The following is a 72,089-nucleotide window of genomic DNA, read 5'->3' as shown; positions in this document are numbered from 1 at the left end:
GTTCCTGGGGTTACAAAGATTGGAGATCTTGATTCAACATAAGGGTAGAAGACTAGATTTTGAAAGGAAAGCTACTGATGTGTCATACCAAGTAAGAAAAAAGGACAAAACCACCATAGCCAAGTAAAATAAAGCATTGAAAAGTACACCCAGATCAGAATTTGCAGGTAACATACCTTGCTGACAACTTGCATGAATGGTTTAAAAGCTCATGCATGCTAAATTTATTTAAAAATTTGTTAGTTGTATGATTAAAACATTAAAAATTTGATTGAATGTTAGAGTATTTTCCACTGCGAAGAAGCTTATTTTCTGCTCCACTCTAAAATTTGAAAGTTGTAGAGCTTTGTGTGTTCTATGCTACTGTGAAAGAACTCAAAATATAATTTGAAGAGAACATGGCTGACAAAGAAGTCAAAGAAATTCCTAAAGAAGAGGTTAAGGCTGAAGATGAAGGAGATGATGTCATGGAAGTCACAGTGCAAGGGAAAAGGAAAATGGGTGTTGTTAAGACTGAGAAGAAGACAAGGATCAGGAAACCAAATAAGCATGCTAAGGATTGGCTGAAAATTCTCCCAGGATCATTGAATGCAATTTATGCAAATGACCATGTTTTTCAAGACCCATATGTTTTTTTCAAAGATGTTGAATGCCCTAGAGTGACTGGTTATGATCTTTTTATTTTCTTTTATCAGAATAAAATAGAAAATGTGCCAGTGTGTAACCCATGGAACAGAAACATGGTAAAATTGATATTTCTAGAAGTATTCATTGATGTTGATTTTTTGAACGCCCTAATGAATTCCTACAATCCAATAACTAGGACATTCCATAGGCATAATGGGAGTGTATTATGCACATTGGACAGAACTTCTTTTGTTGAGGCCTTTGGATTAATGGGAAAAATGGATGTACCTATTGACATTACAAATTTGCAGGGAAAGTTTGACAAGAATAAAACCTACTTTGTGAACAATGTTATGCTACCACATATTCCTTAAAGGATAAAAAAGGCAGGGTTACTTCCAAAAAAGGTGGGGGATTTTCTACCTTTGAGTAGGTTTAAGAATTATTTCAAAAACACAGTGTATGGGTTGCACAAAGTGATGGGAAGTGATGGTGCAGAGGATTGTGTGTATGGTTCTCTTTTTCTGTTGGCATGTGATATACAAGACCCTTTCCACCATAAGGAGTATAATTATGTGGCCTTCATCATTGACAGTATGCACATGTAGATTTTTGATGCAAAGAAGGGAGAGATGAAAGACTTCAAGTTCTACCATGATTCCCTGTTGATGCACCTTATCCTATATAACAACATTGGATACATCAGCGGGGACTTCATTGATCAAACTTCTGATGAATTTGGTGAGTTACCTGTGCAACTCTGGACTTGTATTTGGCATAAGGATTTCTATTATTCAAATACCCTTGTGTTCTTTAATTTGTTTAGTTCTACTATCATGAGGCAATTAGATCATACTTTCTTTAGGGAACCAAATGTTTTAAAGACTTTTCTTAAGCCCTCATTCTTAGACCAAAAAACCAAATTAGATCATAACTGGGGGATAATCTTTTTGTTTAAGGAGTGCACTTTAATTAGAGTGTTTGCATGCCCACAGCCTCCTCATCTTCTGCCTAAATATTTACCCCCTAGATTGGCCATTATTGAATTCTTCTGGCAATTTTTATTGATGAATAAAGAAATGATCCCTCCTCTCTACACAAGCCTACTTTGTCTATAGAACCTTTAAAGTAGGAGATTTTGAAATAGGCAAGAATGCATTTAAGGAATTAAGTGAGTATTTAGGCTAGTACAAGTTTGCTACTAAGCCCTATAGGATGTATGACCCTGACAATAACATTACCAATGAGGTCAAGGCCATTAGGGGATACATTCTGCCTCCAAGAAAGCCAATTCCTATAGAGGACTTAATTGCATACATAGTAATAATAGGGGAGGCTGATGAGTTATTAAGGAAATATGAGGAGACAAGGAGAGTAGAGGAGGCTTTGAAGAGGACCAACCCTAATTTTAAGGGTTTATATATAGAGATTCCATATCCTAACAACTTGAGAAGAATGGTGGATAATTTTGACTACATTATGTCACAAATGTCGCATGACCCAGAGGGAGAGGAATCCATTGTAAATATAGAATCCCCTAAGCCAGATACACAATTGGAGATTGATTTAGAAGAGGAGCAACCATCAGCTTCAACTTGGGTGCCAAAAGGAAATAAGAGACAAAAGACAATGCACATCCTAAAAAAGGTGGAAAGCAGAGCCCTACAAGTAATGTCGGGGAATACTGAGTATTTTGCTGATATTAGGAAAAATTATTTACACCAAAGGGCTACAGAAGTAGGGAAGGCCTCTACTGATCTTCAAGTTGTAGCATCAAGATTCGATGAAAGGCTCATTCAATCTGGAAAGTTCATGGAAGATGATGATTTCATTAAATCGTCAAAGTTTAAAAGTTTTCTTTATAAAATCAAACAAAATGAGCTCACATGGAGTCTCATGCTAGGAGAGGATCCAGAGAAGAATAAGGAGTTAGTTGAAAAACTATTGGCTTATCATCCTGAGAGTGAAAAAATAACCTCAGCAGAAGCCAGGGAGTTGGTACATAGGAGTGGTATGATTCTAATACCACATTGGAATATTGAGAGGGCCTTTGTTCTGGATCAAATGAGAAGACAAGACAAGGCCATTAGTTATGAAGCCACTAGCAGTGAGGTTTTAAAAGAGGGTCAGGTTTTAATATAGACACAAAAACCCTAGCAGTATGGAGTGTAGCCCCTGACACTAGGAAGCCCAAAATGATGGGGAAAGAGATTTCTAGTTTGGTTAAACACTTTTCTCTCATGAATGGGGAAAAGGTGGATGAAATTTAGGATAAGCTAGCTACAATGTGCAATGAGTGCCTTGACATTAGGAAAATCTATGGAGAAGAGCTCAAAATGAGCCATGTACAGAAGCAAAGAATAGAAGAGTTGGAGGAGAAAATTAAAAATCTGGAAATAGAAATAATATCCCTCAAAGAACAACTCAAGGCAGCAACAAAGGCAAAACATGCACCAAGGCAAGAGGAAGAAAGAAGGCACACTGTAGAAGTAGAGGCCCAAATAGAAGAAATACCTATAGGGGTGATAGTGCCAGTGCCTGTGGTCAGTATGGACTCAGGAGTTTCTCAATCTAATAGTGCCACCAAGAAAGATGTTTTGATGAATGTATTAAACCATAGAATAAGCACTTTGAAAAGGATATCTCAAGATGCTTATAATGCATTCATAAATCTACAGTCTACAGAATAGGTATGTAAGGATGCAATTGGATGGCTTGACCCGATTTTTCAACAATGGGGGTTATATATGCAATTATTTGATTGACTGATACCCTTGTTAGCCAAGAAGCCAGATCTCCCAGATAAAGTTATTACTATGAAGGAGGGTATGGATAAGGTGAAAGATTTATTAAAAATTTTCATAGGGAAGCTAGCAATAATTCAAAGTAAAATGAAAGTATTAACAATTGGATTTTATTCTTTAATTCTTTCTATTATTAACCTGATGACAAACTAAAAGATTTCAATGAATGGTCTAATTCTTTTGATCATATTGTAGACTTGCCACAGGTGGCATCAATTTTCATGAATGATATTGATGAATGTGCTTTCAATGAACTAATTGATACCTTATTCAAGGTTGAAACTGAAATGAATAGGTTTGCCATAGAAGGAAAAGTAATTATTGATGCTAGATGGCAGAAAATGGTTAGTGAACTAACAACAGTCAAGGAATGTGAATGGCCCACCAAAAGAGAAATATTTTTCTAGGAAGCAATCGCAGAAATCAAAGCTTTACCAACAAGGAGCAGTTAGAGAAAAAGACAAAGTTAAAGATTTTGTGCTCCAACTGTCATCTATGATTGTTTTTATTGTTTCTTTTTGAGTTAAGGTGTCTGGATATTTTTGTAAAAGGGTAGTATATTCATTATTGTAAAAGGACACCTATCAATCACATTTGCCCTTTTCTTGTTGCAACTCATGCCTATATAAGTGAGTTTTCAAGGCAATGTGATGGTCCAAATTTTGTATAATTTGTAGTCTTTTGAGAGAGTACAGTCAGTCCAATAAGGTGTAGTTTTTTTGAGTTTATTTCCAATTGTACTTTTTGATGATATATTGAAATGACAAAATCAGCAAGGTATTTTGAGCTTTCCATTCTATTGGTCATTGTATTAGTCATTTAAAGGGATAATAAAAAAAGGGTATTTACACTATATCTGTGTCATCAATTTCTATCTCCATCTTATGGTTTTATCTACTTTGAAGTCATTTAAATAAGGTTTAAATTGACTGAATGCAATTCGGATGGGTTGTATGTTGATTTCATTGTTGCTTTTAATTCAAAGAATTATAGAAATGCTTCAGTAAATTAGTAGGTTTTATGAATTTATGAGAGTGATACTTCATAAGAATGGGAATGGGTGATTACAATTGATAAATTCATTTACAAGTTATTTGAATTAGATCTCCTGCCAATAGTCAATTTTCTGCCCAATGCATAAGGCACTGGTCACATAAGTCAAAAGTGAACAAGGATGAATTTTGTTTTTGCATATCAAACCAATTATAAAACCAAAATTATTTTGTTCAAAGTTATAAATGCTGGTCACTACTCATTTATATCTATTCTCTGAGTCATAGGTAACTGCTATTTACAAGAATATTTGTAAACTCTATGAGAATTATGACCAGATTTGCTAATAAGGGATGCATACAAGTTTGAGAACATTAAAAGAAGTGAAGTGAACTGCTCATGTGTTAGTGGGTAATAGATGAGAATCAGAATGAAACTAAAAGAATCTCTACACATTAGTTTGCATTAGAATCATCCTTAGGTATACCCGCCTTGGTTTAGTAGAGCCAAAAGAGTAGGAAACCATCTTTTGGTTTTGTTGAAGTTGGGTCATAGTGGTTTATTCATGTAATTACTATTAGGAATTGGCTAATCCTTAGATTATATGAGTATTTTCACTGTGATATTGAGCATTTCGTTGTTCAGTAGTTTGAAACACCAACAATAGGTTCTTTCCCATTCAAAGGATAAGAATCTATAATTAGGGCTTATGAAAAATAACAGGACGAATTTGGAAAATTTTTGAAAACAGACACTTGCAAATTTTAAACCTGGAAATGCATCAAAAAGTAATTTTTGGTATATGGACGAACATAAGAAAGTATGCAGATGAATTCGTCATGACTTGAGAATTGGAATACCTAAAGGATTTTTAGGACACAACACAATGGTACAATCAATTTAGGCTTACCAATCATGGGATCAAAGTTATAACATGCCGAACAGGGGTACGGATCAATCTGGATACCTTAGCCATAACAAAACAATGTAAACTAGGTTTTTGATCATGTTAGCAAATTGATCAAATGGATTCAACATGTTCCCAAAATTGGAACATATGAAGTGTCTGACCCCTGGAACACAATGTAAAAAGAATTTTTTCATTTGGATCAACTGGATCAAAGATATCATTGGTCGAATAGGGCTTTCTAGAAATGTGGAAAACTACACATGCGCGAAATAGTAAATGACCAACTTTGAGGGGTTCAAAACCTAATCAAATGGATTTGAAATGACTTGAAAACTGAAACATAAGTTCTCTATTATGGACACTAAACATATCCAAAGTGGTGGGTCATGACACATTCTTGGGTAAAATATATTCAAAGATAAACTGGGCCTCTTGTTACTATTTGACATGGGCAGAATTGCAAATTTTGACACTAGCTCAAAATGGGACTTTACTGAATGATTTCGGATGACAAAATAAGTTTGATGGTCACATGCATATTTCAAATGAAAGATGTTAAGCCACTCAAACACCATCTAGGCCTCAAACTAAACACTGACCACATGCATAAAAAGCACCTTAGGGCATTCATTCTTCAAAATTTTCAAAATGTGACTGAAAATGGACCATGCAATTTTCAGTCCCAACACCATGTTCATATAATGGGTAGGATTTGAAGTTATATCAAATTCAAAATTAAAGAAGGTAATCCCTACATAGTAGCTAGTAGGTAGGTTTTTGTTTCTTGTACTTTTCTTTAGCTTAGTTGCTTGTTTTCTTAGTTAGTTGTTGTTTCTTCCCTAGATTAGTCTATCTTTTTGTCACCAAGTTGTCACCTTGTTTTATGGAACTAGAGATTTATAGGATCCTTTTAAGCATTTCCATGCTTAAATCCATAGACCTAACCATTTGTTGCCCAATTTTCAATTTGTCTCATTTTGCTTTAGGTTGAAGTCAAGTTAATGTGTCAATGTTTTGAGTCTATATCTAGAGTACCCCTAGGATGACCTCTCTACTCATCACCCCCTTTAAAACTAACCTATGCAGGAAATCATGTGAACATTATCTTGGTCAAGGGCTAGGTGATTTAGGGTTTGGTGGGTTAGTTATAAGAATTTCCTTAATGAGAAGAAGGTCTACAAATTCCAATGATTCATCATCTAAATATTTAGAAGAATTATGAGGACCAAGATTTGCAGTGGTTTTCATTTCAATGGAAGATATTATAGGGGATCAAGCTTAGAATATAGGGAAACTAGTTATTTCAGTAGAAAACCAAGTTAAAATCCTCAGATATACTTAAATATAACATGCATCATTGATTTGTCACATGAATGGTCTAGATGTGATCTTAATTTCTATGTAGTTGGTTGGAAAACACAAGCCATTGGTTAGTTGAAAATTCATGTTCTTAAGTATTTTAAGTTGTGATGATGCAGGGGATAACCACTATAGTTAGATCAAAAGTTTTATCAACATCACAAGCAATTAAAGTAAACCATAAGTTAAGGTAGAAAAGAAGAAAAAAGCTAAAGATCACATCATCATAGGTGGTTAAAGTTAATATGAGATTAGTGTTGAACAAGATCAATGGCACTTCTTCATTTCAAGAAGTTTTACTACAACTACAAACTCATTTCAGAAAAACTACCTCAAAGGTGATGTGTGTTGTTGCATGTCAAGAATGAAGGTAGGTCCTACTTTAGTTTCTAAGTGATGTCAAACAATGCATATTTACAGCTCTCAAATCTTAAAAGATCAATGCTTCTCACTTTCTCGATTTATAAAGTTGCATGAGAAATAACCAAAGTGAGAATGCAAGCATTAGACACGTGTGCACAGATGGACCCACGAAGGAAGTCATAAAGGGTTAAATAAGGAGGATTGCTAGGTTTTAATCATGATTTTTTATTTAAGATCAATGGCCAAAATTCAAACTTGTTGTGACCTTTGAGATAAAAATTACATGGATTTGGATCCAATAGTAGAATATGAAGGAAATGAAGATTCCCATGGGGTTTATGAAGCTACGTGAAGATAAACAATTTTCAGGTGTTCTTAGAGGTGTCATGGGATAAGGATCATCATTAGGAAAGATACCAAGTTTCGATAGTATCTTGCATATTAGATATTTTTATATTTTATTCATATTTTCTTTCTATTATGTTACTGTTGCACTGTCAAAACTAAGGAATGACAAAATACTATAAATATAATTTCTTCTGATAATGAAGAGGTTAACAAACTTGACAGTGAAAATTTGGTAATTCAATTTACCCATATTTGTCTTTCACATTTTTTGTTCCAATCATAGATTAGATTAGGTTTTTATTAAGGGCTAAAAGACAATAACATTTGGTACTGCAATTTTCTCTTTGATTATGTTCCATTATGGTGATTGTAGCATAGTTTATTCCATTTATCTTCCTTGTGTAGTTCATTTTCTACACCTTCCTATTGCATCTGCATCATTAGAATCAATAGTCATGATTTTAGAAATTAAAATAGTTGCTAATTAGAAGTTAGATGCTAGAGCTTTAAGATAACATATAACAAACATTCCATTGGGGGTTGTGAGTTATTCAAATCCATTTTTCCTGAATTGTTTGTGTCTACAAGCAATTTGGTTAGTAGCCTCTTATTCTATCATGTTAAGAGCTTATCTTTTAAAATCATTATCAAATAAAGACATTAATTCATTGTATATAATTTCAAACCAAGGGGAGTTGTACCTTGTAATTCAGAGGGCATCGATATAGCACATACACTAACCCATTTGTTGGTGACATCCTTTTGTTTCTCAAAAAACATTGGCCATTAAAAAGAGTAAGGTTATAAACCCTAATAGTAGAAAAAACTGTTAACCAACATATATAAACCTTGATAATCTAGAAAGATATTCAATACAATGGAAAGAAGTACATGAGACAATTTTTAGCAGTGAGTTTTTGATGTGATTTCAAGTTTTTTACCTAAAATCATGCATCCCAATGGTTGCCTTATTCATTATAGGAGTACTTTAAGAGTTGGATGAAAATTGTGTGCTACAACCATAGTAAGTTTATCATCAATCAGTTTAGTTGGGTAATGTTTCAAAGTGTTGATGTAAAACATTCAGAGTCAAGAATGATAATTAATTTTTTTTTTTTTAAATCCTCCATTCCAAGTGTATAAATCTTCAAAGGTGGTTTGATGGTCTGCAAGTTTTCCACAAACTGAAAGTCTAGTTCAGATTTGTCAAGTTACAAATTATGCTTTAAAATATTTCTCACAAGTGTGAGTGGTGACTCTAAAAGATATTTTTACTAGTTCCTAATTGATTTCATGTAAATTTTCAAAAGACTTTCAACATTTTTTTGAGTAGATATGAAGCTTTTGTGAGTAGATCTTGGAAATGAAAGCTATAATTTCTTGATTAGATAGTTAAAGTGTTGTATGCATCTATTGTTTTATGGAATTGGAATGTTAGAAATAAAATCATAGTAGTGTTTCTTTTTCCTCTTTAAGGAGGTGGTAGCTCTACATGATTTTTACTAATGGTGTGAAGAAGTTCATGATCACACATGTACCTAATCATCAGATCTAGTTTCAGCATCAACACTTAAAGGTATTTTAATTTTCATGATTTTTTTCATCCATGAAAATAAAGTCATAACAATGATTGCCTCTATTTAGTAATTTTAGGACTAAGGAAAGAGGTAGATATAGTTTTAAAATGGAGTCAAATCTTAGGTCTGAAGTTTTTTGACCAAGTTATGAAAGTGGTTGTGAAGATATTGTAAGGTTAAGAAAGGACATACATGATTAGATTATCATTTTCATAAGGAATGAAATAGGATATTCTCAAAGCCTAAATGGCATTCAAAAGTACCTAAAATTTAAGTTAGCACTTATGAATCTTCATTTTTCTTTAGGACCAAAGGAGGCTTCATGGTCTACTATCTTCTTAATTAGATCTTTTAATTCCTAATTTAGTCAATTAGTTAGTGACTTTAAGATTAGAAAGGGTTATTCACATTGAAGAGTCCTTGAAGAAAATTGAGAATTATTTGATTGATAGTGAATGCTATGATCACTTTTCTGATGATAAATGTGTATGTAGTGAATGCTATGATCACTTTTCTGATGATAAATGTGTATGTACTAAAAATCATCTCGAATATGATGAATCCATAGATTATGGTAATTTGTCTTTCTATTGTGAAGAAAAGGATTCAAGTTTTAGTGAATCAGATGATTGTAGTTAGCATGAGAAAGATGGATATATCACTGAAAATGAATCATGTGGTAATATACATGAGAGTGAAGAAAGCTCTAGCTATAGTAGGGATAATTCTTCTTGTGATGAAAATGAGTATGCTAATGTACCTAGTGTTGAGGTATTTTGTAGAGAAGAGGAAACATGTTATGGTAATGATTTTTATTTTCCATAGTGTCTTACTGATTATACTGGTATTATAAGTATTTTAGATCATATGGATTATGATCATAGCCAAGGAGAATAGACTTGTGATGAAATCTTTCTAAACATTGATAAAATTTCATAAGTATTGGCTCGTGATTGTGAAAGGTATGAAGATGTTTCTAAGGATGCTCTTGATTTCCCTTGTTATGTTTTTTTCCCAATATGAAGTTGTTTCCCCAAATTTTGATGTAGAAACTAATACAAAATCATAAAATTATGTGTCAAGTTTTGGATTTGTATATAATAGTAGTTCGAATTCCAATACACGTGATGATTTATCTAGTGTGGGAAAAATTATTAAGGGGAGATCTAGTATTGATTCAAATTCTTCTCATGTTGATGATGTTGCAATAAGTTTTGATTGTTTGTATGATGAAAAGGAAAGGGCTGGAAGTTATGATTCTAATTTTGAGTTTTCCTTTTATGCTGATGTGTTTAATGATGATAAGTTTGATAGAGTTGAAGTTCATTCCAATGATTTTTGTAAGAAAGACAATGGAAGTAATTGCCATGTTGTGTGTGAACACTTTCAAGGTATGTTTTGCAACTTGGTGACTAATCCATTGTTGTAAGAATGTGAAGGAGCTTCAAAACATGTTAAATATGATTAGATGACAAACAAGAGTGTAAATAAGGATAGGTCATATTTCACATACCCCTTACATCCAGTTATACAAGGTGAGTTTCAAATTCATGACATATGTGACTCCTTGAATCAAGTAGAGTACAAGTCATTTCTACTTCTATTGGATGGCATGCACAAGTCATTTAATGTAGGAGAATTTCAGTTTGATTGTGAAATATAAGAGCATGATCATCTGTACTTTCATAATGAGAAAGTTGTAGGGAATGATTATAGTTTTTATATGCACTATGAAAGTGAAGACGTAGATTGTGTTTTGCCAAGTGAATTGATTGAAGATATTAATTTGATTGGTGAAACTAATGAAAGAGATGTTTCTCTCTTTCCTCATGAAAAAGGAAATGAAAATTAGGTCTATGACAAAGTTAAGAAGTTTTGTTGAAGTTTGGTGGCTTGGGGCCATTGTTTGTACAGTTTAGGAGTAGGTTTCTTACTTTTAATAAAGTTGTTCAAGAGAAAGTTTTGGAGTGGTCTACTTCTTCCAGAGATATAGATATTTTCCATGCCTTCAAGGGACATGCATCCCCAGACAAAGCCATTGTTGGGACTCAAAATTGAAGCATTGATTTTGACTACCATTCTAAAAATTGAGTCTAATCAAGACCCTATAAGAGCTTTTTTCATGCATATGTACCTGACCATCATTTTGAGGCCTATGAAGTGTTTCATGTATTTAACAGCTTTCATTTAGAATATGCATGCATCCTATGATGATAATTTTTCATTTCACATATTTCTATCAGGTGTCATTTTGAGCATTATTCAAATCTATATTTTTGCCTAAGTATCAATCAGCAACAGGAAGCCTAGATTGTATTTGAGTATCTTGCACCCTAGTAAAATTTCATGGCTTGTAATTTTGTGAGTATTTAGTATACATATCAAAGAACCCATGTCTCATATTTCAAGTCATTTTGATATGTTTTGACCAGGTTTTGAATCCCTCAAATTTAGTTATTTATTGTTGTCATGTTGATGCATCTTGCTCAAAATTTTGGGTAGCCCTATTTGACCAGTTATAAATTTGACCCAATTGACCCTATTGAGAAAATTATTTTTCATTCCATTCTAGGGGTCAAAAATAGGCTATGTTCCATATTTGATCTAATGAAGAATCCATTTGACTAGTTTTCAAATGCAATTCCAAATGCAATTTCTAAAGTTTTGTTGGTAGCATAATCTATAGACAAATCAGTAGCCCTGTTCAAGATGTTATAACTTTGAAACCATGATAGATGAGACTAAATGGATTATACCACTATGTTCTAATCTAAAATTACTTCAAGGGTTCCATTTTTCAAGTCTTGATGAATCCGTATGCACACTTTCCCAGGTCTATTTCATTTGTGAAAATCATTATTTTGCTAGTGTTCCCAATTTTGCAATTCCAAATACCCAACTTTGAACACCTACCAAAGACTCCCAGTTATTCATCATTAGCCTAAATCAAGAAATTATACTCTCCACATTACGATGAACATATGCCCCAAGTTTCATCTCCCCATGTTGTTGTTTGACATGTTTTCAAAACTAAAATCAAATGCACTTTTTTGTTTCTAACTTATTTACAGAGTAGTTTGAAAAGGGGAAATTTGTCTATCAATATATTTTGACCCAAATTTCTTCAAGAGGAGAAATTTTGTGGACTATTAGTGTGTATGATAGAGAACATAAGTGCAAGGTTTTAGCGCTCAATTTTTTAATCTAGTCAGCTTTTAAGGCTGCCTCAAAGGCCTCCAGACACAAAAGTTAATAGTTTGCAAATGGGTGAAAATGAGTTTTAAAGTGATCAGGAAATGATTGATTTTGAATATAGTCAATGTGACAAGTTTAGTATATCAATCAGAATGCTAATTTGGCATATCAAGGGTTTGAGTTTGAAAAAAAATTATTCGAGCCCATGTTTTGGCCCGACTAGCTTCAATAGATTGACAAAGCATTGTAGATTAAAATTTTAAAGAAATGTTATAATGATTTTAATTTTTATAATCACTTGGTATGTGCACATTGTCATTCAAGATCAAATGGTTGTGAGAGGATTATACATATAGTCAGAGTACAGGAGAATATGAATGTCTTCAAGAGATTATTGCTTACACTTGTTGAGATCTTCCACAACCAAAAGTTTTTCTTGTAAACATTGAGATTAGAATGTCAAATGTCCCTAAGGAAGGGGGAAATTTTTTCTATATGGAACATGCTTCTCTTTCCTCACAAATATATTTCTTTTTAATAAAGTAAATATGTATAGTATTGACCCTTTATTTGACATGCTTTCCATAACTTACGATACAAGCTGAAACTGGAGTGCATACATTAATGAATGGTGGGAATTGATTTTTAGGGTTGAGTTTCCATGTTTGATGCATCATCATATCCAAACCACAAATGGGTGATTTTCTTATCATACATTATAAAAGCTTCAACAATTTTTATTAGTTTTTTAGGAATTACCAAGTTTGAAAACATAATAGGAATAGGAGAAGAATGTAATGATTGAGCCCTATAGATGAGTTCTCTATTTTAAGATAGCAATACCTATGCTCAAGACTTCAAGTGACACAAATGAAACACTACCCAATTTAAGCCATCAATAATAGGGTGTTTCATTGAAAAGTGATTGGGAAGTGTTGTTGGAAGCAGAAGGTTGCATCTCATAAACTACGGGTAGACGTGGAGATGTTGGTACCAAATTTTTGAAACGATTCCAAAGGGACAAATGTGAGTGTGTTGAAAGTATAAAAGAGGCATATGTACTATTACCATGATTAACCAAACAACTCTTGAAGATATCAAGTTTTACCAAGAGACCATGTGTTCTTTTTGAAATTTTTAAGTTCATTTGGATGCCATTCAAAGTATGAAACCTACGAAAAATAGAAATGGTTTAGACCACACCTCTTGATTACTAATGTACATATGGAAGTGTTTCTCTCTATCTAAAGGAAACTACTCAGGTGAAGCTCACATTTGGGAAATTCAATGGCATTGGTCTTAGAAAGATCTCAATGAATGTAAAAGTTGGATGCATGAGGCCTATTTGGAGGAAAGGAACGAATGAAAAGATTGCTCCAATTGTCCCTGAGTAGATAGAAAGCATGAAGGGGTGTCAGGATTAGCACATGTTTAGGGATACAAAAATGAATTGGTTGTGTTTCTCTCTAGTGAGAACATTACCTTTAATCTATCATAGAGAGCTCTTCATTGAGCCAATCATCATCATGTGTGGATGGAAAGGGAAATGTCCAATGTCATCAGGACTATACCTATGGAATGATCCTTCATAGTTGAACCTTGTTTCCTAATTTGTTCGCAATTTTATATTATGGAGAAAGTTCTACCTAATATGTCATCAGTGAATATCAATGTAACCCAAATCTACAATGATATAAGCCTGTGATAATGGGGAATCATTTATCTAACATTGCTCATGTTGAGGGCCTTTATAGAATTTTAATACCCCAACAAACAAATGGTTAGTGTCTAAAGCAATTTACTTTATGAAAGAAGGAAATGGTCATGCATGGGCAACAACCAACTCAGTAGAAAGGTAAGCAAAATTTTGACTAGATATGTAGGAGATTTGAAATGACATGACAACTTGTAGGTAAATTAAAACTCAACATGTAGCATGCATCTTGATGAGACTAAGTTGGGCTACTAATGATGTGCACATAGTTCAAGGCATATAGACAAATGGGAGTGTGACACATGGAATACATCTTGATGAAAGCCCATTGGTTGCATGTTTGGCAGTTAGTCTAGCAATTAGTGGTTGACAATTCTTAAGGCATAAAGCGATTAAGCAAGTAGTTTCGCATAGTCAGTAGTTAAAGTTGCAGTTAGCAGTTATTGGTCCCTATGTCATGAAATGGCAAAATTTGGTAGTAATTACATGGTCATTATTTAGTATTGTAGTTAGCAGCTAATGGTTAAAACATCATGACTAGCCACCAATGGTTAGTCGGGCAATCAACGGTTAAGTTTGATGGTTAGTCTTAAAGGTTGCAAAGTCCTGAAATAATGACATGTGGCATTAGGGGCCCACAAGAAGATGAGGTTGCAATTTATGAGTAAATAAGATGGTGTGCCATGACAATGACATGGTCGAGGTGCCAAGTGGATGGTGATGTCATTGGTGACTGGGTAGAGATCAACCAATTAGAGACAACCATGTGGCAAGGCTTGGTCAACCAAGTTTGACACTAAATAGAAAATGGAGAGAAAATGCAAGATTTATACAAAATATTTTTTTAATATCATTGTTAGTTTCTATATGCAGACATTTAAAATCAAATTGGTTTCATGTTATATAGTTCAGACTATGGAAGAAAGTGAACTTTTTGAAAAATTCAAGCCTTGTAAATCAATTTTCAACCTATTACTTCAAATGGCTGCCTTGGGCATTTTCCCTAGGAAAGTATAAGCTTATCATATATTGTTAGAAAGCTCTCGATGTCTACTTTCTAGATATGCCATTAGAGTTTGCATAGGTATCAGTGAGAAGAACTTTTAATGGGTTTTGTGTAAGGTAATCTATTTCACCTGCATTCTGGCATGAGCAATTTAGATTTAATTTGTAGATAACCAATTAGATGGGTATGTGTAAAACCTGGAGAGGTTCATTTTAATAGTATTATTTTGCCTTGAAATAATTTTGATAGGGGTTTTGGAAACTTTTGATATCAAATCAAATATTTTATCATAAAGGTGCTTTTCCTCATCATTGTTGGAGATATTTTCAAAGTTTGTAATGACAATGATGGGATTTAATTTGATTTTAATTTGAAGAGAGAAGAGAGAGCTTTGGCTTTAGTAGATGGAAGAATTTAAAGTGGATAAATGGAATCATCAGATCAAATCTAGGAATTATTCCTCTTCTACTTATTCTCCTTTCTTTTCTTTCTCTAGGGTTGAATGTTGCTGGTTCCCAAAGTTTTGAGCAAGTTCTCAATTGGGTTTCCAACATTCTTTCAACATTTTTCTCTTGTATGAACAACAATAATAAAGTATAGAGTATAGTTCTAATCTGTTTCAAAGGAATGAATACAAAGAATATAAAGTTACTTACTTTTATTTTGAGTCTTGTCTCATATCCCTATTGTTTGCAATCTTTTGTGGTCTATGGACAAAGAGCATATATCCAATTGAATCTCATTTTGAGTTGTATATCTTGATGTGTTTTTCTTTTGTTTCAAATAATCAAGTAAATGTTTGATATATTTTCATAGGGTTGCATATTTTATTGAATAATCTGATGAGTATTAGGTTCAATTTAAACATTGATTTTTGATTCACAAAGTGATAAGATTGATTTAATATCTTGATTAATGTGATAGATCATTGATATCTTGGATGTATGTTGTGATTTATATAATACTTAATAGATAGGACACTAATTAGCTACAAGATCAATTTAGTTTGTTGTTGCATACAGGGTTATGCTGATTTAAAATCAAATATCAATTATCCATTTTTCATTATTTGTTTAGGAGCTAAAAGGATAACCTCGCTCAGCTTGTCGATTTCATAGGTTTTGTAACTTGCTAGTGTATATCTTTGTTATTTCATAAGTATAGGATAAATAAGGGTTTAATCTACATTGTATAGATTCAAATGTATGCTTTGAACTAGTACCATATCAATGAATCTAAAGGTCTACTCACCTAGGTTTTGCAGAGCTTAAACTAGAAGAAGGAGTTCAACCTTATAGTTAGCTCGGGTTCTTAAGAAATTGTGTCCAACATAGGAGATAGCTTCCCTTAGATGAAATTATATCTTTGCTACTTGGTAGTTGAAATTACTATTAAATCAAGAACCAATAAGATACATGTTGCATCAATCCATAGATGAATAGAAATATCTTTATGAAGTTGATGTGAGGAGTTCACACTTTAGGAACATTTATGAAGTTGCAAAGATGACCATGGTGAAACTAATGTATACTATATATACAAGGTACAAGGATAACTACAAGGTTTTATAAGTTTCATATGACCTTTAGCATTGTTGTAAAAGGGGTGGACATCTAGCAAGGGTAAGGTTACCAAAAAGGGAAAATATTACCAAGAAGAGAAGTATAATAAAGGGGGATAGAATATGTATAGAAAAGAAGTAAGAAAAAGAGATTATTAGAGAGTATTAAGAAAAGGGAGAGTTGATATCAAATTGAAGCTTAAAAAAGATCATATACTAAGGGGGAGAAATGTTGATGAAGATAGTTGTTGTTGAAGGTACAGACTAAGTTATAAAGAACCTAATGATGTCAAAGAGATGAAAAGTTATATTTTTGTCAATACATACATATGATTATCTTATTTAATGTTGTGTAATATAAAAGAATATGTTATATGTTACCATCAATGCAAAAGGAGGAGATTTTTAGTCCCAATTGATAATGTAATTGATGATGCTATGAATGTATGTAAAAGAGTTATATCAATTTTTATCTTATAATTGATGTCAAAGTCTTAGTTGGATATAAATCATGATAACTTGGTAGAGTGTTATATAAAGTTGATTGATGAAGAGGATTTGAGGAAATTTGATGAAGATAGAGTTGATAAGTATGGTATTCAATGGGCACTTGAATGAGTTGGATAATGATAATGTAATTTTGGTCTTATGTTTTACAATCATGTAATATTGTTATATAATGAGATATACAAGATAAATTGAGTGACAAGGTTAAAGAAGGAAGAAAATATTCTCTCAGTGAGTACAGTGTTTATTGAGCAGTTTGCTAAGAAAAAGTAAGTTCAGTATTTCCTGAGAAAGTTCAATATTGACTGGGTGTTATATTATGTAGTGGGTATCATCCCTACTAAGTTTTTCCCTTGGCCAAGGTTTCCCTAGTGAAAAAAATATAGTGTTATAAGTTATCTTTGTGCATGTTTATTGTTACTATTCAACATTACTTGTTTACTTTCTTATGCATGGTTCAAAGTAATAAATAATATCCAATTGGTGACTAAATTTTGTAGATTATTGATTCACCCCCTCCCCCCCCCACCCCCTCCCCCCCCACCACCCCCCCCCCCCCCCCCCCCCCCCCCTCAGAAAATAGTTTGGAAATAGTAAGGCAATTTAGCATGGAAAATTATTTGAAAAGTACAGTATGGAAGAATGATTGATGAAGAGGATTCAAAAAGAAAGGTTAAGATTCTTTTGCACTTGGTATTCTTGGAGCCAGATGTTTTTCATCTATGTTGCCATCAATACCAAAGGGGGAGATTGTTGGAAGCATGAATTTTAATGATATTCCTATGGGGGAGTATTGTAGAAACATGGTTAGATCATTATCATGATGATATGTTACATTCGTGATTGTGTTTTTCATTTATGTCAACATAGCATTTTTTTGTGGTATCTAACAAAAGAACAACAGAAAGATCAATTTGGTATAGATAGATCATTGAGTACTTTTAGTAGTGAGGTTAAAGGGAGATTATACTATGTGTCTATTTTATGAAGGTAACGTCAAAAGTATAAGATATTAAGAGTGGAAGAAGTTATGCAAGTATCGATGAAGATTATTTTGAGATAGAGTTTATAGAGTCATGTTCTAGTAAACTTGTTATATCTCTTAGCAAATTTGTTATTCTAAGAAGTTGAAGTTAAAGATGTGAAGAAGACATGTTGGTGATAACATGGCTAACCATGCTCATCATAATGTTATGTGTATGAAAATTTATTCAAGTTGCAAGGTGAAAGACTAATGTTATCACTAAGGGTAATGTGTTCTTCATGTGGTCCTATAATAATTAATTGAGAAGTTGTAATAGCTGACTCAGGGAATTATTTTATGGATTTAGTATAGAGTTGAAAATGAATGTAGATGAAGCATGTAAAGATGACTATTGGAAACAAGCTATGAAAGAGAAATTGGATCAGATAGTAAAGAATGAAACATGGGAATTAGTTCATAGAAGAAGTAGAGTTATTCTTAGCATATGCAACATACAAGAAATTCAAAGTGTATCAAATAGATGTCAAATCAACATTTCTAAATGGAGAACTTGAAGAAGAGGTATATATAGAACAACTTGAAGTTTGTTCTTTGATAGATGAAAAGGACATAGTATGCAAATTGAAGAAAGCATTGTATGGCTTGAAGCAAGCACCCAAACCCTAGTATGCAAGGTTGGACAAGCATTTGAAAAATCTTGGATATAGAAAAGGTATGGCAAATAGCGATCTCTATTGGAAAGAAATTGATGATGGATTGATGATCTTGGTAATATTTTTTGATGATATCATATTTGGAGGAAATGGTGATGAAAGTGACAAGTTTATAGAAGAAATGAAGAAGGAATTTAAAATGAACATGATAGGAGAAATGAAATATTTTCTAGGATTATAGATTGTATAGGACAAAGAAGGAATCTTTATTTCTCAGACTAAGTATTTGAAAGATTTACTAAAAAGGTTTGGTCTAGAAACATGTAAACCCATTGGAACACCTATAGTAATTGGATGCAAATTATCTACAAAGGATGAGACACCTACTGTTGAGAAAAAGAAGTATAGATCTATGATTGGAGGAATACAATATCTGACTCACACAAGGCCAAATATAGAAATGTAGTTGGAATTGTTGCAAGATTCCAAGATGATCCTAGAGAATCACATTATGCAGTAGTCAAAAGAATATTTAGATACCTGAAAGGAACACCAGAGTTTGGATTGTGTTATGGTAGATCTAATGATTTCACTCTATATCCTTATACCAATGCTAATTGGGTAGGTGGTATGGATGATAGAAAGAACACTAGTAGTGGAGTCTTCTTTCTTGAAGGAAGATTAGTTTCTTGGCTAAGCAAGAAGCTAGATTGTACCTCACAAAGTACAAAAAAAGAAAAATATGTTGTAGCAATAAATTTTTTTAATAAAGTCATTTGGATGAATCAGATGCTGAAGGATATAAGGATAGAATTCAATGAACTTGTTATCATACATTGTGACAACACAATCATAATAAATATGTCTAAAAATCCAATTTTGCATTCTAAGACCAACCACATTTTTATCAAGTATCACATGTTGAGAGAGAAAGTTGCAAACAAGGAAATTAGGTTGGAGTATGTGAGCACTAAAGAGGATATTATAAATGTTTTCACTAAGTCTCTTCCGAAAGAGACTTTTTGTTAGATTGTAGTGACTAATTAGGGAACTACTGTACATAATCCACAATTCCTTGATGGGGTTTGGGGATTTTGGGCAGACATATAATTGTTATTCATAACCCTAAAGAAGAAAAAATACTTGTATAAAAGGGCTTAGGTTTAGGGATTGTTTCATTATGGATAATGCAAAAATTAGTTCTTGCGGTGGTATTGAGCTATAAGGGGTTACATATTGTAATCAAGTTGTAATCATTGGATCATAATAATATTGGACTTGCTATTCGATGGATGTAGCCTAGGGTTTGGGTGAACCACATTAAATCTTGGTGTATTGTGTTCTTTTCTGTGTGATCTATTATTTTTTGATATTGTTTATATGTTCAAGTAATTGTTATTTCTATCTGAGGTTTAATAATAACAAGTGGTATCAGAGAGAGGTTATTTTTTAGTTATCCTCTATAGGAAAGTCTCATGGTTGAGTGGGAGAAATTCCAGACAAGGGTAAGCTGAGGATTGACAAGTTTAATAGGCTGAACATTTAGTTATGGAAGATGCAAATGGACAACTATCTTTATTTGAAGCATTTCTAGAAGCTGTTGGAAGGAAAGACCAAGAATCAGGGATGTATTTCAAATGATGAGTAAGATATTTTAGATAGAAAGGTACTTGGAAGAATTTGATTATGCCTGGCACCATCAGCAGCATTTAATATTACAAAAGTGAATATCATAGAAAAGTTGATGGAAACCCTAAAGAAATTGTATGAAAAACCCTCTACTTCAAACAAGGTATTTTTCATAAAGCATTTATTTAATATGAAAATGATAGAAGGTAGATCTATTTTGGATCAATTAAATAAGTTTAATACTATTACTAGTCAATTATCTTCTGTGGGTATTAATTTTGATGAAGAAATTAGGGCTCTCTTTATTTTTTGTTCTTTTCCTAAAAGTAGGAATGGCTTGGTGATGGCTATGAGTAATTCTATTGCCAGATCTAGTACCCTAAAACATGATGATGTAATCAGTGTTATTTTGAGTGAGGAAAATCAGAGGAAAACCTCAGGTGGAGTTAGAACAACTCAAAGAGGAAGTGCTTTGAATGTACAAAGTTGAGTCAGAACAACTCAAAGAGGAAGTAATTCTACAAATCATGGGAAATTAAGAGGAAAGTCAAAAGGGAGGAGGTGGAAACTAGGGCATAAAAAGAAATGACTCAAAGGAAAAAGCAAGGAGATAAACCAAATGGAGACAAGGAGGCAAATGTGGTAAGTAACAAATCTGAAGAGGATGCTTTGCTTATGTCTTTAGAAAGTGTTGATGATTCATGGGTTTTAGATTCTGGTGCTTCATTTCATGCTACAACTCATAGAGATTATTTCATTGTTATGTCCAAAGGGATTTTTGACTCGTTTATTTGGGGGATAATGAACACTATTTGATTGTTGGAAAGGAAAAATTTAAGATTAAGTTGAAGAATGGGAATCATTGGCTACTACATGAGGTAACACATGTTCACAAGCTAAGTAAGAATTTAATTTTAACAGGGCAACTCAGTGATGAGGGTTGTGTAGTTAATTTTAATGTTAAAAATTGGAAGGTTTCAAAAGGTTCTCTTGTAGTAGCAAAAGATGTGAAAGTAGGCACCTTATATCTTTGTACAAGTCATATTGTTCCTTCTACTTTAATTATTTTAGAGAAAAATGAATGTTTAGGAACAGTTGCTATAGTTAAGTAGGGAAAACAAATAGTTGCTTTAGATTATGATACAGCCCTGTGGCACAACAGACTTGGGCACATGAGTGAGAAAGGTATGAAAGTGCTTCATTCAAAGAAAGTTTTACCAAGTCTACAATGTGTTAATATGGATTTTTGTGAAAGTTGTGTGTATGGAAAATAAAAGAGAGTGAGTTTTGTGAAGATTGGAAAGGAAAATGAAAATGAGAAATTAGAGCTTGTGCATATAGATGTATGGAGATGGACACAAGTATCTTCCCTTGGTGGCTCTCATTATTATGTTACATTTATTGATGATGCAACTAGAAAAGTATAGGTTTATTTCCTTAGATAGAAATTTGATGTATTTCAAACTTTTAAGAAACAAAAATGTTTGGTTGAAAATGAGACTGATAAGAAACTAAATTGTCTCAGATCTTATAATAGTGGTGAGTATTACAGCCATGAATTTGAAGATTATTGCTCTAGTAAGGGTATTTGTAGATAGAAAACTATCCCAAGGACTCCACAAGAAAATGGAGTGGTTGAACGCATGAACATGACTATAATGGAGCGTACAAGGATCATGAGGTTGCATGTTGGGTTGCCCTTACACATGTGGTTGGAGGTTGTCAATATTGCTTTATATTTGATTAATAGTGGTCCCTCTACTCCTTTGGGATATGGTATTCTAGAGGAAGCATGGACTAGTAAGAAGGTGAGTTATTCTTTGCTCAAGACCTTCGGTTGTGAAGCTTTTGCTTATATAGATTTTGAAAATAGAACCAAGCTAGAAGTTAAGTCAAAGAAATGTGTATTTTTTGGATATGGCATTAATGAATTTGGTTATAAGCTTTGAGATTTTGAAATAATAAAATTGTAAGAAGTAGCGATATCATATTCAATGAGAAAGTGTTGTACAAAGATTTGTTACAACAACATGAGAAGAAATAATATGATTATGTAGTGTTGGATAATACTCCAAAAGATGATGTTCCAGCAATTCTTCATGATGTGCAACAACCACAACAATAAATACCTTACAACCCCATGAATTTTAGATGGTCAACAAGGCTAAGTAGACCTCTAGAAAGATTTTCTCCTTGTATTCTATTTTACTTACTGATGCTAGTGAACGTGAATGTTATGATGAAGCTATGCATGTGGATACTAAAGTTTAGTGGGAGTTTTCCATGAAAGATGAAATGGACTATTTGTTGAAAAATAAGATATTGGATTTATGCGAGTTGCTTGTAGGTAAAAGGGCTTTATAGAATAAATGGTTCTATAGGTTAAAAGAAGAGGATGGAGGTAAGAAAATATTTAAAGCCAGGTTAGTTGTAAAAGGATTTTCACAAAAAAAGGGCATTGATTTTGATGAGATATTCTCTCTTGTTGTTAAAATGATTTCTATATGTACTATTTTAAGTATTATGGCTACTAAAGATTTGCATTTAGAGAAACTTGATGTTAAAACAACCTTACTTTATGGTGATTTGGATGAAGAGATATATGGCTCAGCCACAAGGATTTGAGGTCAAAGGTAAGGAGAACTTAGTGTGTAGATTGAAGAAAAGTTTATATGGCTTGAAGAAAACACATCAGCAATGGTTTCTAAAATTTGACAAGTCTATGCATGAGTATGGATACCATAGATGCCATTCAGATCATTGTGTTTATTTTAAGAGGTTGGATGATAACAACTACATTATTTTATGTTTATATGTTGATGATATGCTTGTAGCTAGGTCTAACATGGATAGCATTAAGGTACTAAAATGCTAGTTAGCACATGCATTTTCTATGAAGGATTTGGGGGAAGCCAAAAAAATCTTTGGTATGAAGATTTGTAGAGACAGGAAGAATAGGAAATTGACACTATCTCAGACTAAATATGTTGAGAAGGTGTTGCAACATTTCTCTATGGAGAATGCTAAAGTTGTTAGCAAACCTTTACCTGGTCATTTGAAGTTGACTAAGGAGATGTATCCAAAGACACAAGAAGAGGAGGATAAGATGTCCAAGGTACCCTATGCTTCAACTATAGGAAGCTTGATGTATGCTATGGTATGTACTAGGCCAGATATCACAATGTAGTGGGAGTCATTTGCAGGTGTATGAGTCATCCAGGAATTGAGTATTGAAATGTAGTCAAATGGATTCCTAGATATCTAAGAGGTACATCCAGTAAGTGTTTACACTTTGGAAGCTCTACTAATAATTTATAGGGATATTTTGACTCAAATTTTGTACGGGATATTGATACTAGGCATTGTATTATAGGTTATGTATTTACTATTGGTGGGGCTATTGTGAGCTAGGTTTCTAGGTTATAGAAGGTTAATGTTTTATCCACTATAGAGGCAGAGTATGTTGCTCCTATAGAGTCAGCCAAGGAGATGAAATGGTTTCAGTTTTTGGAAGAATTGGAACACCCTTAGTGAGATAGTTATTTGTTTATAGATAGCCAGAGTGTCATTCATCTTGAGAAGAATTCAACTCTGCATTCAAAGAAAAAACACATTCAGTTGTGGTACCATTTCATTTAGTTAGTTTTGGATGATGGATGGTTAAAGCTAGATAAGATACATATAGATGACAATCTAGCCGATCTATTTACAAAGGTAGTAACAAGGGAGAGGTTGCATTCCTCTTCAGCTTTAGTTGGTCTTCTAGACTAAATAGGAATAAAAGAATAGCGAATTCCAAGGTAGTTTGATCTAGTGGGAGCCCCATGTGGTAGTGTTATTGCTATAGGATCAATCCCCAAGTGAGAGATTTTTGTCTAGTGTGGAGCCTAATCTATCCCCAAGTGGGAGATTGTTAGATTATGGTGACTGATAGGGAAGTACTGTACATAGTCCATGATTCCTTGATGGGGTTTAGGCCCTATTTTATCAAGATTTTGGGCCAACATGTAATTATTATTTATAACCCTAAAGCTGTAAAGACACTTGTATAAAAGGGCTTAAGGTTGGGGATTTTTCATTGTGGGTGATGCTAAAATTAGTTCTTATCGTGGTATTGAGCTATAAGAGATTACAGATTGTAATCAGATTGTAATCACTAGATTGTAATAATATTGAACTTGTTTTTTGGTGGATGTAGCCCAGGGTTTGGTGAACCATGTTAAATCTTGGTGTCTTGTGTTCTTTTCTATGTGATCTATTATTTTTTAATATTGTTTATATTTTCATATACTTTTGAGTATTTTCAAGGTACGCTAAGGGTTATGCCCCGTCCTACATCAACATAGATGATGCAAGAGTGCATCAGTCCAATGTAACAAAGCATTATTTTTTGTCTACTAATGTTTCCTATATGGGGGAGTATATGTAATGGACAGAGTCATCCAGGACTCTTGTTTGACGTTGTTTTTGAACAATGTCTTTGGACACTTGAGCTAGTCATAAACAATTGTTGCATAGTTTGATGGTTACTGAAATCTTTGACATTGATGTCAATGGGGGAGAAGTTTACCATGAAAAATAGTTTGGAAATAGTAAGATAGTTTAGCATGGAATAAAATTTTAAAAGTACATTATGGAAGAATGATAGATGAAGTGGATTTGAAAAGAAAGGTTAATAGTCTTTTGTTGTTGTTATTCTTGGAACTAGATGTTTTTCATCTATATTGCCATCAATGCCAAAGGGGGAGATTGTTGGAAGCATGAATGTTAATGATATTCCTATGGGGGAGTATTTTAGAAATATGATTAGATCATTATCATGATGAAATGTTACATTCATGACTGTGTTTGTCATTGAGGTCAACATAGTAGTTTTCTATGGTATCTAACAAAAGAACAATGGAAATATCAAGTTGGTATGGACAAATTATTGAGTAATTTAAGTAGTCAGGTTAAAAGGAGATTATACTATGTATCTAGTATATAAAGGTAACCTCAAAATCATAAGATATTAAGTCTGGAAGAAGTTATGCAAGTATCGGTGAAGATTGTTCTGAGATAGAGTTTATAGAGGCATGTTCTAGTAAACTTGTTATATCCCTTAGCATAGTTGTTATTCTGAGAAGTCAAATTTAAAGATGTGAAGAAGATATGTTGGTGATGACATGGCTAAGCTCACTTGTCATAATTTTATGTGTACGAAAAGTTATTCAATTTGTAAGGCTAAAGATTAATGTTATCACTAAGGGTAACGTGTTCTTAATGTAGTCCTATAATAATTAATTGACAAGGTGTAATAGCCGACTCAGGGAATTATTTTATTGATTTAGTATAAAGGAAGGACATTTTCCTCCATCATGAGTGCGGATGTATGGATGTATGTGAATTATTGTAAGCAACACAAAGAGAGGAATGTGAAGATAAGCAGAGTAGAATGGAAGTGAAGGAAACTTCATTGCTGAGGTTCTATTATGTGATCCGAAGTTGGATACTTGGATCTGAGGTTTGTGACCTTGTCTACAAGGTCTGATAGTGATTTTTCAAGTCGATAGGATAGAGGAAGAAAGTTAAGAGTACAATACACACAATTACTCTACAAGGAATAGTTGAGAGATTAGTTGGATAGTGAGTTTGGTGATCTTGCCCTAGAAGCTATTTGGATAGTGGGTTCTTCTATCTTCTACAACTCCTAACATGGTTGGAATCTTCTAACAAGGATTTTAAGTCTCCTAACTAGGACTCATATGCACTAAATTTTGTAATAGATTCCTAATAGGGTCCATCCTCTAACAAGGAATATTTATATTAGTACATCATCTTGTGGGCATCATTCCCACCGGGGTTTTCCCTTTGATCAAGGGTTTCCCTAGTTAACATATATGGTGTAGTTGTCTAGTTGCATCTTGTTATGGTTTTTGTTTACTTTGGTTGAATGGATAAGATTGTTTAAAGTTGGTAAATTTTTTATGTTGCAATAAGGTTATTCTTAGCATATGCAGCATATAAGAAATTCCAAGTGTTTCAGATGGATGTCAAGTTAGCATTTTTGAATGGAGAACTTGAAGAAGAGGTATACATAGAATAGCCTAAAGTTTTTCCTTTGATAGATGACAAGGACATAGTATACAAATTGAAGAAAGTATTTTATGGTTTGAAGCAAGCACCAAGAACTTGGTATGCAAGGTTGGACAAGCATTTCACAAAGCTTGGATAGAGCAAAGGTATGGAAGATAACAATCTCTATTGGAAAGAAACTAATGATGGATTTATGATCTTGGTAATGTTTGTTGATGATAACATATTTGGAGGAAATGATGATGAAAGTGACAAGTTTGAAAAAGAAATGAAGCAATTTGAAATGAGTGTGATAGAAGAAATGAAGTGTTTTCTAACAGCTTGAGTAATATCCCTATAGATATGGAAGAGTTGAAGAAGAACCTTGAAGAGATGCTTGAACAAATTGATCTCCTTATTAAAGAAATAAATAAGCTAAAATATAGATATGAAAACTCCAAAATATATATTGGACAATTGAAGGAGAAGATTGAACATCTCAAATCCAAGCCTAAATTCATTGAATCTAAAACTAGTGATGATGATTATTCAAAACTAAAGATAGAGTACAAGATCTTGAAGCATGAATTAAAGATTAGCAATCTAAATTTAACTTTGAAGAATGATCCTAGCAAAGTTGAGTCTAGTTTGAATACTGAAAAATATGGATCTTAGAGCGAGTATGGTGAAGAAGACATCTAAATTTGAAACATTGAAAGAAGATCATGAAGAACTTCATAAGTACAACACTATTGTGAAAGTGAACTAACTCAGTGTAAGGAATAGCTAGAAAAGTTTTATTCTAGCAAAGAAAAGATTGATGACTCAATGTCAATACAAAGACCTACCTATGATAAAAACTAGTCTCAGTTATCTATTTAACATGTCTACAAAGAAACCTAAAAGTAAACCAAATCTGAAAGAGAAAGATAAATCCAATGATAAGATTGAATCTAGTCAATCTTTTAATAAACCTAAAGAAGCTAGACAAGACAAGGAAACTATGAAATTGGATGAACCTAAGCAAGTGGAATCTTCTAAGGAAACTAGGTATGAATTTAGAGGTAAGTGTTTTTCATGTAATGAAATAGGTTATATGAAAAGAGATTGTACAAATAAGTCATCTAATCATGTTACAGATTTTTATTGTCATAATTGTCATGGTATGAGTCATAAAGAAATTTATTGTAGGAAAACTAAATATGTTAATGATACAAGGAATCATAGAATGTCTACAAATACTAACCCGACAAATAGAAGAAGATCTAATGAAAGGACATCAAGAGAATGAAGACCTTATGTAGAAAGAAGGTAGATCATGTGTTATAAGTGTAACAACTTTGGACACATAGCCCAAAATTTTCATTCACCTATTGATTAACAGAATCCTAGAAGTAGAACTCTAGTATGTCAATTACAAAACAACTTTGGACATACAAAAAAGTATTATAGAATGGACAAAAACTTTGGAGATAGAAGGAACAATGAAAGGAACTCCAGAACTAAGAAAGACTACAAGAACAAAGAGATGTAGTCAGCAAACTTCAAGAAGAATTCAATGAAGAATTCCTAAAAGGAATAGAAATATCATAAGAAAAGTTAGAAGATGATGAGATAGGAAGATCAAAGTCAATAATCAAGTTTGATTCAACCAAGTTGAATTAATCTTGTTCACAGCACCAAAATTTGAAACTTCATTTAGAGATTGAACTATGGGTAGTAAAGTTGGTAAAAAGTGTATTGAGATAAGTTTAGACTATAGCTAAGCTCACCTAAAATTTCAAGTATTATCATGATGGAAGGAAGAAATGGTAAACTTTGGGTAGTATTTGAAGATTGAACAAAGATTTTGAGTAGATATATGATTTTAGAATGTAATTGATAGCTTTTTCATGTTTGCAAAGTATGAAATTAATGAAAGTTTGAATTGAATGAATAAAATAGAGTATAGACTTGATTACCACTTCATTGCAATCACACCAAAAGCATAGAGCACTCAAAAGAGACTTGACAAGGCAATTTCAAACTAAACCCTATTTCAGAAGAGGTATTTTATCATTTCTCCATAGAATTTCTTCGATAAAGTTTATAATTGACAAAATCATGGATATGTCAGTAGTTCATAATGTTGAGAATGAGAAGTGATCAAAATTAAAGGTTGTTTCCATGAAACCCATAGAAGGAAACCATAACTCAATATTATCTATTACTCTGAACAATGTAGTGCATTTAGAAGATGTAGGAAGTTATCTTAATAGAAAGTTTGAAACTATTGGGAATGAATATATGAACAAAGATATGGAAATTGTCTTTAACTGTGATATATTAGTAAATCCTAGATTTGAACATTTGAAAGAACTAGACCTATTCAAATATCACTTCTACCAAGAATTGGACACCAAAGAATGGACTCAAAGCATACTAAGTAGAATTAATGATGGAAAATTGTGGATGGAAGACAATGTAGTTGACATCTCAACTGACCTTATTCACAAGGTAATTGGTCTTAGCAAACAAGGCAGTGTACCTATAGGTGAGAAACTAGTTAAGATGAAGGATGAAAGCTACACTAAGGAAGTTTATAATGGGAAGGCCATGGTGATCAACACCATTAAATAGGATGATGTAATATTTCTAAGTAGAATCATTGCCTATTCTAATTATGCAAGTTCTAAGATTGATGAATTGTCAGCAAGATTCATCTATGCAGCTTAAAAGATTTGTGTTGAGAAAGAACAAGTCAACCTATTTGAAATTTTGAGAGTAAACTCCTTGACAAATTAGAGAAAATCAAGAGGAGCAAGAATGGTGTGTTTAGATTCTAGTCATTGATCAATCATTTATTATTTCATGTATTTAAGAGATTTCCATATTTATCAATTACAAAGATTATGAGTATTGAGATCTATGTACCATGGAAAAGATTACAAATGTATGTAGAAGACATCCAACAGAAAAAATCTTGGATAGTGGAAATTTGATGATGAAAACATTTTACAATGGGATGAAAAAAGATTTAGAATTGCAACTATAGTTGTAGAAAGATTCTAAAATAATATATGGGTTATGGTTGATATAGATTTAACTCACATTTAAGCAGTAGAACCTCAAGAAATATTCCTTGATCCCTTAGGTTATGAATTAAGTGATGATGTAGCAATTGGATAAATTAATCTATTGTTGAACTTAGAGAAGGACCAAGTTGAGTACATATTTGGGACATATGAAGAGATTACCCAATTAGCTCATCAAGCATCCTTAGAGAAAACATCTCACAAACAAGATTGAGACAATAATGAAAAAAGCTATAATGAAGGTTGGTATGATAGAAAGTGAATCATAAGAAGTTAGGCAGACAATGAAACAAGGAATAATGTATGTGTAACCAGTATCAGTTGGGAAACCATCTATTGTGTCTATTGCAAAAAAATCTTCAGAATAGAGCATTCAATATGCCACAGTATTAGTTGAACAACCATGTGAGCCAAATAAAAAATCTAAAAGATTAGTGGAAGTTGTGACTACCAAGACTAAAAGAGTCAAGTAAGAAGCCACTCAACCAAGAAAAGATAGAAGTCATTATTGACAATTGTGGAATCCAGTGAAGAAGAAGAAGAAGAGGAAGTAAAATAGGTAGAAAAAGTTACTATTTCTAAATAGATAGCAGGTAAAGCAAGGCAACCTTGGAAGCCAAAGATTGAGAAGATCAACTGAACCATTGAAAATGAAGGGAACTTTGTTTAGATGAACAAATTCTATGATTTATATAATGATATTGAGAAAGATCATATTGATATCTCTACTATGAGATATATGATTTGCTAACAATCTAAAACTTGAGAATATTAAAGGTACAATAAATTAGAAAGCCTATGAAAAACTTATAGAGAAGAAAGAACCAGCTTGGGAAGAGGATATGGAACTTTGGAATTCTATGTTAAGGACTATATGCAAGATAGATTATGAGGAAGAAGTCAAGAATTTGTTGAACAAACTGACACCCTACTTGAGGAACAAGGTGAGACCATTACTATTTATGGTGGGTGAGAAGAATACAATAAGGAGTGTAATAGATATAGATATTATTTAGATGATGATAGAGTCAAAGGAAGCACCTACACTAGCATCTAAAAATTTAGAAGTGTCAGCAAGTGGTGACACTATGCAGATTGACCAAAGCAATGTTACTATTAACATTGATGACACTAACCCCTTTGAAATTTTTGAGCAGCCTAAATCTAAGGCTGAGGTTATTCAAAACTAGTTGAAAAAAATTGAAGAAGAAAAGAAGAAATTAGAGGTAGAAAAGAGAAACAAGAAGTGAAGAAGAAATGAAAAGAAGAGTAGAGGAAGAAAAGAAGAAAAGAGTAGAGGAGTAAGAAAAGAAAGAAAGGGAAAGAAAAGAAAAGGAAGAGAAAGAGAATGAAGAGAGAAGAACTAAGGAGTGTCTAGCTTGTCTACTCTCATTTTCCTTGCTAGCCTATCAAGTGATGATGATGATCAAACTGACTTGATCTCATCTCTGACAAAATTGATTGAGAAGAATAGAAAAGTAAAGAGCTTACAAAGAACCTTAATGAAGGTAACTAATAGATTACATAGTACTTTGGCATTCAATCATATAGAGGTAGATCCTGAACAAAGGGCATAAGTAATGTTAAAGTCTTTTCATGAGGAATTTATAAATGTGTTAAATGTTTCAAAATCCAAGGCCCAGATTTCTCATGATGTTAATGTATTTATCACCATCTATCAGAATATCAAGAATGGTTTGCTAAGTCTTGATACTTGTATCAAGGAACTTTAGAGATGTCAACAAGATGGAAAGATATTGTACATTAAATGTAATTTATCTTATAAGTTGACCAAGGATTTTGACAGCAAGATTGAAGGAAAGTTGAGTGAGCTAGAAGCTCTAACAAGCCAGATACAACAACCTTCCAAAAAAGTTGATCACTTTGAAGGAAAAGTGGTTGGTGTTCATAGTGATATTAGGAAATTGGAACTTAAGAAACAACAAATTTTGAAGATATTATTAGAATTTAGAGAGTTTATTTCTCTGAAGATATCTACTATTGAGATATAGTTGGAGGAATGTGTCAAAGCCAAGAACACCTATTCAAATTTATTATACTCTAATCTCAATACAAATGAGATTTCATCATATGCCTTATGTGAAATTCTCACTTCTATTGAAACAGCCAAGGATACATGAGTAAATGGTTTGAACAGTCTCAAGAAAAGTTTTGATGATTGCAAGACAATGTTATCAGCTTAAGGAAGATGAACAAAGTTTTTGACAGCAGTTGAACAATATTGATAGTTTTTGACATTCTGACCTTTGTCATTGATGTCAAGGGGGGAGAAGATGCATCCGAAAATTATAAATAAGGTAAGGTATGAAATCATATTGAAAGGGGGAGCATGTGTAAGATGGATAAGTTGTAAAACATGATTAATGTATTGTTACTATAATGTTTTGGACAAGTTTTTTATACTTAGCCAATTTTCCCTATTTTGTTGCCATCATTATCAAAGGGGGATATTGTTGACAATTGACTAATCAAGGTATGTAATTTTTTTCATTTATGGAAACACGTGGTGTACATGCTTTTAGAAAAACTAAAAAATAAAGATACTTAGCTTTTTATACACAAAAAATAGTCTAAGTATGAAAGTGATATAAAGCAGTGTATTGTTTTGTATGTGACCTGTTACTAACATCATATTGTGATTAGTGAAGTTTGATGTAGATAGAATACATATTCATGATGATGTGTACAACCTCAAACATTAGTAGAGACAGTACGAAAAAGAGATATTCATGTTTCACTAGTGAAATAGAACAATGAAATTAAACATAAAGGAATTATTTTGTGTACAAAATAATTACTTGACCAAATAGGGTGAGATCCTAGATGTTTACTCTAAGTTGGAAAATTATATTATGGTCTTAGCCAACCTAGAAGTAATTTTTGAAAAGGCATAGTATTTATACAAAGGACATCTTGCGAATTTAATGTCTAGTAGTGTGCAATTATATTGTGATAAGTTACATGTGAACTTTTATGAAGCGATATATGTGAAGTTTTGAGAACCTAATTTTTTGATCCAAGATCTAGCAGAGGTTAGAGATTAGTCAAGAAACAAGTTACAACACCTATATACCAGAGGACTAATTACTTGTTTAGGCAGTGAGCTCTTCTTGCATCTACTGTATTACAACTCCTAATAGGGTTGGAATCTCCAATAGGGATTCAAAGTCTCCTAATAGGGGCTTTCTATACTTAATTTACTTATTGACTCCTAATAGGGTCCATACTCTAATAAGGAACATATATATCAGTATATTATCTAATGAGTATCATCCCCACCAGGGTTTTCCCTTGGCTAGGGTTTCTCTAGTTATCTTTGTGCATGGTTACTATTATTGTTTATCATTACTTGTTTACTTTTTTATCTATGGTTCAAAGTATTAAATAATATCTAGTTGGCAACTAAATATTGTATATTACTAATTCACCCCCCACCCACCCTCTCAATAATTCCTATTTCTAACAATATTACCCAAGTGAAATGTTATGTTCACTAAGTAACAAGCAAAAAAATTGTAAAGGTGGAATATGCGGTTGACTTTTGATGGAATTAAAGAATGTTTGAGAAGTTCAAAAGCACAAGTAAAATTTTGTTACAAGATCAACGACTAAAAAATGCAAGAAAGATCTAATGATGGAGATTGAAGAACGGTAAGAATGGACACAAAGTTCTATGAAAGTTCTATTTTTAGAGTGTCTAGATTCATTACATTTGGTATGAATATGAGATCAATGACTATGACTAATTGACAATAGTTGGAATAATTTGGAAAGCATAGAGACTACTATTTAAGAATTAGTTGGACAAGTTTTTTGGTTGATAATATCATTGATTGAATGCTGATTTTTTTGCTAACAAGGTTTTTGATCGACTGCTAAGGGAGAAGATTAGACTGAAAATTTATTAAAGAAAGAAGAACATGTGAATCACGTAGAGAAGAGAGAATCTCAAAGAAGAGTTGAAAGAAGAAGAAAGAGTGAAGGTATCAATTAGCCAAGCAAAGAGATTAGAGGATAGAGATAAATAAGAGATTAAGCAGAAAGGAGATTTGAACAAGCAAGGTAGTTCTATACTTATCATATCATTTGTATTGTTACTTTATAATCATTATAGAAAAAAAAGTCTCTTAACCAAATAGACCTAACAAGTGTGTGAAATACTATATGGTAACATCGATTAGTGTTGTTTATAAGTCCTTTATGTTGGAAATATAATATGATAGGCTAAGTTACTGAGAGGGGAGGGGTGAATCAATAACTTATAAAACTTAATCTTTATTTACAATTTAATCCTTTGTTGGCATGAATATTGATGCTATGGGGGAGCATTGCAGAACATTGACATGATCTATTTATAGCTATGTTTGTCGTTGATGACAACATAGTAATAAGTTTGTAAAAGATTAACAGAGTAGCAGACTATGATTTCTGTATTGAGAACATTATATTACTTATCAATGATGTGCAATTACTAGCACATACTACATTGTGTATTTGTTACAAGGGTAAGTGCACAAAACCTGAACTGATAATTTAAGGAAGATATGCTTGATCTATAGAGAACCATATGGAAATAGAGTATTAGGAAAGCAGTTCCTATTGCATCATTGCTACAGTTCATTATAGTTGTAGTGAAGGGTTCTGTAATGAATTAGAGATGGTTTACCAATTGTTGATGATACTAGACAATGTGCATGTATGAAAGTCACACGTGTGAAAGTTTGTGTGTAACTATGAGCTAACAACATTAATTAAATGTGTATTTCATTTAATTAACATGTGGAATGCTAACTCAAGGATTTATTATTGAGCATGGTATAAAGCAAAGGTGTTTTCCATGTTTTACAAATAGATGAGAAGAGAAGACTTGCAAATTACTAAGTAGCAAAGTGATCTACCTATGTGTGTAAGTGACCTTAAGGGTTATTATTACTAAGCTCAGAGTTTCAAATTTGATTGCATGATCTGAAGGTGAAGGTGTCTGGTGTACTAGATACAGGAAGAAGTGGAAACTTGTTACACATCTATTATTCTAAAAGGAATAGTACTGAGGTCAATTGGATAGTGGGTTCATTGATTTGATCCTGAAGCTATTTGGACAGTTGGTTTAGTTGCCTTCCACAACTTCTAATAGGATTGGAATCTCCTAACAAGGATTCAAAGTCTCCTAACAAGGACTCTTCGTACTAAATGTTGTAATAGACTCCTAACATTGTCCATCCTCTAACAAGTAATATTCATATTAGTACATCATTTTGTGGGCATCATTCCTACTAGGGTTTTCCCTCTGATCAAGGGTTTCCCTAGTCAACATATTTGGTGTAATTGTTTATGTGCATCTCTTTGTGGTTGTTTACTTTGGTTGAATGGTCAAAGATTGTTTAAGAGGATAAATGTTTTAAACTATCATATAACTAATTCACCCCCCCACCCACCCCCCCTGGCCCAATCAGTTATATTGGTGGATTATTATTTCCAACAATTAGTATCAGAGCCTAAGGTCCATGAAGAAAAATATTAACAACTTTGGGAGATCCATGGTGAACATGTTCAGAAAGGAAAGTCCAAGATTTGATGGCACAAATTATGAAAGTTAGAAGGATAAAATGAAGACTCATCTTTTGTGCATGGGTCTAGGATATTGGCTTGTAATAAAGGCAACTAAAAACATTGGGGAAAAATACAATCTTGAAAGTTTTACTAAGGAGCAGAGAGAAGTATTTATGTGCAACATAAGGGAAAGAGAAGCAATATTGTCAGCTCTACCTAAAAGTGACTATAGTTAGGGAAAACAACCCAAAACATCTCATGAAATTTGGAAAACTTAACAAGCTAATTATGAGGGTGATACACATGCAAAAAAAATTAGATTACAAAACATGTATTTCAAGTTCAAAGATACTAGATTGATGGAAGATGAATCTCTAAGAAGTTGTATTGGTAGAATATATGAGATATTTGCAGGAACAACCTCTTTTGGTGGAAAGAAATTTGATGATGAAGTAATATGGAAGATCTTGAAAAATCTAACACCACCTTTCAAGACAATAACATAGATGATTTGGGTGATGATACCCTATACTACTAATTTCACCAAAGAAGAATTGCTTCGTAGATTGGGAGTTAAAGAATTCGATCTAAAATAATCTGGAGAATTAACAAAAGTTGAGATACCATTTAGTGCATTTAATATTAAACCTAGTCTACCAAGAAACACAAAAGTGCAAGGAAACATTGCTAGCAGTAGCAAGTCTATTATGGAAAAGATCCAGGAAGGAGTGGTTCTTCTTGTGGAAAGAGAAAAAGATGGTAAGAATATCTTTAATTGTTGGACATGTAATTCATATGGTCATTATACATCTAAATTTCCTAAAAGAGAAAGAAACTATAAGGGAAGATTCAAATCTAGAAGACCTAGAAATTTTTTATATGCTAATGAAGAAGAAGAAGAATCTAATCCCAAAAAAAGTGGAGGTGAATTAGGATTTGTAGCTATAAAGGAGGATGATCTTGACAGAGGAATCAGAGAAGAAAACATGCTGATTTCACAAGTTGAAAGGAAATATTGGTTCATTGATAGTGGATGTTCACATCACATGACTGGTGATATGAGCAAATTTGTTGAATTCAGAAGTCATGATGAAGGAATTTGTCAGAGTAGGGAACAATGCAACTATCATATTACTAGAATTAGATCTATCACACTAAATGGTAAAATAAATACTGATGATGTTTATTTTGTTGATGGACTAAAACATGACTTGTTAAGTGTTGGACAGCTTATGGACAAAGGTTACCAATTACAGTTTGATAATGACACATGCATCATCAAGGACAAGGAAAGAAAAATGCTTGGTACTGGCACAAGAACCAGAGGTAATGTATTTTAGTTAAACACCACTAAAATTACATGTTTAGTAGCTAAAGTTGACAATAGTTGGTTATGGAATAAAATATTTTGTCACATAAAATTTGATAACATTGTGAAAGAAAGTAATACACTTGTTGTGAGAGATTTACATAAGATCACTAAGCCAACTAACATTATTTTTAAGGAATGCATCTTGGAAAAGTAGAAGAAAGTCTCATTTCTTAGCAAGTAGTTTGGTACTACACAAAAGTTGGAATTGGTTCATACAAATTTTAGTGGTCCGGCAAGAACAATAGAATTATATGGAGAAAGTTATTATATGATTTTTGTTGATGATTTTACTAGAATGATGTGGGTAGCTTTTCTTAAAGAAAAATTAGAGGAATTTGAGAAATTTAGGATATTCAAGAACAAAGTAGAGAATGAATTTGGAGTTAAAATAAAGAGCTTAAGATCTGATAAAGGAGGAGAATTCACTTCGAAAGAATTCAATAGCTACTGTGAAGAATGTGGAATCAAGAGACAACTATCTTCACCCCATACACATAAGTAGAATGGGATTGTTGAAAGTAGAAACAGATCAATTATTGAAACAACAAGAGCTATGTTATCCAAAAATGATGTACCAAAGACTTTCTGGAGAGAAGCAATCAATATAGAGTATACACTCTAAACATAGTATAGATCAAAAAAGGTATGGAGAAAACACCTTATGAGTTATGATTTAGATACTCGCCATTAGTTAAAATTTCAAAATATTTGGAAGAAAATGCTACATAAAAAAAAGATGATGATATTGATAAGTTTGATCCAAGGAGCAATAAATGTATGTTTCTTGGCTATTCATTAAAAAGTAAACCTTACAGATATTTCAACTATAAAAAAAAAAAACTATACTAGAGTGCACAAATGTGAGAATAGATGAAAAGTTTGGCACTAAAGAGAAAGTGATAGATTATAACTCGGACAAAGATGATTATGCTAGGATGACCAATAGATGTAATGAATTATTTATCAAGACTAACAATGACTTGTAGAATAATGTACAAACTAAAGAAATAAGAGAAGAATAGAGCGTAATACCTGAAATAAGAGTTGAAGCAACAAATCCTACCCCAAATAAGAATATGATAAGAAATCATCTTGTTGAATAGATAATATGAAGTAAAGAAAAAGGAGTAATGACAAGAAGTAGAATCAATGAAGAACTATGCCTAATATCTCAAGTAGAACCAAAAAGTGTAGATGAAACAATCAAGGATGATCATTGGATGAAAGCAATAGAAGAAGAACTTCAATAGATAATAAAGAATGATAGATGGGAACTAGTCCCTAGACCTAAGGACAAAAATGTGGTTAGCACTAATTGGGTATTTGGAAACAAAATGAATGAACAAGGAGAAGTAATAAGAAACAAAACAAGACTAGTATACAAAGGCTATTCTCAACAAGAAGGAATTGACCATGAGGAAACATATACACCTATAGCAAGAATGGAAGCAGGCAGAATGTTCTTAGCATATGTAGCAAATTAAAACTTCAAGGTATATCAGATGGATGTTAAGTTAGCATTCTTAAATGGAGAACATGAAGAAGAAGTTTATATTGAGTAGCCAGAAGGGTTTTCCTTTGACAGAAGAGAAGGATATGGTTTGCAAATTAAAGAAAGCCTTGTATGGATTAAAGCAACCACCTAGAATCTGGTATGCAAGGTTAGGTAAATACTTAGAAAAGCTTGCATTTTCTAAAGCAACAACAAATAACAACTTATACTTGAAAGAGATAGAAAATGGTTTGCTAATAGTCATCGTATTTGTTGATGATATCATTTTTTGGAGGAAATGATGAAGCCAATAATAAATTCTTAGAAGATATGAAGAATGAATTTGAAATGAGCATGATAGGAGAAATGAAATTTTTCTTAGGATTACAAATTGTTCAAAATGAAGAAGGAATCTTTATTTCTCAGACCAAGTATTTGAAAGATTTTCTGAAATGATTTGGACTAGAAAATTGTAAACCTATTGGAACTCCTATGGTAACTAGTCACAAGTTATCAAGCAAGGATGAGACACCTATTGTTGAACAAAAGAATTACAAATCTATGATTGGAGGATTACAATATCTAACTCATAGTAGACCTGGTATAGAAAATGCAGTTAGAATTGTGGAAAGATTTCAACCTTATCCTAAAGAATATCACTACACAGTAGTAAAAAGAATATTCAAATATCTAAAAGGGGCATGTGATTATGGCATTTGGTATGATAGAAGTAATGATTTTACTCTTTTCACTTATATTGATGTTTATTGGGTTGGAGATACAGATGATATAAAAAGCACTAGTGGAGGAGCATTCTTTCTTGGTGGAAGATTGGTTTCTTGGCTAAGCAAGAAACAAGATTGCACTTCACAAAGTACTACAGAGGCATAATATGTTGTAGTAGCAAACAACTGTAATCAAATTATATGGATGAAGCAAATGATGAAGGATGTTGGAATTACATTCAAAGAACCTATTATTATTTACTATGATAATACAAGCATAGTTAACATGTATAAGAATCATTTTTTGCATTCTAAGACTAAGCACATCTCTATAAAGTATCATGTATTGAAAGAGAAAGTTGCAGAGAAAGAAATCAAACTAGAGTACATTAACACTAAGGAATAGATTGCAAAAATTTTCACAAAGGCCTTACCAAATGATACATTTGAGTACCTAAGAGGTATGCTTGGGGTTATGTCCCTGCCTATTTTAGAATAAAAGATGCAAAAGTGCATCTGTCTAGGGAACAGAGCACCATTGATAAACTGGACTGAATGTTGATGCTTCCTTAATGAGGGAGTATATATGATGAATAGAGTCAGCAAAGGACTCTTGGTAATTGGTAATTGGTATACAATAGTGTCTTTAGACACTTGAATTGTTTATGGATTTATATACAAAGTTGTAAAGCAATAGACTGGCATGTGGTCATGCTAATAAATTATTGGATGTTTAAGAAAATTGAACCATTTGTGTATTGTCTTTGACATTGATGTCAATGGGGGAGAAGTATGGCATGAAAAACATTGTACTATGGGAGATAAGTATCGCAATAAAGGATTTGAAAAAGCAAGATTTGATTGATGAAGAGGATTTGAAAAGACTTGTTGGTATTCTTGGAACTAGATGTTTTTCATCTATGTTGTCATCAATGCTAAAGGGGGAGATTGTTAGAATATGTGTTAATTCTATGGGGAAGCATTGTAGAACATTGATATGATGTATTTATAATTGAGCTTTTCATTGATGACAACATAGTAATAAGCTTGTAAAAGACTGACAGAGTAGCAGACTGTGATTTCTATATTGAGAACATTATATTACTTATCTAATGATGTGTAGTTACTAGCTTATACTACATTGTGTATTTGTTACAAGGCTAAGTTTACAAAACCTAAATCGACAATGTACAGAAGATATTGTTGATCTATAGAGAATTTTATAGAAATGGAGTATTAGGAAAGCAGTTCCTATTGCATGATTGCTACAGTTTGTTATAGTTATAGTAAAGGGTTGTGTAGTGAACTAGAGATAGTTTACTAATCTTTGATGATGCCAAAGAGTGTGCATGTATAAAAGTCACATGTGTGAAAGTTTGTGTATAACTATGAGCTAACAATATTAATTAAATGTGTATTTCATTTAATTAATGTGTGGAAAGCTAACTCAAGGATTTATTATTGAGCATGGTATAAAGAAATGATGTTTTCCATGTCTTCCAAATAGATGAGAAGAGAAGACTTGTGAATTACTAAGCAGCAGAGTGATACAAAAGTAGAGTGATCTACCTATGTGTGTCAGTGACCTTAAGGGTTATTGTTACTGAGATTAGAGTTTCAGGTCTAATTGCATGATCTGAAGGTAAAGGAGTCCAATGTACTAGACAAAGGAAGAAGTGGAAACTTGTCACACATCTATTATTCTAAAAGGAATAGTACTGAGGTCAATTGGATAGTGGGTTCATTGATATGATCTTGAAGCTATTTGGATAGTGGGTTTAGCTACCTTCCACAACTCCTAACAGGGTTGGAATCTTCTAATAGGGATTCAAAGTATCCTAAAAAGGACTCTTTGTACTAAATATTGTAATAGACTCCTAATAGGGTCCATCCTCTAACAAGGAATATTCATATTAGTGCATCATTTTGTGGGCATCATTCCCACCAAAGTTTTCCCTCTGATCAAGGGTTTCCCTAGTCAACATATCTGGTGTAATTGTTTATGTGCATCTCTTAATGGTTGTTGTTTACTTTGGTTGAATGGTCAAGAATTTTTAAGAAGATAAATGTTTTATATTATCATATAACTAATTCACCCCCCACCCACTCTTAGTTATATTGTTGGACTATTGTTTCTAACATCCTTCATTTGAATTATGATCTAATTCTATTTATAAGAAACTAAAAGCAATAAAACAATCATAGCACTTTGACACACAATATAGTGACCTAGAAACCTTCTAAATAGAAAGTAAAACTGGGGTGGGGATGATACCCACAAGCTTTAGTACTACAATATAAAGTTGGCCTATTAAGTCTTACAATGATCACTTCTGATGATTTTCCCTATTAGGAAAAATAAGGACTGCTAGGTCCCCCCTGTAAAAGGATTTACAAACATACAATGAATTATGCACTCAGTAAAGAGATTTACAAAAGACTGCTAAGTCTACCATGTGAAAGGATTTAATTGATCCACCTATTAGGATGAAATAGTGGCTAATCTTTGATTTGCAACTTGGTTTTCTAAATGAGATTCCTTTGAGTGCAATGATCACCTTGATGTGATAGATAAATCTTTGTTACTCCGTATACTGCTATAACCTTTTACTTCATAGTTCTCTTCAAATTCACATGATACTTCTTGTCATATTTGTTATGCATGCCTTTGGATGTAATATAGAACATTACATATATACCTATCCAAATTATAATTCAACAAATTTGACTACAATACAAGTTTAGACAAAATACACAAAGTCGGCACAACTGCGAGAACTCGGGTTTTGAAGACTAGCTCATTGAGGTTTTGATACTTGGCACCCAATGTCAATGCTCAACATTGTCATGCCTTTGGTAGACATAGAATCTTGGTCCATACTGATCACTTCTAGGTAGTCTGAACTCAGTCTACACTAGTGACTCAATGAATACTATGAAACTCGCCATATAAACTAAATCACTTAATTCACACTGCATAGTTTGGTCAATTCTATCACAATGAGCTCGGTATAAACTAAATCACTTGGTTAACATTGAGTGGCTCAGTCAACACTAGATTCACATCATTGTAACTATGAACTAGATAAGCATTGCATAACTTAGTTTGCACTGACGAACTTGGTAAACCTTATGAAGCTCAATTTACACTATTGATTATCGTCATGGTAGAAACTACTCGATGCAAACTAAATATTGATCCTTGAACTTGGAAGCAACTATAGAACTTAGTAAAGCATGAAATTCTTTGTTAACATTGTTAACTATACAATAAGCTTGGTAGATACTATTTGTCTAAATAAGTGTGTGTCACTAATAACAATCTTGACTATAATGTCAACACTTTAGAGTAGGCCAATCTTTAGATAGTATCAAGGAGTGATAAGGTCTAGATGATCTTTTGGTGTAAATCCTCTAATAGGGTCACATTAACAATGTGTATGTAAACCTTTAACAAGGTTGGCTCCTAGAAGAGTTAAAATTTTGGGTTGTTGGTCCTAGGTGGTCTTTCCCTTTATAAGGTTTCCACGTTAAAAATCTTGGTGTCAAATGTGTCAATGTTGTTATGTTATGACTTGATTTAAATGTTATTTTCATAAATTACTACAACTTAGTAATGACTAAGTTAATGGTTAGCAATAACTAAATGTTATTACTATCATTCGGTTATAATAGAATAGTGAATGAACAGTTTGGAGTTGATTGATAGAGTGAGTTAATTGTGAAGCTGATTGAATATGCTAAGTGAAAGCTTGTTATGTTTATGAAGTTTCTTTGGTATTGAAATTTTTTGAAAGGACTGTAGGATAATTGAACTTAACTGATTCACCCATGTCTTAATTATCTAACAACATAACCACTTGCTACATCCCAATATAGGTAATGCATTCAAATACAACATGCTAAGTTCAATGCATGAGTAACACATTTCCATAGGACCATGCCATGATAATAAAATGGATTTTGATCTATGGATGTAACTTTGGTAGGTTGAATAGTGAATCACCACCCTATTAGACCATTCAATGTCATCTTTTGCAATAGCTCTCTTGGTGATTCAACGTGGGTTGGGCACTCTACTGTGTGAGGTAATCACTTTCTCTCTTCCTTCTCTCTCTTTTTCTTGCAAGCTAGTAGATGTAATACCCCAAAATTGGCTCATTTCTATGATCACCAATTCTAGTCTATTTCAATCAATTCTAAGTCCTATTTTACTAGGCAATTCTTATTCTGATATTTTCTACTGGACTTAATTGTCAAATGCAAAAAACTTTAATCTGTACTAATCATGCTATCTATTTAATTCCTATAGTATTGACTCATATTAGTCACAGTAAACCTATTGATTAAGATATAATTTAATTTGATGTATTTATACTTTAATTAAATTAAATTGTATCCTAAGGCCAATGTACTAGGGAATTAAAATATTTAATTTAATATTATGCACACTTTAATTAATTGAATTAGATTATTCAATTAAATGAAAAAGGTATTTGTGAGGTCATATCTCACTAACTAAATTAAATAATATCTTCAAAATTCCCTCTTCAGTTCTAAAATGGAAACTCTTAGTGAACTACTTCTTGAAATTAGAATCAATCTAGTTAACTTTCTCTCACACTTATGACAAGTTTAGTTAACTACTATCACACTCAGATCTGAAATAGTTAACTTCACTTGCACGAGGAAGTTTCCATCTTAACTAAATCTTCTGTCTAATCCCAACCATCGATCTAAGTTGATCTCAACTATTGATGGATTCTCAAAATTCTATTTAAAGCGCTCTCAATCCTTCATTATAGAGGTCGAATTGAATTTTTATCGAATCTCTATTGAATTGTACACTCATTTTCTTACTATCATCATAGCTTTTTATTTCTTAGATTAAATATCATATAGCTTTAATATGCATACATATAATCTAGTTTATTTTATATGTTCTTAGAATAATTGCATATCTCATTTAGAATAACCACATTCAATCATAGATTTAATTGCATCAAGACCCTTCATTCTAGAAAGGTTTGGTTGCCTACATCTCAGCTCTGAGAGCATAAACATGCAAAATCCTTCTAGTTAGAAGGCAATGTGTCACACTGTTGGACCTCTTGGATGAACTATCCCATGTTCATTCAAGGATGAATCCATAGGTAATGACTACATTGAAGTGTATGCGAGGTTCAGAGGCCCACAAATTCATGCATACATTTCTAGTGTCCATCGTGTGGCTAGGAAAAATAGTTTTTTGGCCTCATTTATTTAATTTTTTATCACTTTTATTATTCTATCCATATTGTTCTATACAATTTTCTAAATTCTTGCACGAGAAATTTCATTTTCACGCGAAGATTTAATGATCTCGCCCAAATCTCTACACTTTCTAATGTGAAAAAGTGCCCCATTGTGGGGATACTCATGCGATACCTCACTTTCTTGTGCGAGTCAGTGAAAGAGCTCACACGGACCTGTAGATGATTTTGTGTGATATAGACCATTTCTTTGCACAGGTTTGTGCATGATTTCATGTGAAATTTTGCAACAACAATGCAAAATACAATTTTCCATTTAAAATAATTTTGACTTTTGATGTTTTCATAGGTTTTGACATTTTCTAAGCTATTTTATGGGTATAAAAAAGAACAAAAAAAGTTAAATTTTATTTTCCCATTGTTAAGCTTTCGTTTGACTAATGGTGTTTTCTAATTTTTGGTTTTCAAGTAACTTAACAGTTGTCTATACGACGTTTGATGAAGACTCCTTTACACAATCTCTCCAAACATGAACTGACTGTGTGTTTGTAGGATGTTGTCAAAGGTATGTTTGTCAAAGATCAACATTAAAACCCACTAAATAATGTGTCTTCTTTTGTGCTTCCTAAACATAGTATAATTAGGGCTTGTGAACTTCTTAGGGTGCAAGATAGAAGAATTAGGGATTATGCTCTTCACCACTTGGAGCTCATGACCAAGGATGAATCAAAAACCTAGATGCTTCTAAAAGACGACATTTCAAGGGAGGCAAGTAGCTTAGTGGTTCTCTAGTGCAAGTCCTTTGGTTGTTCTAGCCTTCAAATTATACTATTCATGCCTTAGTATACAACACTCTTATCTTTCTTTTTTTAGACTACATTTTAGTGTGGTCCTTGTCTAAGCTTTTGCTTTTTGTCATTGTCTATGGATCTGGCAACTTGAATTATGTTCTAAAACTTGGTTGTCACTACTTGAAACATAGTACATCAAAATGGCTAATAACAAATGCACTAAATCCAATGTTCCTAGTGAGGAATAAAAGCTACTTATGGAAAACATGAAGCAACAAATCCATAATTAAGTAGAAAATCCACAAATCCAATTTTCCTAGTGAGAAAGAAAAGCTACTTATTAGGAAAAATTAAGCCAATAGTCATAATCTTTGGTTGTTCTAGCCTTCAAATCAGACTATTCGTGTCTTAGTATGCAACACTCTTATCTTGCTTTTTTTAGACTAAATTCTAGTGTAGTCCTTGTCTAAGCTTTTGCTTTTTGTCATTGTTTATAACTATGGCAACTTGAATTATGTTCTAAAACTTGGCTATCACTGATTGAAACATAGTACATCAAAATTGCTAATAACAAATGCACTAAATCCAGTGTTCCTAGTGAGGAAGAAAAGCTACTTATGGAAAACCTGAAGCAACAAATTCAATCAATGAGCACTCAACTTCAAAGACTGAAGGAGGAAGATGAAACATCATCGAACAAATTCTCCTTGGGAGAAAATTTCCATTCCTCCTATGACAACCAAAAATCAAATTCTTGTGATCTTGAATTCAAGATATCTAAGAACACTTCATGAACACCCAAGAAATCTAGAAATATATTTGAAGAAAAACCTTGGGAACCTAAGCCAAAGTGTGATTTCACCCCTTTGGGAAGATCTTATGAATCAACTTTGGACGAAATTCTTGAAAAGAAACTCATTGTGTTACCTAAGGTCACTTTGGTAGGTGTTTCCTTTATGAGTAACTATTGTGCTTATCATAGACATAATTTACATAAAACTTCACATTGTAAGGAGCTGAAAAATGAGATCCAAGATCTCTTTGACAATGACATAATTCAAAAATCTAAGCTTTCATCTACTATAGATTATACTCTCAAGAAGGATCAACATCATGAAACCATGTCTAGTAATGGTTCAAATGCAACTTCTACTTCTTCCAACATACTACCACCTTCTAAATTGTCCAATTGTTCCAACACATATTCGCCAAACAAAGAACTCGCTACTCCCCTTGTTGACTATGTGTACCCTCAAGGAATACCTTTGAAAGAAACTCAAGCCAATAGATATTGGGCTGCAAGTCTTTTCACTACCTTCACAAATCATATGTCTTCATGCCCTACTATGCCTATGAAGTCCACTCTAAGTAATTTTCCTTCCAAACTTCAAGAGCCTATTATATAGGCTCCAAAAATAGATTTGTATACAGATTCAGATACTCCCTCATCCTCATAATTGGTTTCATGTCAAGAGGACTACTTAAATGATGAAGAAACAAGTGTTGATCAAGACCAAGATTCCTTCACCCCCTTTCAAATCTTCCAAGATCTCGTGCCTCCATCTCAAGAGCCACATAGTCCTCCATTCCCCATGTCATGCACCTCTACTAAGAAAGATGAAGATATTCCCTCCACCATCCTTAAGGAGATTATTAAAGACCAAGGGAAGGATACTTTTCCTATGTTTGAAGAGAAAAGTGTTCCCCCACCCCCTTGTTCTACCTCGCTACATTCACTTCAAAACTATTCTCAAGCTTTAAATACTCCTGTCAAAGGTATTGCTCCTATAATAGTTACTCATAAATATATTGATGGCTTTGGTCATATTGCTCGCTCTAAAGATGTTGATATCCATACTCATGGTCCATTCACAATTTCTAAATCTATCATTGGTCCCTATCCATCTAAGCTAAAACCTTCAAACCTTCCATCCATATTGGGACCTTGTGTTCCTCTATCTCCTACTTCCACTCTTAGCTCATTACGCGTTCCTCCTACCTTACCCCAAGATCAACAAAGATACACAGACTTGAACTCTTCACATTCACCTTTCCATCTAAACTAGTCATATTGGCCTCATTCATCCACAAGTCCCAAGTCCTTTGGATGAAATTTGGATGATCAACTCAAAAAAAAGTGCATGAATCCATCTTCAAAAGTTCACTATGTCTCCTTTAATCGATATGTGAATGTCAAGAAAGAAAATATGCAAAAGAGACCACAAAGTTCTACCACTCAAAGAGCTCAACCAAGGAAAGTGTGGCTTCTTAAATCTGTTATTGAAGAAATGTGTTCCAAAGCATCTAGTGAAAAATCAAAAGCTATATGGATTCCCAAGTCTCTTTTGAAGGACTTGAATATTGAAAACAAATCAGAGTTGACATTCAAACTTCCAAAAGCTTCCACTCCATCTTCTTCCCAACATCTTCCTAAAAAGGTTTCAAAACCTTCTACTCCACCCCTCTCCAAAATGGATCTACTACCTCATATATCTAAGCCTCAATCTATTTCATCCATGATTTCCCCATTTTTCCATCACCCTTCAAGGTGTGTGTCAATGTTGATCTTGCCCACTTTTTCTTCTCCCCTTGCACATCCCTTTCAATACCCTATCCACTCCACCTTCTATCCTCCCACCTTTTATCATTCCATCTCATTTATCTGATCCATAGCCTAAAACCATATCCTCCATATGTCTTTTCTACTATCTCCCTTCCATTACCCTATTAGCATCTTTGAGCATACCTTTCTATGGTCTTGGCTTATCATAATTTCTCCTTCCAATAGGAGAACTATTCAAATTGCAAAAGGCTTGAATTCTTTCCAAAAACTCTAAAAATACAAAAAAAAAATGTGCCTCAGTGAAAATTTGGAAATAGGCACCTTGGTAGCAAAATTAAAGATAAATAAATTCGTCCTATGGTGAAAACCACTTCTTGTGGCACCTTGGACAAGTAGCATGATGACAACCTAGTAAACAGGCATCATGCGTAATTCTTCCATCCATGGCATCCTATCATGATCTTGCTTATCCTTCAGATGTCCTCATTCCCAAAATCATTCACTCATAACCTCAATAACAAACTTTTCTATTATATTCACTTAACCCTTTGGCTTGATCAACGAAAGAAAGAAGAAAACTCAATTCTTAGCAATCTCTTGGCATGGTAATTTTCTTGGATTACTTACGTGACACCCTTCATTACACCATTAGCTTATGTTGTTATATCATTTTCCCTGGCTTCGGTAATCTTGTGAAGGCTTTCCTTGAAGGTAACATTCACTGCTTCATACTCCTTGCCTATCCATCTCCACTTATCCACCAGCTTGCTACTACATCTCATCCTACACCTTGCTAGAAACTAGAACAAAATCAAGGTAATCCTTCTTGAGAGCTAGTAATCTCTAATAAAGTTCTAAAATTTTGAAAATATCTTGAAAAAAATTTAAAAATTGCAAAAATTCCTAAAAAAAATCATTATCCTAGTGAAAAACCTAGCAATAGGCACCTTGGTAATACCAAAAAAAAATTGAAAAAAATAAAAAAAGGGAAAATACAAAAAAATTGAAAAACAAGAAAAGTGTCATTGGTGAAAACCTAGAAATAGGCATCATGGTAGCACAAAAAGAAAAGCTCCACCAAGAAGGTGAAAACCTTGTAAATAGGTACTTGTTGTTCCCAATGTTCCATCCCATAGCACATCTTCAGGCTCCCTGTACAGTTGTTTTCCTGCTTTTCCTACTTTTTTGCTCATGTATCCATGGATTAAGTCTTGTCACAACTCAAGAGCATTCCCCTTCGGTGTCATAGAATCTCTTTCATGACAGTCACCAATCATTCTAGCTATGTCTACCTACTATCGCCAGCATCACTCCTTTTGAGATTCTCCTCATAGAATATCTTTCACAACAGTCACCAGTCATTCTAGCTGTGTCTGCCTACTATCACCAGCATCATTCCTTTTGAGATTCTCCTCATAGAATCTCTTTCACGATAGTCACCAATCATTCTAGCTATGTTTGTTTATTATCACCAGCATCACTCCTTTCGAGATTCTCCTCATAGAATTTGTTTCCTGACAGTCACTAGTAATTATGGCTATGTCTACCTACTATTGCCAGTGTCACTCTTTTCAAGATTCTTCTCATAGAATCTCTTTTGTGATAGTCACCAATTATTCTGGCTATGTTTGCCTACTATTGCTAGTGTCACTCCTTTCGAGATTCTTCTCATAGAATCTCTTTCATGATAGTCACCAACCATTCTAGCTGTGTCTGCCTACTATCACCAGTGTCACTCTTTTTGAGATTCTCCTCATAGAATCTCTTTCATGACAGTCACCAGTCGTTCTAGCTATGTCTACCTATTGTCACTAGTTTTAGTCCTTTTGAGATTCTCCTCATAGAATCTCTTTCACAATAGTCACTAGTTGTTTCAGTTACGTCTGCCTACTATTGCTTGGGTCACATTTTGAGATTCCTTTATGGAAGATCTTTCTTGCATTAGTCACCAATCATTCTGGCTATGTCTGTCTACTATTGCTCAATTCTTTTAGGTTCTTCACCTTGAAAATTCCTCTTTGACCTCAGTCACTAGTCATTCTGACTGCATCTACCTACTTTTGTCACCCTATTGAAGAGATTTCTTTCATCCATCTTCTAGACACTAAAACTTGACATCAATCCCATGACAAACTTTGAACTCAAAATGACATACTTGTTTGGATATGCTAAGCATTTTCTTTGTTCATTTCGCTTTCACTTTCATCATGTCTCCTTGAGCAACTCAATGATGTCATTTTGACTAGAGAAGTGATGACTGGGGGCATGGTCTTTTCTTTGTTTTTTGTTTGTGATTTAGTTCTAGTAAGTTGACATATTCTTAGAAGAGGGGTGTCCACTATAAGAGCCTCTATCTTGTATTGGATGGCCAGGTGTACCTCGACTCCTTTTGTACAGATACATCAATAACATTGGTTCTTCTCCTTGTCTGTTGGAGTGAACTTTTCATGCTATAGTACATACTGATACTTGTCCTATTAAGTGAATGTATGGGTCACTACAAGTATATCTAGCACACTTTTGTCTCAAGTTACGAATGCAAGGGTCGTTGTGGACAGAATACATACTAAATACTTAGCATGAGATGGATCTCTTGTGTGTTTGGTGAGTCTACCATGCAAGCAACATTTTGGTCATCCTAACGCTTATGTTTTGATGTTTATGTTAACTTGCAACAATAAAAGGGACAAATGTTCTGGTCATTCTGGCTTTTTGTGCCTCAAATGCTTACATTTCATCTTAACAAACCTATAACATATGTTCTATTCATATTTCCATGATTGCAATGTCAGTGGGAATTGTATGACATATGGGATTTTTTTCTATGCTCAGTGATGATAAATTTGTTATAGAATTGGTAACCAAACCTAGGATTACATCTAGTTTAGGGTTGCATATCACATAGGATTGCATTACTCGATTCAGCATATGATTCAATTGCAAATCTACTTTCATCTTTTGTGATGAGGGTTCTTAGTCTCTTCAATGCATCATGTTCTTCATGACTACACAAATGATTAATTAATCACCCTCTTGGCTACTTTGGCTTCTCTGAACCCATTTTTTTTGGGATTGAATTCAAAATTTGAAACACCTAAGCAGCCCAAAAATGCATTTTAAAATTTTGGGACTAACGCAATTGAACGCTTGTGCAATCCAATTTTTTTTCTGATAATTGGTGAATCTTGGAATCTTTTCACCTCAAATTTCTTCAAATTTCATCTCAAATTTGAAAAGAGGTCAACTCTAGTCAACTATGGTAAATTTTGGTCAACTTTTGGTCTAACTTGGTCTTCTAGATCTTGAAATCATGTTGAATTGACTTCAAATTTTCTTCTGATCATTCTGATCTCTTCTACATTTTTTTGAATCTCATCTTTCTTCTATATCTTTTAACATACTTCTTTACATCATATTTTTGGTGTGTCATCTTTTGATTTCGCTCCTAAGGTGGCAGGATGATTACATCATTGAACTGGAATTTCAAATCAATCTGAATCTTTATTGCTTAGGGGCATCTTGTTCCCATCTTATGTCCTTATCACTTGGGGCTTCTTATTCCCCTCTTTCTGGCATCTTTTCCATCTGTCACATCTTACAAAGAGTTTGATAGACAGGTATTGGAAAAATCTAAATCCTAACTCTTGAGGATCAAGCATTGTTTTGAGGATGATTCTATGACTCATGATTGAATCTTCTTATCTACTCAATTTCAAGTATCTAGATGTTCTATCTCGATCCTTAAAGATTAAGCTTTGTTCTGGAGATAATCTTTTAAATGCTATCAATCTTAGGTATCTAGATGTTTTATCTGGATCCTTAAAGATTAAACTCTATTCTGGAGATAATCTTTTAAATGTTATCAATCTCATTTATCTAGATCTTCTATCTAGATCCTTAAAGATTAAGCTTCGTTCTAGGGATAATCTTTTAAATGCTATCAAATTCAAGTATCTAGATGTTCTATCTAGATCCTTAAAGATTAAGCTTTGTTTTTGAGATAATCTTTTAAATTCTATCAATCTCAGGTATCTGGATGTTCTATTTGGATCCTTAAAGATTAAGCTCCATTCTGGAGATAACCTTTTTAATGCTATTAATCTTAGGTATCTAAATGTTCTATCTAGATCCTTAAAGATTAAGCTCCGTTCTAGAGATAATCTTTTAAATGCTATCAATCTTAGGTATCTAGATGTTCTATCTAGATCCTTAAAGGTTAAGCTTCATTTTGGAGATAATCTTTTAGATGCTATCAATCTCAGGTATCTAAATGTTTTATCTAAATCCTTAAAGATTAAGCTCCATTCTGAAGATAATCTTTTAAATGCTATCAATCTAGGTATCTAGGTGCTCTACTTGGATTCCTTGGGATTAAGCTCCATTCTGGAGATGGTCCTTAAAAGCTTATCAATTGGTCTTCATGACATCAACTTTGGAACCAATCTCATTTCTTGATCTTTGCATCAAACTTTCTAATTTTCTTTGAATTGAATATGTTACTCGCACATTCATTCAAACAGGGGAAAAATGTAATACCCCAAGATTGGCTCATTGCCATGATCGCCAATTCTAGTCTATTTCAATCAATCCTAAGTCCTATTTTACTAGGCAATTCTTATTCTGATATTTGCTACTTGACTTAATTGTCAAATGCAAAAAAACTTAATCTGTACTAATCATGCTATCTATTTAATTCCTATAGTATTGACTCGTATTAGTCACATTAAACCTATTGATTAAGATTTAATTTAATTTGATGTATTTATACTTTAATTAAATTAAATTATATCCTAAGGCTAATGTACTAGGGAATTAAAATATTTAATTTAATATTATACCCACTTTAATTAATTGAATTAGATTATTCAATTAAATGAAAAAGGTATTTTTGAGGTCATATCTCACTTATTAAATTAAATAATATCTTGAAAATCCCTTCTTCAATTCTAAAATAGAAACTCTGAGTGAACTACTTATCAAAATTAGAATCAATCTAGTTAACTTGCTCTCACACTTATGAAAAGTTCAGTTAACTACTTATCACACTCAGATCTAAAATAGTTAACTTCACCTGCATGAGGAAGTTTCCATCTTAACTGAATCTTTTGTCTAATCCTGACCATAGATCTAAGTTAATCTCAACTATTGATGGATTCCAATAATTCTATTTAAAGGGCTCTCAATCCCTCATTACAGAGGTCAAATTGAATTTGTATCGAATCTCTGCTAACTTGTGCACTCATTTTCTTACTATCATCATAGCTTTTCATTTCTTAGATTAAATATCATATAGCTTTAATATGCATACATATAATCTAGTTTATTTTATATGTTCTTAGAATAATTGCATATCTCATTTAGTATAATTGCATTCAATCATTGATTTAATTACATCAAAACCATTCGTTCTAGAAAGGTTTGGTTGCCTACATCTCAACTCTAAGAGGATAAATAGGCAAAATCCTTCTAGTTAGAAGGCAATGTGTCACACTGTTGGACCTCTTGGATGAACTATCCCATTTCCATTCCAGGATGAATCCACAGGTAATGACTATGTTGAAGTGTGTGTGAGGTTCAGAGGCCCACAAATTCATGCATATAGTAGAGACCCAGAAGCTATGTTATTAATAATGTTTCTCTTACATTTATTGTGTCATTACTTATGCTCTTGAAATACCTTCTAAATATTATATTAGTGGGTGAGACATTTATTTAGCTAAGGTCTCTTTCACTTGTTGATTTAGGTTTTTTTTTAGTACTAACCCCTTGATGTATTTTTAGCTTTGTCTTTCTTTGCACCCTAGTGTATGAATGTGGATTTAGGACCCTTAGTCTACGGGGCTTTTTTTTTTACTAAGTGATTTGTAAACTCATTATGATTCACTAGATTCTTCTTGTTCTCTCTACTTTATTGCAAGCATGATTTGATCCACACTTTCGCTAAAGTGGGGGCTAAATGTACCATCTTAAATTGGATGCATCCCAATTTAATGAAGCTTTAGCACCCATGTGATGTGATATCATCAATTTCTTTGAACATTTCTTTCTTTCTTCCCTTTTAAGTCATTTCTCCTAAGTGGAATTGGGGTAAAACCTAATAGATCCTCATTAAAGCTCATGTTTTCATAGTGTTAAGCTTAGGGTAGGATCTATCCTCCTAGTTCCTTCCTTCTCTTCATCTAATCCATGTGGAATCTACTCCTTGCACTGTAACAACTATATCTAATATTCTACACCTAATTTTGGAGATCTAGGACCTATTTTGGGATCCCTAAAGGATCCTAGAGGTTCCAATACATGGTTCTCAGGGGCATAGTGATATCCAAATGAGATATTTAGAGGCATAGTGTACCCCTAATTGGGGCCTATTTTAGGTCTCCTCTTTAGGTCTTGTGTCTAAGTATATTGAAGGTGTTAATTCCCAGGGAGGTCATCGAGTGGGATTTAGTCAATTCTAGGCTCTATGCAAGCCCCTCCATCTTAATTTTCATGTCATACACCCACAAGTTCAAGCACGAGTAGTCAAGCTCTCAAGTTCTCAAGAATACTTCAAGCATTCAAGGCATTCAAGTTATCTCTCCATTCAAGATCAAGAATTTGTGCATTCAAGCTATTGAAGGAGTTTATGCAGGATCAACCATTACAACATTGAAGATCCCCTTCATGCATTCAAGATCCTTTGTTGCATCTTCTATATTCATCCTCTCAAGATCTGAATTCATCTACATGCATTCCTAAAGTATATTTCAAGAACATTCATACATTAAGTTTTTGATGTCACTTTGATTTCTTTTCTAGGGTATTTTAGCTTGAGTCAAGGCTATTACATTTACATACTTGATAACACTCCAAATTAAACAATTTATAGGTTTACATTTCTTTCATGTTATATATATAACTACAATTTGCTCACTTTCTATTTCAATTCAAGGTTAATTCCTAAAAGGAAATTTGACTGAGGTAACACCCCCCCACAACAACAAACAAATAATTCATTTTTATTTTCAATATTTGGATCTTAGATTGGTGAATAGGTTATAGATATGGATACCCTTTTTGACTTTATTCAAAAATATAAAATCAAAATCAATGTCACACACTATCAATTAGAGGCACGTTGCACCCCCAATGCTCCATTTCACCCCTAATTATCTAGGTCACCCCAAATAGAGCACGAAATGATTTTTGGATTTTGCCCATAGGGAAGTTTTAATTTCATTCTGAAATGTAGGAATCAACCGTTTTGGAGAACATTTGATAGCTCATTTTCAAGTTTTTATATCTCAAGGTATATCATCTTCCTCTCTTTTATTTTTTCATATCTTCATATCTCATCTCTATATTACATGTCTTCTTGCTAAAACCCTCTTAAGCTAGAGGTGAGAGGGGAATAAATTTAATTTATTAATCTATTTTTCATAAGGTTTTTCATTGGTACTTCATTTTGTATCAATAAAACTTAATCTAAGTGATGGATTTTGGTCTTCCCCCTTCATTAATGTATGGTTGGATTGTTTCCATTTTCATACCCTAAAAAAGGATTAGTATGAATATTGAGGAGTGACTAAAATTATCTTTTAGCACTATCTTCCAAATGTTTAAAGCCTAAATGGATGATATTTATTAATTAAACAATGTGTATTTCATTCTATTCAAATAGAAGAGCATGTTTAAAGCTTCATCTAATTGACAAATAGAAGCTAAGTTATTTGTTGCAATTTTATGAGTTATTATTTTGGTTATAGTATGCATGAATAGTGAGTGCAAAAATCCTAAAATAGTACAAGATAATGCATTCCTAAAGTGTGCTAGGGGAGTTCTCTTCATCAAATCTAAAATAAAATATCTTCAATCATGTGTTTTTGATGAACTTTCTGATGATCGACCACCTTATTGCATCAATATTTGGAGGACTCATCCAAAGAACATTACATCATCAATCAAGGGTATTATCATTTTAATTCAAGAATTTACTAGAAATTTGAGATTTTCTTTCATGGCATTATTGTTGTGGGGTTGATTGAAAATTTGAGGCTTGACTAATACAAGCCCTTCAACAAAAATAGCATTTTCTCTCTGTGTACAAAGACAAATCTAGGAATAGGATTCAAATTAAGTTTGAGAGTTATTGAAGGTAGAGACAATAGTGATTTTGCATCATCATGAAAGGGATTAAGGCACCTAAGGTCATAGTCCCCTAAGATACTAGTGCCTAGTGCCATTTTCCTATTATTTTTTCCTAAAAGCCATTTTAGAGTATATTTAGAGGGTCCTTGGACTAATTTTATTTCTATTATGAACCTATGGAACTTGGAGGACTATGAAAACTATTTAAATTTCCCTTCTATTTTGAAATCAAATATTAGACACGGTTTCCTTTTTTCACCCCCTTTCCATTTCTATACATCATAGTGAACTCTCATATTAGCATTTTCCAATTTATGTTAATTGTTGTTTTTTACTAACTAAAGTAAGTAGGAGATAATTTCCATAGCAAGTCAAATTGTGATATTGCTATCAGGATTTAACTGTGTGATTTTTGAGTCAAACTCATTGACCCATGTTTTATGAGTAGTGATTCAACATGAATCCATCTCTCATGAGAATTAATGGAACACTTAGCACTCATTGGATCTAGGTGATGCTCATAGGGGTGAAGCACCGAGATTTCCTAGGAGGTCACCCATCATAGTACTACTCTACCCTAAGCGTGCTTAACTATAGAGTTTCCTCCATGGTTAAACACAAAGCTTGCAACCCCATTTGCAAAACCTTCACCAAGGGTGGTGCCTTATGAACCATTCATTAGAAACCCCCTTAAGCTCATCAATTGATAAGTAGGAGATAATTTCCACAGCAAGTCAAATTTTGGTATTGCTATCAGGATTTAATTGTGTGTTTTTTTAGTCAAACTCATTGATGCATGTTTTATGAGTAGTGATTCAACATGAATCCATCTCTCATGAGAATAAATGGATGGGTGACCTCCTGAGAAATCTCGATGGTTCACCCCTGTGAGCATCACCTAGATCCAATGACTGCCAAGTGTTCCATTTATTCTCATGAGAGATGGATTCATGTTGAATCACTACTCATAAAATATGGGTCAATGAGTTTCACTCAAAAATCACACAATTAAATCCTGATAGCAATATCACAATTTGACTTGCTATGGAAATTATCTCATATTTATCAATTGACGAGCTTAAGGGGATTTCTAATGAATGGTCCATAAGGCACACAACTTGGTGAAGGTTTTTCAAATGGGGTTGCAAGCTTTTTGTTTAACCATGGAGGAAACTCTATAGTTAAGCGCACTCAGGCTGGAGTAGTACTAGGATGGGTGTCCTCCCGAGAAATCTTGGTGCTTCACCCCTGTGAGCATCACCTAGATCCAATGAGTGCTAAGTGTTCCATTTATTCTCATGAGAGATGGATTCATGTTGAATCACTACTTATAAAACATGGGTCAATGAGTTTGACTCAAAAATCACACAGTTAATTCCTGATAGCAATATCATAACTAAAGTAAGTTTTGAAGGGGCTTGAAACCCTTACAAAAGAAGTTTCTAGGGAACCTAAAGCCCATATCTAACGATATTTAAGAGAATCCAATAAATGAAATAGGAAAAGGACAAGAAAGGTGAGAAAGTACAAGTAAAATCCCCCTAACAAAATATTGTATTGCATGAAAAAAGAAAACAAACTCCAGAGAAGTCAAGGTGTAACATAACACAACACAACCATACAAGAAGGAAAAGAACAAACTGCCCATTAGGGTTTTAACTAGGGTGTTAATTATCATTGATTTCCCACCTTTTAGCCCATTTCTTACAGTGTCATTTCTTCAATTGTACCCAAATAAAATAAAAATAACTCTTGAGAATAGTCAAAACATTGTTCCCTAGTCTCCCATGAGTTTTTAATCAAGCCTATTTATTAGTTTGTAATATAATTGATAGGATGAGGTTTGATTCCTAGTTTATTTTCTAGGTACATATCATATTTCCTTGCATTGCAAGGATTTCACAAGAGGTTATTAAATAATGTCATGAATCCGAAGTGAATATGCATTGAAGTTGCTATAATTATGGTTCACATTGTTTGCATATAATTTTCAAATATTGTTATTTTGATGTATTTATTGTAGCTATTTTCTTTATAAATGTATTGTTTGTAATCCCCTCTCTCTATGCACATACAAATGCATTCACACTTCTATGCATGCATGCATGTATGTATGTATGTATGTGTGTGTGTGTGTATGTATGTACATATGTATGTATGTATGCATGCATGTATGTATGTGTTAGAATTCTTTAGAATAACTGAAAGGGGGGGGGTGGGGGGGGTGAATCAGTTATTCAAGGTCTAAATGCCCTAATAGTACTTTTTTCCAAATTATACTATTCATCCATCCAAGCTTAAAACATCCATCTTAGCAAGTTACAGCAAATCAACATGCAGGAATAAAACATGCAAAGTTAACACATGACACAATGATTTACGTGGAAGCCCAATTTGGGAAAAACCACCAGTAACATGCTACTCAATTCTCACTTTTCTAAAGTGATGCCCTATTAAAGGCCTACCTTGTTAAAGGCTTACAACACACTGTTAAATGTGACCTTGTTAGAGGATTTTACCATACTGTTAGGAATGGGCCTGGCCAAAGGACTTTGAAACATTCACTTGGAATGCCACCCTGTTAAAGGATTTATAACATGGCTATTAAACCAACCTAAGTCCATAGGATTTAGACTAACTGTTACAATTGCTAGAGAGTAACAATAATGACTTTTGATCTAATACAACTTACAACATATCTTGCAGATTACAGATCACACTTCAGTTCAATCCTTTGCTTGGCTTTAATCACTACGGCTCTTGACAGTTTGTCTTCCTCTCAAGATTTGTCTCCTTGAGTCTTCTTGCTCATTATACCAATGCAATCATCCTTGTGGTCATCTATCGAAACAGAGTTTCTGTGCTTTCTTTCTCCTTAGCACCTTCTTCAGCACTTCATGCTTTCATGCTTGACCAACTACTTGTTTCATAACCTTATGACTCCTTAAATAGAAATCTAGAATACCTTTCCCGCTCGATTATCCCTCTCCAACTTTAGGGTTTCAATAGATTAGGTAGGATACAATGTATCTATCCCATATCTCATCTTCATCTAGAAAATATTTTACATAGAGTTTTGTGCCACCAACTCATCATTCTTATATTCTATTTGATTCACAAAATTTTAGATAACAACCTTGTTGGCTCAGATCTGGTGAACCTTCGACTCTTAAAATAATGCAGCACCTCGACACCATTGGTTTACTGATGCTCGGCACCCTCTATATTACTCGGCTCCTGTATTTTGCTCGACATTTGATCTTTGCTCGACACCTAATATTTACTCGGCACTTGAAGATCGCTTGGCACACTCTAAAGATGAACTTGCTTGGCTTCAACTAAGAATCTGTTTGGCACTAACTAGCTTGCTCAGCACTCTCTTATGAACTTAGTTAGGCTTTACAAATGACTTCGCTAAACCTTACATCTTTGATGTGTTTAAGTGTGTCCATTCTTTGTGTCTTAGAATATGTCATCAATACACTATTTCATCAATGTCTTAGCAAATCCTTGTACTTCATTACAACATCATAACTTCAAACCTTCTCTAGGTGTTCTAGTTACATCTTATTGATTACCACCTCCTTGTCAATCAACTAATTGATAGTATTTGGATCACTAAAGCGATTGTCATTCCTATAGGTGGCAAGTTTGACATCAATGACAAAACAATGATTGAAAACATTCTTTACCAGTTCTTTACCAGTTCCATCATTCTTCATTCATGATCTCTTCAATCATTTCCAACAATCTCCCTCTTTGGCATTAATGGCAAACCAAACTAATCAATTGATCAACTTAGTTACCACCAAAATTACATACATTTTTCACTACTTTTTGCTTCTCCCTCTTTACTGTTGCATCCTTACTACTGATCTCATATATCTCTCTCTTTCATATATATCTCCCTCTTGCTTTGTATTGATCAATTTTCTGCATATATCTCCCTCTTTGACATAAATGCCAAAGATGTAACATCTTTAACATATAAGCTTTGCATCTCATTTTTTTTTCCTCTGTCACCATGCTTGTAACTGATTTGGATTTCCTACTCCTGCTATCATCCTCTGCATCATTCTTTTGATATTTCATTGATTTGTTATTGTGGATGCAGGGCAACTTCTTTGTTGCTTTAAACTACTTGAGTGAGGGGCATTACCCCCAACTTGCATCTTAGATATTTATAAGCATCCTTGGGCAATGGTTTGGTGAAGATATCTGTAGTTTGTTCCTTTGTGTGAATGTACTCCATCTTCACTTGTTTGTCTTCTACCAATTCTCTGACATAGTGATATTTGATTGCAATATGCTTGGTTTTTGCATGCATTACTGGATTCTTGGATATGTTTATAGCACTTGTATTATCACAATACAATATCATAGGTTTGGTTACCTCTTCTTTCATTCCTTTCAATAAATGTGTGAGTCACAAAATGTTTGTGCAATTAACTGCTGCTGCCACATATTCTGATTCTGCAGTGGACTGAGATGTGCATGTTTGCTTCTTGCTAGTCCAAGTAACTAGTCTTTTACCTAAAAATAATGCTCCTCCACTTGTGCTTTTTCTATCATCAATTTTGCCTCCCCAATCTGCATCTGTGTATGCATTGAACTCAAAGTTTTCATTCTTTTATAATATAGGCCAAAATCATTAGTTCCTTTGAGATACCTCATTATTCTTTTTACTGCTATGAGATTATTCTCTTTAGGATTAGCAAAGAATCTAGCCACTATTCCAACTGCTAATGCTATGTCTGGTTTGCTATGTATAACATATTGTAGTTTTCCAATCATGGATCTATACATTTTTTGATTAACTTCAGCTGACACATCATTTTTGGATAGCTTATGTCCTATTGCCATTGGTGTGCTGACTGGTTTGGAGTTTTCCAATCCAAACGTTTTAAGTATCTCTTTGGTGTACATTGATTGTGTCATAAATATACCATGTTTTAGTTGATGAACTTGCAAACCAACAAAAAATTTGATCTCTCCAAACATTGACATCTTAAACTCATGTTTCATTTTGTCAACAAAACTTTTGCAAAGCAATTCCTTTTCTCCAAACACTATGTCATCTACAAAGATTTCAAATACCATAATATCCTTTCCTTCTTCTGATTTGATGTACTTGTTGTTGTTATCATCAGTTGTTTCAAATCCTATTTGCACTAGATACTTGTGAAGTCTTTCATACCATGCTCTAGCTACTTGTTTCAGACCATAGAGTGCTTTATGTAGTTCACAAACCATATCCCTATTTTTCTCATCAACAAATCCCTCTGGTTGTTCAATATAGACTTCCTCTTCCAATATACCATTCAGAAAAGTAGACTTTACATCCATCTAATAGACTTTAAAACCTTTATATGCAGCATATGCAAGTAAAGTTCTTACTCCTTCCATTCTCGCAACAAGGGCAAATGTTTCCCCATAGTCTAATCCTTCTTCTTGAGCATAACCCTTACATACTAGTCTGGCTTTGTTTCTAGTAATCTCACCATTCTCATCTAGCTTGTTTCTGAATACCCACTTAGTGCCAATTACATTCTTCTCAGCTGGTCTAGGAACTAAAGTCCAGGTTTTGTTCTTCTTTATTTGATCAATCTCTTCTTCCATAGCTTTATACCAGTCACCATCTTGCAATGCATCAAACATTGTCTTAGGTTCAATTTTTCTTAACAAACACAATCTATTTCTTAGTCTATTCCTTGTCATTGGTCTTACATCTTTGTCACCAATTATTTGTTCAGCAGGGTGATGCCTCTTCACATATTTGGATAATCTTGGTTCTATCCTTGTTTCCATATTTGATCTTTCAAATTCAGGGTCACTATGTACTTCATTGTTAGGTAGTTCTACATCTCTTTCATGTGTACTAGCTTCAGAGCCAGAATGTGCATTTTCTTCATTCTGCAACTTGGCTTCTGAATGCAGCTCGACATTCACTGGTTGTGATTCGACTGAAACTGAAACTTGTTGTTGAATCCCAATTTGATTGATAGCAATCTCTTCAACAGGCATTCCTTCATAAGAATACACAAAGGTTTTGTATTCATCCATTCTCTTTGGTTCTTCAACTTGGGCTTCTATAGGCTCATCAAAGTTTACATTTTCACTTTCCACAATTTTGTTAGTGTTAGTATTTAAACACTTATAAGCTTTACTTCTAGTGGAGTATCCAAGGAATATATTTTCATCACTTTTTGCATCAAATTTTCCATTTCTAGCATCTTTAAGGATAAAACATTTACAACCAAATACTTTGAAATGCTTTACATTGGGTGATGACCATACAATAATTCAAAAGGTGTTGCACTTGTACCTTTCTTGACTTGTACTCAGTTCAGTGTATGAACAGCCACACTTACAGCTTCTCTCCAATATTTTAGAGCAATAGTATTTTCCATCATTAGTGTTCTGGCATAGTCAATCACAATCTATTTCTTCTTTCAGCAATTCCATTTTGTGGGGGAGTTCTAGGAGCTAATGTTTGTCTCTTAATTTCTTTTTCTTTGGAAAATATCTCAAATTCATTTGATGTGAATTCACCACCTTTTTCTGATCTTAGGCATTTCAAACTCTTTCCTGTTTCCTTTTCAACTCTTGCCACATATCACTTAAACATTTGAAAAGAATCTAATTTTTGCTTTAAGAACATCACAGTCATCATTTTAGAATAGTCATCAACAAATAACATTATATATTTATCTCCTTTGTAGCTTTGTACTTCTATTGGACCACAAAAGTTAGTATGGACTAACTCAAGTACTTCTTTACATGTATAGTTTTTACTCTTCAAACTTGACTTGGTCATCTTTCCTAGCTGACATTATTTGCACATGGTATTGTCAGGTTTCTTCAGTTTAGGTAAACCTCTGACTTTCTTCATTTTACTGATATTGACCATATTATCAAAGTTGGCATGACATAGCCTTCTATGCCATAACCATACATCATCAAATTTTGCAACAAGACAAGAAGTATTTTCCATATCAAGGTAAAATAGATTACCTCTTGTTTGATCTCCTTTTCCTATCAATTTACCATCAGTATCATAGATTTTTGAAGTTTTGTTTCCAAATTCTACTTTGCATCCTACATTGCCTAACTGTGAGACACTTAGCAAATTATAGTTTAGGCCTTCAACATAGTATGCATTGTCACATAAAATTTTCTCTATAAGTTTATTGGAGCCTTTCCCTTTGATTTGACATGGAGCATCATTTCCAAATCTAACACTATTTCCATCATACTGAGTAAGGTTAACAAACTTACTTTTGTCTCCTGTCATGTGATGTGAGCATCCACTATCTATGATCCATCTATCATTCTTGTTCATACATGTTACCAGTGTTGTAGGCTCTTCTTCATCAAATTGGTCTTTTATGGCTACATAAACAACTTCATCATCATTATCATCAGAATCCTCTTTAGCAATATAACACTTCTTGCCTTTGTCTTTGTAATCTCTCTTATCATCTTCTCGTCTATATTTGTACTTGTTACCTTCCTTGTATTCCTTTTTCTGTGTACACCTTGCAGCAATATGTCCTACTTCATTGCAATTGAAACAAATGATAGGTAGCTTACCTTTGAATTTTTCTTTGCCTCTGTGAAATCTTCTTGCTAGTAAAGCTTCTAATTGATCCACATCTTCCTCATCAGTGCTACTGTCACTGGATACATATTTCATCTTTCTTCCCTTCTTTGATTTCACCTATTCAGCATCTTTCAGTGATACCTCCGCCTTGAAAGCAGATTCAACATTCTCAGGTCTGTAATTGTCAGAGTTAGATAACTCAAATGCAGTGAGTCTACCCACTATTCCTTCAAAACTTAGATTGTTTCCTAGTATACATCTTAGCTCTTGTATAGAAGATACTCTAATAGCATATATAGGGAGCAGGGTTCTTAATAACTTACTATTAATAGTATCTTCATCCAATTGACCACTCAAACATCTTATTGCACTTACCACTTCCTTTATTCTAGAGGCATACCGAGTAGCATTCTCACTTTCTTCCATTTTCATGTCATTGAACTTTCCTCTGAGGCTTTATCTTTTCGCTCTTTGAATATTCTGATCTCCTCCATAAATGTCTGATAAGGCTTTCCACATTTTAAATGCAATGTCACATCCTTTGATATCATCGAATTCAGCATAGTTGAGTGCAGAAGCAATTTCCAGCATTGTTTGATTGTGTTCCTGTTTGTTTTTCAAATCTTCTGCAGTAAGAGTACCAGTTGGATCAGTATGTTCAGTAACAATTGAATTTTGGGCATAATCTCCTATGGATCCAAGATGTAGCTTCATCAAGCTTTTTGATGCAACAAAGTTGTCTTTGTTGAGCTTGGAAACTTCTCTCTTAGGCATTGTGATCTTTTCTGCTTCTAGTCCCTTTAAACTAAATCAGTAGCAAGGCTCTGATACCAATTGTTAGAATTCTTTAGAATAATTGAGAGGGGGTGGCGAATCAGTTATTCAAGGTCTAAATGCCTTAATAGTACTTTTTCCCAAATTATAGTGAGCCCATTGAACTATTCATCCATCCAAGCTTAAAATATCCATCTTAGCAAGTTACAGCAAATCAACATGCAGGAATAAAACATGCAAGATTAACACATGACACTGATTTACGTGGAAATCCAATTTGGGAAAAAACACCAATAACATGCTACTCAATTCTCACTTTTCTGAAGTGATGCCCTATTAAAGGCCTACCCTTTTAAAGGCTTACAACACACTGTTAAATGTGACCTTTTTAGAGGATTTTACCATACTATTAGGAATGGGCATGGTCAAAGGACTTTGAAACATTCACTTGGAATGCCACCCTATTAAAGGATTTGTAACATGGCTATTAAACCAACCTAAGTCCATAGGATTTAGACTAATTGTTACAATTGCTAGAGAGTAACAATAATGACTTTTGATCTGATACAACTTGCAACATATCTTGCAGATTACAAATCACACTTCAGTTCAATCCTTTGCTTGGCTTTAATCACTATGGCTCTTGACAGCTTGTCTTCCTCTCAAGCTTTGTCTCCTTGATTCTTCTTGCTCATTATACCAATGCAATCATCCTTGTGGTCATCTATCGAAACAGAGTTTCTATGCTTTCTTTCTTCTTAGCACCTTCTTCAGCACTTCATGTTTTCATGCTTGACCAACTACTTGTTTCATAACCTTATGACTCCTTAAATAGAAATCTGGAATACCTTTCCCGCTCGATTCTCCCTCTCCAACTTTAGGGTTTCAATAGATTAGGTAGGATACAATGTATCTGTCCCATATCTCATCTTCATCTAGAAAATGTTTTACATAGAGTTTTATGCCACCAGCTCATCATTCTTATCTTTTATTTGATTCACAGAATTCTAGATAACAACCTTGTCAGCTCAGATTTGGCGAATCTTCGACTCTTAAAATAATGTAGCACCTCGACACCATTGGTTTACTGATGCTCGGCACCCTCTGTATTACTCGGCTCCTGTATTCTACTCAGCATCCAATCTTTTCTCGGCACCTGATATTTACTTGGCACTTGATATTTACTCGGCACTTGAAGATCGCTCCGCAGACTCTAAAGGTGAACTTTCTCGACTTAAACTAAGAATCTGTTCGGCACTAACTAGCTTGCTCGGCACTCTCTTATGAACTTAGTTAGGCTTTACAAATGACTTCGCTAAACCTTACATCTTTGATGTGTTTAAGTGTGTCCATTCTCTATGTCTTAGAATATGTCATCAATACACTATTTCATCAATGGCTTAGTAGATCCTTGTACTTCATTACAACATCATAACTTCAACCTTTCTCTAGGTGTTCTAGTTACATCTTATTGATTGCCACCTCCTTGTCAATCAACTAATTGATAGTATTTGGATCACTAAAGTGATTGTCATTCCTACAGGTAGCAAGTTTGACATCAATGACAAAACAATGATTGAAAACATTCTTTACCAGTTCTTTACCAGTTCCATCATTCTTCATTCATGATCTCTTCAATCATTTCCAACAGTATGTATGTATGTATACATTGAAAATAACATCCACAACTATATTATCAAACTAATTTATTTATTTCTATAGTTTTTTTTAAATTGAAATAATGTATATATTACAAAAGAATATTACAAGAAGGGAAGCAAAGGCTACCATAGAAATATAAATTATTCTCATAGGATTGCACTCATAAGAACACAAAAGTAGACTATTGCATTTATAGTAACCTACACACCAACATTAAGCACTATAGTACATGAAATAACATTGCTTACAAATTAAATTTGAAGTATTTTTGTAGCTAGGTAGAACAAAAAAAATCTTTCCTATGAATTCTAAGAAGCTAAGGTTTGATCATGTCCACCAATTTTCTGATCTTGGGCTGCTATTTAGTGACCCCCTGTAGTTGAAAATATAGTGAGGCAACTTGAAACAAGATGTCCTAGTAAAATTTTATGATTTCATTCCCTTGATAAACTAATTGATTAGAGAAAACAACCATACACTTACATTTTAAAATATTAAATAAAATAGAAAGTCTTAAGGTATGAGAATCCACATTACAATAAACACCCAACCCCATAATAGTAGATTTCTAGCTTAAACGGTGCTAAAAAAATTATAGGAAAGGAAGTGAGGACAACATTCCATTTTATTTTGGCAAATGGACATTCCCAATACTTTTCTTTAAGTTCTCAATGTCATAGAAAAATGGACAAGTATTAGGTTGAAAATCAAACATTTAAACATGTCCCCTAAGCAAAGCTTGAAATGAAGGATCTTCCAAGCCAACATTTGTACATTGGCATCAAGATGAGATCTCCAAATTTTATCATTAAGCCTACTCCATGTTTTTCATGCAGTCTACATTTCCATTTTTTATTAAGCCTTGGATTCAAATTCAAGTCGGGATGAACACATAAATATATCTTTAAGGGGGAAATGATAGAAAGGAGACTTTGATAGCCACACCCAATCCTTGTAGAGATTGCATTGTAAAGGGGTACAAAGTTTGATAACTAGAACTATTGGCACTAAAGAAATTTTAAAAAAAAACAAAAACCTCTTGGACTTAATGTTTAGCTAAAAAGTAGCCTTGGACCACTCCTAGGAAAGCTAGTGCAAAGAGTGAAAAATCCACATGTCACCAAAATAGTTAACCCCTTTTCTAAATAGATAATGAGCCTATCTAGGAAATGCAATAGAAAGGGACTGGTCATGGTATTGAATTAGCCTATTCCACCAAATAGATGAAGAAAAGTTGAACCCATGTTGCAGCGAATTAATTTTCCATCTTAAAATTTTAGACACTATTTTCCAAGCTTTCCATATAGATTGGAGAGGGGAAAAAATCCCTCAAACTAAAACAAGGAGCAAGAAGTATTTTATCAATCCAACTAGTATCAAACCATTTCTTTTTTACAACAACATGGGTGATGCAATGTCGAACCAAACATTTCCAAGGTTCATCACTAACAATAACCCTTATGTTCCATTTGGTAGCAAGACAAATGCCTTGTGTATTGGGATCAAGTAGGCCCAAACCACCTTTGTCTTTGGGATGAATACAATGAAGCTAGGAAGAATACTTGAAACCTATTTTTTCATCCCAATTTAACTACAAAAAGTTTCAAATAATTTTAATTAAATCCCCATATCCTTTTTTGGAAGGCATCCAACAAGAAGTAAAGTAGACATGAGAAGCCAAGAAATATATAGTTGACAACTTGAACTTTGCCAACTAAGGAAAAAACTTTGTTTCCCCAACTCCACAATTTATTTTGCAACTTTGAAAGAAATCAATTCCACATATAAGAGAGGGGGACTCCCAGCGTGAAGGGAATGCCCAAATAAAGGATAATATGACCATGTTTAATGTTATTCCATTCTTTCAAAATCCAAAAATGGGCAAGATCATACCTTATCAGGAAAAGATCTATCTTATGGTGTACAATCTTTGAACCAGAAATCGAGCAATATAAATTTAACACTTCTAGCATATGCTTTATCTCCAATTTAAAATTTTGAAGAAAGAGCATGATGTCATTAATGAAGTGGGAATTAAGAACAACCATATTATTGGGAATTGAAATGCTAGATATCAAACCCATTTGATGGTAAGTATGCAATAGATAACCCAGAGCATCCACAGCTAAGACGTAGAGAAATGGGGCTAAAGGACATCCCTATCTAATTGATCATTGAAGAGGGAAAAAAATTGTAAGTGAGCTATTGATAACCAAATGAGCATTAGCATCTTGAAATGACATTTGAACATGCTTACATAATTTAATACTAAAACCCAATCATTGCATCATATTAAGAGTAAACCTCCACTACACTCTATCATAAGCTTTGTCAAAATCAAGCTTGACATGCATTGCATATTTGCATGTTTGTTGGACCCACTCACTAACTTCCCTCAAGCCAGTATAAGGTTATCTAGAATGAATCTTCTATAAAGGAATCATGTTTGCTCAGGTGTGACAATTTCTTTTACTACTAGTCTTATCATTGTAGCTAAACCTCTAGCTATAATTTTATATGAAGGGTTGAGCAGGGTAATAGGTCTCCAACCTACAACAATTTCTTCATTTTTTACCTTTGGGAAGAAACTTCACAAGACCATTGTTAGTATTGGATCCTATAGAACCTTGTTGAAAGGCCTATAGATATAATAGATAAAAATTCTCTTTAATATGAGGCCACATGGCTTGATATAACTCAATTGAGAGCCCATCAATTCCAAGGATTTGTTGAGGGGACATAGAGAACACGACATGTTCCAATTCTTCAATAGATAGAAGACGTTCTAAAAAAGCAAGTGTTCTCAATGTCCACTTTTTGAAGAATTCATTTCTATAGTTAAAAGAATGTATTATACTCATAAGGTTGACACCTTTAGATAATTGTATAAAGATATCTAATCAAAATGAACCTAAAATTATTGGTTTTTCCTTTAATTTTATTAATCAAAATAGAAGCTCCACAGCATAAAAACTCCAAATAATATAATAATAAAAATTAAAACATTGTACAATAACAACGAATACAAAGAATACCCTTTCCTATTGACTAAAACAAAACCCCAAAAAAACTACCAATAAAAAGAAACCAAACAAACATCTTCTAACACTCCAAAACAAGAAAAATAAATTGAAAATTGATATGGATTTATGTTGAAAAATAATAATAAGAGCTGTCATTATAGCCCCAAAGCGAGAGAGAAAAGGGCATATAATAAAATGGTCAAAAGCTTCATTAATGGAAAAGATGTACTCAAGGACCTTTGCCTCGAATACATGGTAAATGAATAAAATTAATTAATTAAAAACAATATATTGATAATTCTCACATAGAAGATCTAAGAATGTGATAATTTAATATTCATTCTTATTTATCTAAAATCATTACAACTTTCTAGTATTGATAGACTTAATAAGTAATATAAATAAGCACATGGTGTGATTAGACTAGACGAAATGTACGACGCCCATTGTGTATTTGTGTTGTCTCCCATGTTCCCTCTTACATTGGGCAGTGAAGTAATGTTGTTTTTCCCTGCAATTAATCTTGATAAAAGACAGAGTTGTATAGAGTTAACGCACACCTTTATAATTATAATCAGCAAATTAGTCCAATAATCTTCCTCCTTCATTAGGTTCATTGTATGTGGATGATTAACATTAATAGAGTACTATTATCCAAGCCTTGCCAATGATGTATTTTTTGTCCACTTACTTGTTTACAATTTTATATAGACTTCTCATCATTATGAATTTCTCATGCTTACACATGTCATATTTGTACTCCATGTGCACCAGATTTAATAACAATTGTTTCTTTGTTTCATGCTAATTGCCTGCATGTTGTAAAAGGAGTAAAGAAATTATATTGATATGATCAATTTGTAAAATGATTTGCACATTGGAGAACTTTAGTTATTGAGAAGTGTAGCTCACATGCACATCAATATTTTCATACCATCAACTTTGTCGAATGTGAAGTAAAGAAATAAATTTTGTTAAGACAGGTGTTGGGATCTCCTTCATACAAAATTTCCCATGGTTTTCCATTTTTGTGATCTACAAATTTGCTTTGCGAAACGAGCCCATAATATCATCTAATAGACGAGGATTATCTTTACCAATGTCCTTTAATATTGTTTAATATTGAATCTAATAAGTGTTGATTAGTATTGTTAGTCCTTGCCTTATCTATAAGGGTGGTCTGCCTTATCTATAAGGAGGGTCCTATTTATGGTGTTTAATTTTTTTTTATAACTAAAATCTTTAGTTATAGTGTTCAATTGATATTTATAACTAAAATCGTTATATTATTAAAGTTCAAAAATAGATTTATTAGTTCTTGTCTTCTATAAGACACCAAACTAATATTTCTGTTACTCCCCCACATCGATCACTATTGTTTTTTGTTAGAAAAAATGATTATGACATTCAAAACTTTCTAAGCTCTAGTTTTAAAAATCAGTTATGCTCTACAAACTTCGATTTTTTTATTGGTTTGTGAGTAAATTCATATTTTTTTATTTTCATGCATAGAAAATAAAATTAAAAAATAATGGAAGAACCATGTGGTGTAAATTGTAAATAAATGTGTTGTCCTTATCCTATGTTGCCTTAATCTACCCTCCAATGATGACAGCAAACTTTGGAGGAATTTTAATAACGAGACTATCAAATGAAATTTTGGGAGAATAAATTGTATGTATGAAGGCAATATCAGAAATGTTTGAAGTTATAAAACTAGATCCATGCACTTGTAAAATTATGAAAGTATCTTTCTAGTAATACAATTTTTATACATATACAATTTTAGAAATTAAATTTTAAAAAATAGTTATACATATAGCAAAGGATTTTTGGGATTTTGGCCTGTGTGAACTAGAGTTATTATCGCATCAAACTTTGCAAAGTACTCATCCTATATATAGATAGAGGCAGGAGTGACAACAAACAATAAAGAGTTTGTGCCTTTGGCATGTGTGAGTGAGACTAGGAAAATTTTAGTAATGATGGAATTAATCTTTCAAAATAGACCATTCTCAAAACTTTGATGGTTGTTTAAAAACTTGCACTCAACTTTTCTTTCTACACGAGAGATTGGAGAAGCCAAGCATGAATAGAGTGAAGGTGTAGAGAGATGAAAGCTAATTTTTCTTTGACCATCGATGGGAAGATTCCTTATTTCAAATTGTTGATCTTAGTTACCATACTAAGGAATGCATTTAAGCTTGATGATGAACCATTCTAAGAGGCCTTGAAATTACTCTTTGAAGAAGACTATTTGGTGAAGGATTGGATGCTAAGATCAAATATTTGTATCTCCTCTTTATTTATGGCCTTAGCTATAATGGTGGTTTACTCTAAGTCAAAGGTGATGTATGTAGTTAGGGATTGTGTGGAGCCAAAATGGTATGGTAGCATTGAACACATTACTTGTAGAGTGGAGTTGGGTGTTGGGATTCACATGGAATGCTGTCTTAGGAGGTTGATTGGTGGTGGTCTAGGTGAGCAACAACTACTACTGGTATGGTCTTATGATGCACCTACATAAGTTCATCTCCCTATAGAATGGTTAGGATGGTGCATATTATTATCCTTAGTTAATTATATGGATCAAGCAAAGCAAAGGCATTGGTGGTTAAGAGAGTAGTGAGGAGGCACAAAATGATACTAGTGAAGTTGGATGCTCCAGTGGATGAGTATGGTAGGTCAAAGATTCAAAGGTATATTATGGTAAGGCATCACAAACAAGGTTATAGGATAGATGATGGTGGGGTTGCAGGTTGTGATAGTGTGTCTATAGTTGTGAAAGCTAATGTGTACTCAAAGCTACCTCTTGGTGGTGGTATGAGGTTAGCTCTCTTGACTTGGGTTGGAAGCATGTCTATGGTAGGGGTTGATATTTTCCTTCTTCTTCAATGAGCTATGATGAATAAGAAAAAGATGGCTCATGGTATAGGCTATGTAATAGTGGTTGGTGATGGCATTCCACATTTCACCTAGGAAGATGTTGCTAAATGGATTTTGGATGAGCTGGTTGGGGGTCTATGTCTAAGTTGGCTATGGAGGCAATTTTTCTCTGATATAGGGTCACAATTTTTATTTTTCCTGTGAAAAGTTTGGCAAAAGCACAACATATTGTATATTAGATATAGTATTTGGTAGGGTGGTTGATATTATGAATGGGTTGGGAAGTCTCTCTTTCTTTAGCATCATTTGTAATATTTTTTTTCAATTATCAATATAAAGCTCTTTATTGCTGATAAAAAAATAATAATTAAAATGGTAGGAAATTTAAAATTAATAAGGTTAACTCGCATGTGTCCTTATAAAGTATAATGGTTAAATAAAGGATAGCATGTCATGGTATATGAGCAAGCATGGGTTGAATTTGAAAAAGGAGAGAATACGGACAAAATTATTTGTGATATCTTGCATATGGATACATTTCACCTACTAATAGGTATTAGTTTGATGTCAAAACCCAACATGATGAGGAACACAATATCAATGTGATAACTTAAAAAAGGTAGAAAATTCATGATGAACCCTTTACCTAGATCAAGGAAGTGAGAAGAACATTGACTCTAGTTTGATGTTAGTAAATGGGAAGGAGTTTTTGGAACTCATTTAATATATTAACACCACATCCATTATTATGAATTATCTTCCTTAAGCCTTCAATAATGGATATGACCTCAAGATTTAAATTCCCTTGTCCTAACCATTGTTCAAAATTTTCAAAGTCATTGGAAAGTTGTTGAACTTTCATAGGAGGGACTCTTAAGGGCTCATCTTT

Source organism: Cupressus sempervirens, chromosome 10, assembly GCF_028749045.1.
Source record: "Cupressus sempervirens isolate cs-2001-9-10 chromosome 10, ASM2874904v1, whole genome shotgun sequence".
Lineage (NCBI taxonomy): Eukaryota > Viridiplantae > Streptophyta > Pinopsida > Cupressales > Cupressaceae > Cupressus > Cupressus sempervirens.
Note: the sequence above shows the minus strand (reverse complement) of the source record.